Source organism: Nerophis ophidion, linkage group LG02 (assembly GCF_033978795.1).
Source record: "Nerophis ophidion isolate RoL-2023_Sa linkage group LG02, RoL_Noph_v1.0, whole genome shotgun sequence".
Taxonomy (NCBI): Eukaryota; Metazoa; Chordata; class Actinopteri; order Syngnathiformes; family Syngnathidae; genus Nerophis; species Nerophis ophidion.
The window spans coordinates 82302552-82374640 of record NC_084612.1 but is presented as its reverse complement, the minus strand read 5'-3'; positions in this window follow the sequence as shown (position 1 = coordinate 82374640).

Here is a 72089-nt window from a genome sequence, read left to right as displayed (position 1 = left end):
GGGGGCGTGGTTAAGAGGGGAGGGGTATATTTACAGCTAGAATTCACCAAGTCAAGTATTTCATATATATATATATATATATATATATATATATATATATATATATATATGAAATACTTGACTTGGTGAATTCTAGCTATATATATATACTGCAGGGGTGCCCACACTTTTTCTGTTTTCAATTGACCAACTCGAGGGGATACTATTGTTTTAAATTCAGAAGATAATTATGAACGTCAGCCAGTTGCTGCCTTAGGCGCCCAAAAAGTCCAAAGAAAAAGCAAAACCCAGACATAATTCATCTTATTCATATATATATATATATATATATATATATATATATATATATATATATATATATATATATATATTTTTTTTTTTTTCACTCAATATGCCCCTCCCCTCACTGCACTGAGAACAATTATACATTTTATTTATTATTATTATTTTTTTTTAGATACTATTGTTTTAAATCCAGAAGATAATTATGAACGTCAGCCAGTTGCTGCCTTAGGGGCCCAAAAAGTCCAAAGAAAAAGCAAAACCCAGACATAATTAATCTTGTTCATATATATATATATTTTTTTTATTTTTTTCCACTCAATATGCCCCTCCCCCTCACTGCATTGAGAAAAATTATACATTTTTATTTTTTTTTATTTTTTTTTAGATACCATCCATCCATTTTCTACCGCTTATTCCCTTTTGGGCTCGCGGGGGGCGCTGGCGCCTATCTCAGCTACAATCGGGCGGAAGGCGGGGTACACCCTGGACAAGTCGCCACTATTGTTTTAAATCCAGAAGATAATTATGAACGTCAGCCAGTTGCTGCCTTCGGGGCCCAAAAAGTCCAAAGAAAAAGCAAAACCCAGACATAATTCATCTTGTTCATATATATATGTATATATATATATATATATATATATAATATATATATATATATATATATATATATATATTATTTTTTTTTTTCACGCAATATGCCCCTCCCCCTCACTGCATTGAGAAAAATTATACTTTTTTTTTTTTTTTTAAATTACTATTGTTTTAAATCCAGAAGATAATTATGAACATCAGCCAATTGCTGCCTTCGGGGCCCAAAAAGTCCAAAGAAAAAGTAAAACCTTAACAATGTTCATCTTATTAGACTATATACAATTTACGTATACAATTTCCCTTGTGCATCATTAAAGTTTGTCTAAACCTTGGCGACATCTTGAAGACTACGAGCGGGCCAATCGGCTTCCATCCAGGAGAAAGGGGGCGTGGCTAAAGTAAAAAACGACATCCACCATAAGAAGAAAACAAATGTTTTCATTTTGCGGCATCAACACCACTCGCGACCTTCATGCCGTCCCCTGCGGGACCCCAACGTCCGCCTCCTGACCCTCGACCTCGTTCCACTCAATGTCGGCGTCATTTCCCAGGGAAAAAAGTTCCCCGGTCTCCTTCACGCTGACACAACTTAATTAGTTCCTCCAACTTCGGCAGCACCTAAATCAGAAGACACCGAGGATTTGCTGCCGAATGTTCTACTTCAATTCCATGGATGGATTGACTTAATAATATTTATTCTTGATGGCGTTTGAAGCCAGCGCCGGCGCCGGCGAGAGAGCGGGAATTTCTTCGAGAGGGACGTGATCCTTAACATTACTTTTTTTTATTATTTCTTGCTCCTTTTTTTTTTTTTTTTTTAAATTGAAAACATAATTTCCAGCACTTTGTTTCCAGAATGACTTCAGGCAAGTTTTGTCTGCGTGTGTGTGTGTGTGTGTGTGTGTGTGTGTGTGTGTGTGTTTTCCGGTTTTGCTTTATTTTAAATTGTTATACTGGACTAATTAGCTGCAGTATTATTGTGTGTTTTTTTTCCACTCAGACTACAATTTGTAAAGCATATTTCCTTGAATTAATTTAAAACCTCTTCTCACTCCGGCACTTACCAAAGGCATGCGGTACATTTAGGCCTGCGCTTAAAAATTTGAGTGTGATGTAAGGATACCATCATGAAAAGCACATTGAAAAAAAATATCGTTATTATGGTCTTACCTGGAGAGGAGGCTACGCCGGATAGTCGAACCTCGGATTCAGGAGGAACAGTGTGGTTTTCGTCCTGGTCGTGGAACTGTGGACCAGCTCTATACTCTGGGCAGGGTTCTTGAGGGTGCATGGGAGTTTGCCCAACCAGTCTACATGTGCTTTGTGGACTTGGAGAAGGCATTGGACCGTGTCCCTCGGGAAGTCCTGTGGGGAGTGCTCAGAGAGTATGGGGTATCGGACTGTCTTATTGTGGCGGTCCGCTCCCTGTATGATCAGTGTCAGAACTTGGTCCGCAATGCCGGCAGTAAGTCGGACACATTTCCAGTGAGGGTTGGACTCCGCCAAGGTTGTCCTTTGTCACCGATTCTGTTCATAACTTTTATGGACAGAATTTCTAGGCGCAGTCAAGGCGTTGAGGGGTTCCGGTTTGGTGACCGCAGGATTAGGTCTCTGCTTTTTGCAGATGATGTGGTCCTGATGGCTTCATCTGACCGGGATCTTCAGCTCTCACTGGATCAGTTTGCAGCCGAGTGTGAAGCGACCGGAATGAGAATCAGCACCTCCAAGTCCGAGTCCATGGTTCTCGCCCGGAAAAGGGTGGAATGCCATCTCCGGGTTGGGGAGGAGACCCTGCCCCAAGTGGAGGAGTTCAAGTACCTAGGAGTCTTGTTCACGAGTGAGGGAAGAGTGGATCGTGAGATCGACAGGCGGATCGGTGCGGCGTCTTTAGTAATGCGGACGTTGTACCGATCCGTTGTGGTGAAGAAGGAGCTGAGCCGGAGGGCAAAGCTCTCAATTTACCGATCGATCTACGTTCCCATCCTCACCTATGATCATGAGCTTTGAGTCATGACCGAAAGGATAAGATCACGGGTACAAGCGGCCCAAATGAGTTTCCTCCGCCGTGTGGCGGGTCTCTCCCTTAGAGATAGGGCGAGAAGCTCTGCCATCCGGGAGGAACTCAAAGTAAAGCCGCTGCTCCTCCACATGGAGAGGAGCCAGATGAGGTGGTTCGGGCATCTGGTCAGGGTGCCACCCGAACGCCTCCCTAGGGAGGTGTTTAGGGCACGTCCGACCGGTAGGAGGCAACGGGGAAGACCCAGGACACGTTGGGAAGACTATGTCTCCTGGCTGGCCTGGGAACGCCTCGGGATCCCCCGGGAAGAGCTGGACGAAGTGGCTGGGGAGAGGGAAGTCTGGGCTTCCCTTCTTAGGCTGTTGCCCCCGCGACCCGACCTCGGATAAGCGGAAGAAGATGGATGGATGGATGGTCTTACCTTTACTTATAAATGAAGTCCATGAGCAGCTCTTTCTGATCAAAAGCATCAATAACTTGTTTATAGAAGTCTTCCTTATCTTTCTTCAGTTTTAAAAGTCTCTCTGTCTGGATGGAGATCTTCCTTTATTACCTCCTGCTTCGATTGAAAGTCCAGTTTAGAAAACTGTTTTATTTTCAATATGTAATCCTCTATGTTAAAAGTGCAAGCGAGAGGAAAAAATAAACGATCACTGCTGTAGTCGCAAGAAGGATCACTAGCCTGGTCGGGATGCCACCCTAACGCCTCCCGAGGGAGGTGTTTAGGGCCCGTCCGACCGGTAAGAGGCCACGGGGAAGACCCAGGACACGTTGGGAAGACTATGTCTCCCGGCTGGCCTGGGAACGCCTCGGGATCCCCCGGGAAAAGTTGGACGAAGTGGCTGGGGAGAGGAAAGTCTGGGCTTTTGACCCAATCTCGGATCAGCGGAAGAAGATGAATGGAGGGATGGATTCGGCTCGTGACGCAAAACCCTTTCTCATGGAAAGACCTACAAGTCCGTAGGTCATTGTACTTATCAATCAATCAATCAATCAATCAATGTTTATTTATATAGCCCCAAATCACAAATGTCTCAAAGGACTGCACAAATCATTACGACTACAACATCCTCGGAAGAACCCACAAAAGGGCAAGGAAAACTCACACCCAGTGGGCAGGGAGAATTCACATCCAGTGGGACGCCAGTGACAATGCTGACTATGAGAAACCTTGGAGAGGACTTCAGATGTGGGAAACCCCCCCCCTCTAGGGGACCGAAATCAATGGATGTCGAGCGGGTCTAACATGATACTGTGAAAGTTCAATCCATAGTGGCTCCAACACAGCCGCGAGAGTTCAGTTCAAAGCGGATCCAAGACAGCAGCGAGAGTCCCTTCCGCAGGAAACCATCCCAAGCGGAGGCGGAGCAGCAGCGTAGAGATGTCCCCAACCGACGAGCGGTCCATCCTGGGTCTCGACTCTGGACAGCCAGTACTTCATCCATGGTCATCGGACTGGACCCCCTCCACAAGGGGAGGGGAGGACATAGGGGAAAAAGAAAAGAAGCGGCAGATCAACTGGTCTAAAAAGGAGGTCTATTTAAAGGCTAGAGTATACAGATGAGTTTTAAGGTGAGACTTAAATGCTTCTACTGAGGTAACATCTCGAACTGTTACCGGGAGGGCATTCCAGAGTACTGGAGCCCGAACGGAAAACGCTCTATAGCCCGCAGACTTTTTTTGGGCTCTAGGAATCACTAATAAGCCGGAGTCTTTTGAACGCAGATTTCTTGCCGGGACATATGGTACAATACAATCGGCAAGATAGGATGGAGCTAGACCGTGTAGTATTTTATACGTAAGTAGTAAAACCTTAAAGTCACATCTTAAGTGCACAGGAAGCCAGTGCAGGTGAGCCAGTATAGGTATATATGTATGTATATATGTATATAAAGGTATATACAGTATAGGTATATATGTATGTATATATGTATATAAAGGTATATACAGTATAGGTATATATGTATGTATATATGTATATAAAGGTATATACAGTATAGGTATATATGTATGTATATATGTATATAAAGGTATATACAGGACAGGTATATATGTATGTATATATGTATATAAAGGTATATACAGTATAGGTATATATGTATGTATATATGTATATAAAGGTATATACAGTATAGGTATATATGTATGTATATATGTATATAAAGGTATATACAGTACAGGTATATATGTATGTATATACTGTATGTATATAAAGGTATATACAGTACAGGTATATATGTATGTATATATGTATATAAAGGTATATACAGTATAGGTATATATGTATGTATATATGTATATAAAGGTATATACAGTATAGGTATATATGTATGTATATATGTATATAAAGGTATATACAGGACAGGCGTAATGTGATCAAAATTTCTTGTTCTTGTCAAAAGTCTAGCAGCCGCATTTTGTACCGACTGTAATCTTTAAATGCTAGATTTTAGATATGTAATCCTCCATATTAAAAGTGCAAGCGAGAGGAAAAAAATAAACGATCGCTGCTAACTCTTGCTGCTTGTTGTCACTTCTTCCGCAGCCGAGTAGTCGCAAGAAGGATCACTAGCCTGGTCGGGATGCCACCCGAAACGCCTCCCCTAGGGAGGGGTTTAGGGCACGTCCGACCACTAGGAGCCCACGGGGAAGACCCAGGACACGTTGGGAACGCCTCGGGATCCCCTGGGAAAGCTGGACGAAGTGGCTGGGGAGAGGAAAGATGGATGGATGGATGGATACGGCTCGTGACGCAAAACCGCGTCTCACGGAAACACCTACAAGTCCGTAGGTCATTGTACTTATGTCGAAATCTTAGAAATATCGCTGTTATTTAGTGAAAAACTGCAATGGAAACACATGTTATGAGGCGCTCAGTGATGCTAACAATCCTAATCCTGGCATGCATCCGCTAATCCGGGCGACTTTTACCCAACAAACAGGAGTTTGATGAGAAAAGGCGGACAGGAAGCCAATTTCACACGGGTTGCACTAAATCATCCTTTGAAGAAACAGAAGGCGCTTTACTTACGATTGCCCCGCGAGTTGAGTTTTGTTTTCTCGTCTTTCAAGATGACTTTTAAATATTTTGGCCGCGCATGAGAAAAAAGGCACAACAAACGGCAGGCGGGCGGGATGAAGACAGGAGGAATCATTTTTTAGCCGAGGAAACAAAAGAAAAGGGCAAATTGAAGTCGGGGTTTTTTTTATTTTTTCTCTCCGCATTGACTTTCCGGCACGGTTCCTTTTAAAAGCCATATGCTTCCCTTCCCCTCCGAGCCCTTTGCGGCACCACGTGAGCTCGCTGGTAGGCCACAATAAAACCGGCGCAAATAGGCTCCCGGAGAGCGAGAGAAAAATAGCGGAATAAAGAATGAAGCGATGAGGTTGATAAAGCATGCCTGCAGAGTATGGATCCTCCATTGAGTGAAAGAATGAAGGCTGGCTGAATAACGTAGGAGTGGCCGGTTGTGACATTTAGAGCAGGGGTGAGGTTGAGGTCCACAGGGTTCCGAGTCCCTGTGTCAAGCACGCACATTCGGTACCGTCATACGGGCCTGATACCATTCAGGCTGACCTGATCATGGAGAGATGCCGATTGATCTGAGAAAGTCCATGAAAAATATCCATTAAAAAGAACAATCCGGCAATCAATCCATCATCTTCCGCTTATCCGAGGTCGGGTCGCGGGGGCAGTAGCCTAAGCAGGAAAGCCCAGACTTCCTTCTCCCCAGCCACTTCGTCTAGCTCTTCCCGGGGGATCCCGAGGCGTTCCCAGGCCAGCCGGGAGACATAGTCTTCCCAACGTGTCCTGGGTCTTCCCCGTGGCTTCCTACCGGCTGGACGTGCCCTAAACACCTCCCTAGGGAGGCGTTCGGGTGGCATCCTGACCAGATGCCCGAACCACCTCATCTGGCTCCTCTCCATGTGGAGGAGCAGCGGCTTTACTTTGAGTTCCTCCCGGATGGCAGAGCTTCTCACCCTATCTCTAAGGGAGAGACCCAAACTCATTTCGGCCGTTTGTACCCGTGATCTTATCCTGTCGGTCATGACCCAAAGCTCATGATCATAGGTGAGGATGGGAACGTAGATCGACCGGTAAATTGAGAGCTTTGCCTTCCGGCTCAGCTGCTTCTTCACCACAACGGATCGGTACAACGTCCGCATTACTGAAGACGCCGCACCGATCCGCCTGTCGATCTCACAATCCACTCTTCCCCCACTCGTGAACAAGACTCCTAGGTACTTGAACTCCTCCACTTGGGGCAGGGTCTCCTCCCCAACCCGGAGATGGCACTCCCCGGATCTAAACCCGAGTGGTGTTTTGTTATTGGACTTTTGTGCTCGTCACGGATTGTCTATAACAAACACCATGTTCAAACATAAGGGTGTCCATATGTGCACTTGGCACCAGGACACCCTAGGCCGCAGTTCCATGATCGACTTTGTAGTTGTGTCATCGGATTTGCGGCCTCATGTTCTGGACACTCGGGTAAAGAGAGGGGCGGAGCTTTCTACCGATCACCACCTGGTGGTGAGTTGGCTGCGATGGTGGGGGAGGATGCCGGACAGACCTGGCAGGCCCAAGCGCATTGTTAGGGTCTGCTGGGAACGTCTGGCAGAGTCTCCTGTCAGAGAGAGTTTTAATTCAAACCGGCATTGTCGAACACAAATGCCGACCCCAACGAGGGTTGATATACCAGTGAATTCCGGATTATAAACCACTATTTTTTTTCTACACTTTGAAATTACTGGCAGTAAGTCGGACACTTTTCCAGTGAGGGTTGGACTCCGACAAGGCTGCCCTTGGTCTCTGATTCTGTTCATATCAGGACATAATTTTTAGGCGGAATCAAGGCGTTTAAGGGTTCCGGTTTGGTGGCCGCGAGATCAGGTCTCTGCTTTTTGCAGATGATGTGGTCCTGATGGCTTCATCAGCTCTCACAGGATCTGTTCGCAGCCGAGTGTAAAGCGACCGGAATGAGTATCAGCACCTCCAAGTCCGAGTCCACGGTTCTTGCTGGAGTGCCACCTACGGGTTGGGGAGGAGACCTTGCCCCAAGTGGAGGAGTTCAAGTACCGAGGAGTCTTGTTCACGAGTGAGGGAAGAGTGGATTGTGAGATCGGCAGGCGGATCTGTGCGGCGTCTTCAGTAATGCGGACGTTGTATCGATCCGTTGTGGTGAAGAAGGAGCTGAGCCTGAAGGCAAAGCTCTCAATTTACTGGTCGATCTACGTTCCCATCCTCACCTATGGTCATGAGCTTTGAGTCATGGTCGAAAGGATAAGATCAAGGGTACAAGTGGCCCAAATGAGTTTCCTCCGCCGGGTGGCAGGGCTCTCCCTTAGAGATAGGGTGAGAAGCTCTGCCATCAGGGAAGAGCTCAAAGTAAAGCCGCTGCTCCTCCACATCCAGAAGAGCCAGATAAGGTGGTTCGGGCATCTGGTCAGGATGCCATCCGAACGCCTCCAACCGGTAGGAGGCCACAGGGAAGACCCAGGACATGTTGGGAAGACTTTGTCTGCCGGCTGGCTTGGGAATGCCTCAGGATCCCCCGGGAAGAGCTGGACGAAGTGGCTGGGGAGAAGGAAGTGGCTCGGAAAAGCGGAAGAAGATGGATGGATTGCTTGGCTTTGAAACTGGTGGCTTATAAAACATCCATCCATCTTCTTCCGCTTATTCTAGATCGGGTCACAGGAGCTGTAGCCCAGGCAGAGAAGCCCAGACTTCCCTCTCCCCAGTTATTTTGTCCAGCTTCTCCCGGGAGATCCCAAGGCATTCCCAGGCCAGCCGGGAGACATAGTCTCCCCAACGTGTCCTGGGAATTCCCTGTGGCCTTCAAACGGTCAGACGTGCCCTGACCAGACACTCGAACCACCTCATCTGGCTTCTCACTGCAGCTTTACTTTGAGCTCCTCACGAAAGACAAAACTTCTCATCCTATCTCTAAGGGAGAACCCTGCCACCCGACGGAGGAAACTCATATCTGCCGCTTGTACCCGAGATCCTGTCCTTTCAGTCAGAACCCAAAGCTCATGACCATAGGTGGGGATAGGACGTAGCTCGACCGGTACATTGAGAGCTTTTCGATCTGGCTCAGCTCCTTCTTCACCACAACGAATCGGTCCGGCGTCTACAGTGATGTGGACCCTGTAATGATTGCTAAGAGTGAAGGATGAATTGTCTTGTTTGCTAAGAGCGAAGATTGAAGGATGAATAATGTTGTTTGCTAAGGGTGAAGAGTGACGGATGAATAGTCCTGTTTGTTAAGAGCAAAGATGTAAGTATGAATACTTTTGTTTGCTAGGAGCGATTAGTGAAAGATGAATAGTCTTGTTTGCTAAGAGTGAAGAGTGAAGGATTAAATAACCTGCTTGCTAAGAGCAAAGAGTGAAGGAGGAATAGTCATGATTGCTAAGGGCGAAGGGTAAAGGATGAATAGTCCTGTTTGCTAAGAGAAAATAGTGAAGGATGAATAGTTTTGTTTGCTAAGAGAAAAGAATGAATAATGAATAGTACGGTTTGCAAAGAGCGAAGAGTAAAGGATGAATAGTCCTGTTAGCTAAGAGCAAAGAGTGAAGGATTAATAAACCTGTTTGCTAAGAGCAAATAGTGAAGGAGGAATAGTCATGATTGCTAAGAGCGAAGGGTGAAGGATGAATAGTCCTGTTTGCTAAGAAAAAATAATGAAGGGTGAATAGTTGTGTTTGCTAAGAGCAAAGAGTGAATAATGAATAGTACTGTTTGCAAAGAGCGAAGAGTAAAGGATGAATAGTCCTGTTAGCTAAGAGCAAAGAGTGAAGGGTGCATAGTCTTGTTTGCTAAGAACAAAGAGTGAATGATGAATGGTATTGTTTGCTAAGAGCAAAGAGTAAATGATGAATTGTCCTGAGAGCTAAGAGCTAAAAATGAAGGATGAATAGTCCTGTTTGCTAAAAGTGAATAGTGAAGGATGAATAGCCTTGCTTGGTCAGAGTGAAGAGTGAAAAATGAATAGTCCTGTTTGCTAGGAACGAAGAGTAAAGGATGAATAGTTTTGTTTGCTAAAATCAAAGAATGAATGATGGACAGTACTGTTTGCTAAGAGCGAAGAGCAAAGGATGAATAGTCCTGTTAGCGAGGAGTGAAAAGTGAAGGATGAATAGTCCTGTTTGCTAAAACTGAATAGTGAAGGATATATAGTCTTGTTTTCTTAGAGCAAAGAGTGAAGGTTGAATAGTCCTGTTTGCTAAGAGCAAAGAGTGAAGGATGAAAAGTCTTCCTTGCTACAAGTGACGAGTGAAGGATGAATAGTCGTGTTTGCCAAAAGCAAAGAGTGAATGATGGATAGTTCTGTTTGGTAAGAGCGAAAAGTGAAGGATGAATAGTCATGTTTGCTAGTAGAAAAGAGTGAATGATTAATTGTACTGTTTGCTAAGAACGAAGCGTGAATGATGAAAATTTGTGTTTGCTAAGAGGGAAGAGTGAATAATGACAATTCTTGTTTGCTAATAGTGAAGGATAAATAGTCTTGTTTGCTAAGAGCAAAGAGTGAATGAGGAATAGTACTGTTTGCTAAGAGCGAAGAGTAAAGGACAAATAGTCCTGTTTGCTAAAAGTGAAGAGTGAAGGATGAATAGTCCTGTTTGCTAAAAGTGAAGAGTGAAGGATGAATAGTCCTGTTTGCTAAAAGTGAAGAGTGAAGGATGAATAGTCGTGTTTGCTAAGAGCAAAGAGTGAATGATGGATATTTCGGTTTTCTAAGAGCGAAGAGTGAAGGATGAATAGTCATGTTTGCTAGTAGCAAAGAGTGAATGTTTAATTGTACTGTTTGCTAAGAGCGAAGAGTGAATGATGACAATTCTTGTTTGCTAAGAGTGAAGAGTGAAGGATGAATAGCCTTGTTTGCTAAGAGTAAAGAGTGAATGATGAATAGTCCTGTTTGCTAAAACTGAAGAGTGAAGGATGAATAGTCCTGTTTTCTACGAGCAAGGAGTGAAAGATGAATAGTCGTGTTTGCTACGAACAAGGAGCAAAGGATAAAAAGTTTTGTTTGCTAAGAGCGAAGAGTAAAGGATGAATAGTCAAGTTTACTAAGAGTGAAAATTAAAAGATGAATCGTCTTGTTTTCGAAGAGCAAAGAGTGAAGGATGAATAGTCCTGTTTGCTAAAACAAAGCGTGCAGGATAAGTAGTCCTGTTTGCTAAGAGTGAAGAGTGAAGGATGAATAGTCCTGTTTGCTAAAAGTGAAAGATGAATAGTGTTTCGTACGAGCAAAGAGTGAATGATGGATAGTTCTTTTTTCTAAGAGCGAAGAGTGAAGGATGAATAGTCATGTTTGCTAGTAGCAAAGAGTGAATGATTAATTGTACTGTTTGCTAAGAGTGACTAGTGAACTATGACAATTCTTTTTGCTAAGAGCGAAGAGTGAAGGATGAATAGTCCTGTTTGCTAAAACTGAAGAGTGAAGGATGAATAGTCGTTATTGCTACGAACAAGGAGCGAAAGATGATAAGTCTTGTTTGCTAAGAGCGAAGAGTGAAAGATAAATAGTAAAGTTTACTAAGAATGAAAAGTAAAAGATGAATCGTCTTGTTTTCTAAGAGCAAAGAGTGAAGGATGAATAGTCCTGTTTGCTAAAACAAAGCGTGCAGGATAAGTAGTCCTGTTTGCTAAGAGCGAAGAGTGAAGGATGAATAGTCCTCTTTGCTAAGAGGGAAGAGTAAAGGATGCATAGTCCTGTTAGCTAAGAGCAAAAAAAGTAAACTAATAGTCTTGTTTTCTAAGAGCGAAGAGTAAAGGATGAATAGTCGTGTTTGCTAAGAGCGAAGAGTGGGTGATTTTGAAGACATCTTTTGATCTCACTTCCACGAGGACCCCCCAAGTGGAGCAGATTGTTCTCCACGAAGGAGAGCGTGGCGCGGCTCCTCCCACGCCGCCGCTCACGAGGGACGGCGGCAAGGACACCGCCGCTCGCGTTCAAAGCCTCTAATTAGCTTCCGTCTTTTCAAAGAAGCTCGCTCGCGTTCCGAGGGACGAGCCAGAAGTGTCGTTTACGCAAGCGCGCCAAGACAGATTTGCTCCGTGTGGTAGCATTTAAAACACATGTGGTAATATATTATTGTACTTGACGCATGTTACAAGTAGCATTTTAGCATGCTAAATAAAAATTTTAGCAAATTTTGTAGGTATAAACCACAGTCTTATGTTGCTAATCAACGCATGCTAAATTTAGCATGCTAGCATTCTAAACACGTTTTTTCAGGTATATATTTTGAAAAATGACGAATGCTACAGTTAGCATTTTAGCATGCTAATATTAGCATACTGGCTCTTTAGCTAACTTTTTAAGTATTCACCCCAGTCATATTTCGATAGTTGACAAATGCTAACGTTAACAAGTATTGCCGTACTTGATGCATGCTACAGTTAGTATTTTAGCACGCTACCATTAGCGTGATAGCTTTTAACTAAATTTATAAGTTTACACCTCAGTCATATATTGGTACTTGACGCATGCTAGCGTTAGCATGCTTGGATTCTAAACACATTTTTTTCAGGTATATATTTTGCTACTTGATGCATGCTACAGTTAGCATTTTAGCATGCTAATACTCCACCCGAAGGCAGCTGAGATAGAATCCAGCACCCCCTGTGACCCCGAAAGGGACAAGCGGTAGAAATTTGGATGGAATATTAGCATGCAAGCTTTTTAGCTAACTTTATAAGTATTCACCTCAGTCATATCTCGATAGTTGACGAACGCTAATGTTAGCACAGTAATATATGTTCGTTCTTGATGCATGCTACAGTGAGCATTTTAGCACGCTAACATTAGCATGCTAGTTTATGAACAAAATTCGTAAGTTTACACCTCAGTCAAATTTTGGTTCTTGACGCATGCTAGCATTTAAAAAATATTTCATAGCTACACACCTCAGAGTACATAATCGCGTTGCTACTTGACGCATGTTGAAGTTAGCATTTTAGCACATGCTTCCTTTAACATGCTAGTTTTTCATATGTTCTCAGTAATTTTTTGGTACTTGACGCATGCTAACGTTAGCATGCTAGTATTTTAAAAATATTTCATAGCTACACACCTCAGAGTACATAATCGAGTTGCTACTTGACGCATGTTAAAGTTAGCATTTTAGCACATGCCTCCTTTAACATGCTAGTTTTTCATATGTCATCAGTCATTTTTTTGGTACTTAATTGCATGCTAACATTAGCATGCTAGCATTTTAAAAATATTCCATAGCTACACACCTCAGAGTACATAATCGAGTTGCTACTTGACGCATGTTAAAGTTAGCATTTTAGCACATGCTTCCTTTAACATGCTAGTTTTTCATATGTCCTCAGTCATTTTTTGGTACTTGACGCATGCTAACATTAGCATGCTAGCATTTTAAAAATATTTCATAGCTACACACCTCAGAGTACATAATCGAGTTGCTACTTGACGCGTGTTAAAGTTGGCATTTTAGCACATGCTTCCTTTAACATGCTAGTTTTTCATATGTCCTCAGTCATTTTCTGGTACTTGACGCATGCTAACATTAGCATGCTAGCATTTTAAAAATATTTCGTAGCTACACACCTCAGATTACATAATCGAGTTGGTACTTGACGCATGTTAAAGTTAGCATTTTAGCACATGTTTCCTTTAACATGTTAGTTTTTCATATGTTCTCAGTAATTTTCTGGTACTTGACGCATGCTAATGTTAGCATGCTAGCATTTTAAAAATATTTCATAGCTACACACCTCAGAGTACATAATCGAGTTGGTACTTGACGCATGTTAAAGTTAGCATTTTAGCACATGCTTCCTTTAACATGCTAGTTTCTCATATGTTCTCAGTAATTTTTTGGTACTTGACGCATGCTAACGTCAGCATGCTAGCATTTTAAAAATATTTCATAGCTACACACCTCAGAGTACATAATCGAGTTGCTACTTGACGCGTGTTAAAGTTAGCATTTTAGCACATGCTTCCTTTAACATGCTAGTTTTTCATATGTTCTCAGTAATTTTTTGGTACTTAATTGCATGCTAACATTAGCATGCTAGCATTTAAAAAATATTCCATAGCTACACACCTCAGAGTACATAATCGAGTTGGTACTTGACGCATGTTAAAGTTAGCATTTTAGCACATGCTTCCTTTAACATGCTAGTTTTTCATATGTCCTCAGTCATTTTTTTGGTACTTAATTGCATGCTAACGTTAGCATGCTAACAGCCTTTTTCAGTTACGCTCTTCAGAGTAATACATGTTGGTACTTGGCCCATATTACAGTTTGCATTTAGCATGCTAATGTTTTAGCTCATTTTGCCGGTATAGTGTCATATATATGTGTTATGTCACTGATGTCAACTGTTAGCATGCTATATTTAACATGTTAGCATGTAATTTTTTTGTCTGCTAGCCTTTTCTTAGCCCATTTAGCTCATTGTGTTGTACTCTTAGCTTGTAAACAAAAGGCCTGAATACATACTCACCTATTCACTACCCCCCCCCCCCCGCCCCCCAGCCATTAGGTCCACATAATGCCTGCTAATTATGTTTGCTCATCTATAAGCCGCCATTAAGCTCCCAGCTGATAATTAGCCGGGCGAGAAGAGGCGCGCGTGTTAGTTTGCCGTCGACTTGGCGACTAAAGTGCCCACTCTTGTCCGCGGAGAGACCTCCGACATTGCAGCTGAAACAACAACACGATCTCTAAATGTGTTAGCAAACTCGCCACGTCCTGGTCAACCGTGCCCGGTTACTTTGACGTCGACATAATGGGCGCACTGACCCATTGGATAGCCCATATCTTGTCAAAAATGAGAAAAAAATACAAGCCAGTGACAACAATGAGGACTTTCTACATCTAATGCACAGCATTCACCTATATGACCCATTCCAAACAACCTTCTCTAGTCATGGTGCAGAAAAAAAAAAAAAATCCACCTGCACAAAAAGTCAACACACATAGTTACACTACATTTCTAAATTCCAAATGATTAAATCCATAGCAAGGCATGATGGGAAAAATAGAAAAGACTCTCTCCGGACTTAACCACGTTTGGCGTATTTAAGCTGTTTGATATTTCTGATTTAATGCAAAACTTTAAGGAGGTCGTCACAGAAGTAAACAAGGTAGGAATTTCACAAACTCTTAATATTTAATTATAATACTTGTTATTTATATATCCATTATATTATTGAGATATGTTAACACACACATGTATTTATACATGTTTCTAAATAAAAATATATGTGTGTGTGTATATATATATATATATATATATACCTGTCAGGACTATGACTTGGATTTGTATTGAACGTGAGCATGTTTAATTTGTTTAAACACTATAATACAAAAACAAGAAAACAAAGGGGGCGCTCAACGGCGGTACAAAAACTGGGCTATGAAATAAAAGACTACAACCGAGGCTATAACTATGAACAAGAATCCAAAACACTTGCTCAATGGCATGAATAACAATGAACTATAAACCAAAAACAGCACGATGGCATGGCTGTGAACAACTCAAACAAAACACTTAGTGTGACCAAAAAACAAGGTGCGTGCAGCATAGGTAGGTAGGTAGACAGGTAGGTAGGTAGGCAGGTAGCAAATTCCCAGGCCGAGGAACAGAAAACAAATGACTTAAATCCTGGCTGTGGTAATTAGAAACAGGTGTGAGGGCTGAAGACTGGGGCGTGACTAAGAGGGAAAGGTGAAAATCAATTAGTTGTCATGGTAACAAAAACAAACCAGGAAGTGAAAAAGCAAGAACTGAACGTCCAATAATCAAAACATAACATGACCAAACATAAACCTGATTCACAGGCATGACAATACCCAACTACACATATATATATATATATATATATATATATATATATATATATATATATATATATATATATATATTTATTTATATATAGATAAATAGATGGATAAATAGATAGATGGACAGACAGACAGATAGATAGATAGTACTTTGATTCCTTCAGGAAAATTGTAATATATATTTCTTATACAATACTTTTTTATTTTAGTATATAAAACAAACAAACAACAAAAAATATATAAAAATACATATATATGTATGTATTTATATATATGTAGTTGTGTATGTGTATACACATACACACACATACTGTACATACATACATACATATGTACCTATATGTGTATATATATATATATATATATACATATATATATATACTATATATATAGATAGACAGACAGACAGACAGACGGACAGACGGACAGACAGATAGATGGATAGATGGCTATATAGATAGATAGATAGATAGATAGATAGATAGATAGATAGATAGATAGATAGATAGATAGATAGATAGACAGATAGATAGATAGATAGATAGATAGATAGATAGATAGATAGATAGATAGATGGATAGATAGATAGATAGTACTTTGATTCCTTCAGGAGAGTTCCTTTCGGAAAATTTAAATATATATTTTTTTATACAATACTTTTTTATTTTAGTAAATAAAAAATAAAAATATATATATACATATATATCTATATATACTGTATATATGTATATATATATATATATATATATATATATATATATATATATATATACATATATCCATCCATTTTCTACCGCTTATTCCCTTTTGGGGTGGCGGGGGGCGCTGGCGCCTATCTCAGCTACAATCGGGCGGAAGGCGGGGTACACCCTGGACAAGTCGCCACCTCATCGCAGGGCCAACACAGATAGACAGACAACATTCACACTCACATTCACACACTAGGGACCATTTAGTGTTGCCAATCAACCTATCCCCAGGTGCATGTCTTTGGAAGTGGGAGGAAGCCGGAGTACCCGGAGGGAACCCACGCATTCACGGGGAGAACATGCAAACTCCACACAGAAAGATCCCGAGCCTGGATTTGAACCCAGGACTGCAGGACCTTCGTATTGTGAGGCAGACGCACTAACCCCTCTGCCACCGTGAAGCCCATGAAGCCCATATATATATATATATATATATATTTATATATTTATATATATATATATAAACACATGTATACACATAAATGTGTCTGTATATACATATATACACACACATTCACATTCATTACATACATACATACACACATGTATACATATATGCACAAAGTTAGTTTGCATGCAGTTTTTTATATTCCCCCCACCTCCCCCCAGTCAAAATATTTGGACAACCCTGGTCTAAAGACCCCCTTTCCTCAGAAAGAACGTTTAAAGCCCACAGTCTTCCTCGGACTGACTCTGAGCAGCAGACAGGAGGACTTTAAAGTCACCAATCAGAAAAAAGGGGAGTTGTCAGCTGGAAGATACATGTCTATCCTCCCATTAATCAGCAATATCATTGTCAAACCAAATGAAGCAATAATGAATGATAAACTGCTCATAACTAATGCAAGGGACTCTTTTAAACTTCTTTTTTATTACTTTTGTATTATTGCACTTGGAAGGTCAATAACTTTTAAATATCTTAATAAAGGAAAATATAAATATATAAAAGATATCACAGCAAAAATTGCCCTTCAATAAATATTGAACATCCAAAGTGCAATTTCCCCCAGTTGCAGACCTGGATCACATGAGTTTGTTGTCTTGTTTTAGTTTGTTGTTGTTATCACTTTGCAGCTTATTTGGCACAATGACTCAGTCGTGCACCTTGATTGGCCCGTCTTGCTCACTCCTTTGCAGCCCGAATAATTTACACCCAACATTTGGCTTTGCATTGGTATTTCTTCTGGTATGTTTTGTGTTTTATGTTTTCAACTCTTCTGTGAAGGCTGTCCACAAGGCTGCGGAGTGTGTTCATAGCAATTATCCGCCATTCTTCCAACAGCACATTTGGGGAGGTTACACACTGATGTTGGTCGAGAAGGTCTAATGGTCTAATTCATCCCAAAAGTGTTCTATGGGGCTCGGGTCAGGACTCTGTGCAGGCCAGTCAAGTTCAACCACACCAGACTCTGTCATCAATGTCTTTATGGACATTGTCATTGTCATGCTCCAAACTGTTCCCACAAGGTTGGGCGCATGGAATTGTCCATAGTCTTTTGGTATCCTGGAGCATTCCGAGTCCCTTTCACTGGAACTAAGGTGCCAAGCCCAGCTCATTGGATGGATGGGCCAAATACTTTTGGCAATATACTGTATACATAAGCCACAGATATATACGTTATTTACACATAAATATTTTGTAAAGGTGCCCTGGGATGAGGTGGCGACTTGTCCAGGGTGTACACCGCCTTCCGCCTGATTGTAGCTGAGATAGGGACCAGCGCCCCCAAAGGGAATAAGCAGTAGGAAAATGGATGGATGGATATTTTGTAAAAGTTTATTTACATACCTTAATTGTTTCCAAACAGTGTTTGTAACAGGGCAGTAAAACGGCTGATCAAACAAAACATAAGGCACGGTCATGGACACACTAGCTATGCAAGCTAGCTCTCCAATCAACTAAACAGACTCAATAACTCCACGGTGACGTTTTGGTGAGTTTACAATAAAATAAGAATGCCATTGTAAGTTAATAATATCTCCTAAATGCGTTAGCACATTAGCTTAGCTTCATTGCATTATGGTAGCATGTACAAATATGCATGAAAACACTCCTACAGTCATCACACATAGGATGGTTTATTTAATTAAAAAGGTTTTAGTTATATTGTAAAACTTACAAACGTTGCTTGGAGTGATAAATGAAGAAGGGTCAGGTAGAAACGCTTTGGACGGCTAGAAGAAGGCAAACAATTTTCAAAAAAAATACTTTTGATCCCAAGTCGGATTTCTGAACCACCCAAAGATGAATAGCATCTCACACTGTGGTCAAAGTTGGAACCCATTTTAAAGATATTCAACAGATAACGCCCCAAATTCGTCACATTTCATGTGTCAGGTAAACCGGGACGGATGGGGCCCTATCCCTCATTTTAACTTACCAATTTTCATGCCATACACATTTTATCCCATTTCCTTGTTCTCCGTAGCAGAACAGTGAATAAATAAATAACTTACCACAGTAAGTAAACAAATATGAAATACAAAACCCAAAACCAGTGAAGTTGGAACATACCATCACACCCATGCTGGCTTTTGAACTTTGTGCGTGGAACAGTCGGGATGATTTGTTTCCTCTTTGGTCCGGAGAACACCACGTCCAAAGTTTCAAAAAAAAAAAAAAAAAAAAAAAAATGTGGACTGGTCAGACCACAGAACACTTTTCTACTTTGCATCAGTCGGCATTTCTGGGTGTTGTTGACAAACGGCTTTGGCATTGCGTAGTATAGTTTTAACTTGCTCTTACAGATGTACCGACCGACTGTAGTTACTGACAGTGGTTTTATGAAGTGTGAATAATAATGATAATAATAATAATAATAATAATAACAATAATAGATTGTATTTGTAATAAGCACTTTACATTAAGCAAACAACCTCAAAGTACTACAGTGTATAAAAAATAAATAAAAATAATATTAAAAAGATAGGAAAAATAAAATAAAAAGTAGAACAGCAGAAGAACTAGTGTGCATGTATCTTGGGGCGCTATAACTCGGTTGGTATTTTTATGAAATCAACATAAAAAACACAATATACACTTACAAATAGTGCACCAACCACAAAAAAACTCCCTTTTTCATGACAAAAGGAAAAAAAAAGAAAAGAAAAAAAAAGGACACCCCCCCGGGCCGCAGGACAAATTATTAAGCGTTGACCGGTCCGCGGATACAAAAAGGTTGGGGACCACTGGTCTAAACCATTCCCAAGACTTCCACGGTAAATAAGGTAGGGAGGGTCTAGAGCAGTGGTCCCCAACCACCGGGCCGCAGAAGACTTTTTTATTAAAAAAAACAAAACAAACAAAAAAAAAAATATATATATATACATATTTTTTATGAAATCAACATCAAAAACACAATATACACATACAAATAGTGCACCAACCACAAAAAAACTCCCTTTTTCATGACAAAAACGTCCCTTTCTCATGACAAAGAAAAAAAAAAAAGAAAAAGAAAAAAAAAAGGACACCCCCCCGGGCCGCAGGACAAATTATTAAGCGTTGACCGGTCCGCAGATACAAAAATGTTGGGGACCACTGCTCTAAACCATTCCCAAGACTTCCACGGTAAATAAGGTAGGGAGGGTCTAGAGCAGTGGTCCCCAACCACCGGGCCGCAGAAGACCTTTTTATTAAAAAACAAAAAAAACAAATATATATATATATATATATATATATTTTTTTTTTTTTTAAATTATTAAATCAACATAAAAAACAAATTATATACACATATAAATAGTGCACCAACCACATAAAAACTCCCTTTTTCATGACAAAGGAAAAAAAAAAAAAAAAAAAAAAAAAAAAACACCCCCCGGGCCGCGGGACAAATTATTAAGCGGATACAAAAAGGTTGGGGACCACTGGTCTAAACCATTCCCAAGACTTCCACGGTAAATAAGGTAGGGAGGGTCTAGAGCAGTGGTCCCCAACCACCGGGCCGCAGAAGACTTTTTTATTAAAAAAAAATATATATATATATATATATTTATTAAAAAAAAACAAAAAAAAACAAAGACAAAAAAATATATATATATGTATATATATATTTTTTTTATTTTTTATTAAATCAACATAAAAAACACAATATACACTTACAAATAGTGCACCAACCACAAAAAAACTCCCTTTTTCATGACAAAGGAAAAAAAAAAAGAAAAAGAAAAAATAAGGACACACCCCCCGGGCCGCTGGACAAATCATTAAGCGTTGACCGGTCCGCGGATACAAAAAGGTTGGTGACCACTGGTCTAAACCATTCCCAAGACTTCCACGGTAAATAAGGTATGGAGGGTCTAGAGCAGTGGTCCCCAACCACCGGGCCGCAGAAGACTTTTTTATTAAAAAAAAAAATATATATATATATATTTTTTTTTTTGTATTAAATCAACATAAAAAACACAATATACACTTACAAATAGTGTAACAACCACAAAAAACTCAATTTTTCATGACAAAGGGAAAAAAAAAGAAAAAAAAAAAAAAGGACACCCCCCCGGGCCGCAGGACAAATCATTAAGCGTTGACCGGTCCGCGGAAACAAAAAGGTTGGGGACCACTGGTCTAGAGCGACGAGTGCCGAGCTCTCAGGGTCAAGAGAAGGGAGAGAAAAGAAAAAAAAAATGTGGTGTCGCAAAGAAGCCCTGACAGAATTTGGAAGGGTAAATCACGGCAAATAAAATGCTCCCTTCTTGTTTCCCCCCCGGTTGCCGGGGAGACCATTACGGGTGACGTACGAGCGCCGGGTGCCTCGCCGCGCTCGCCGCCCTTCACTTGAGTTATCGTGGCCATCTAAATGTATATTATGAGATGATCGGGCCTCTTCCCTCCTTTTGTATCTCAGTGTACTCACATGTCACCGCCGCCGCTAACGGGGTTGAGGGGGGGGGGGCGGGGGCCTCCAGGCGGGGCCCCGGCAGCCTCCCCGGATTACCGGGAAAGTGCGCTGATGATAAAGCTGTTGCCTGCCAGCCAGACAGGCCGCTCGCTCTCCTCCCGCTTCCTATTACGCGCTTTTCCTCGGCTGCCGCTCTGCTCCGTCTTCATCATCCTTGCAGGCCGGCATGAAACAACAACAACACCCGGAGGAACCTTTCTCCCGACGTCTTTTGTCTCGGCGCGGCGGCGCGGACCAGCGATCCCCCACCGACCCGTCTCCCTCCCGACCTCAACTGCGTCTTCCCGAAATGTGAAACTAATCCTGAACTCCAGAGATTAAGAGAAGTCGCGCTCCGCCGGAATAATCACAACTGAGCGAGTCTCATTTGTGGAATCTTTACAAAAAACGAGTAACAGATAATCAAATATCATCGCCGGGATTTTAATATTCAATTAGGCAGCGCTTACGCAAAGTCATGCAAGCGGAGGAGCTTCAAACGTTTGTCTGCCGTCTTACTCGGTGCGGATTCGGTACGGAGGCTGTGTGGCACGGTCACTCTCCCACTCTTGACCGGGATTTGAACTCACAACCTACCACTAGGCCACTCCACAAATTCCATTCCGTTTTTAAGGCGCTCTGTCATATATTTTTGGGACTTTCCACTCCAGTGTGTCTCTGTTTCTTTATTTCGGTCTCTGTGCGTGTCTCTCTCTCTGGCTCCAACTCCAAAAACGTGTCTCGGGCCGGCTGCTGCTAATAAAGGCGACATGTGATTAGACAACCAGCTCCAGCTGGGCAATTTACTAACCTGCCGCTGGCTTTGAGGCCGGTCCTTACACACCCCACTCCGTGGCAGACCCACAGACCACACCCCCCTCCACAAATTCCATTCCGTTTTTAAGGCGCTCTGTCATATATTTTTGGGACTTTCCACTCCAGCGTGTCTCTTTTTCCCTCTTTCGGTCTGTGTGCGTGTCTCTCTTTCTGGTTCCAACTCCAACAACGTGTCTCGGGCCGGCTGCTGCTAATAAAGGCGACATGTGATTCGATAACCAGCTCCAGCTCTGCAATTTACTCACCTACCGCTGGCTTCAAGGCCGGTCCTTACACACCCCACTCCGTGGCAGACCCACAGACCACACCCCACTCCACAAATTCCATTCCATTTTTAAGGCGGTCTGTCATATATGTTTGGGACTTTCCACTCCAGCGTGTCTCTTTTTTCCCTCTTTCGGTCTGTGTGCGTGTCTCTCTCTCTGGCTCCAACTCCAAAAACGTGTCTCGGGCCGGCTGCTGCTAATAAAGGCGACATGTGATTCGATAACCACCTCCAGCTGGGCAATTTACTCACCTGCCGCTGGCTTTGAGGCCGGTCCTTACACACCCCGCTCCGTGGCAGACCCACAGACCACTCCCCCCTCCACAAATTCCATTCCATTTTTAAGGCGCTCTGTCATATATTTTTGGGACTTTCCACTCCAGCGTGTCTCTTTTTCCCTCTTTCGGTCTCTGTGCGTGTCTCTCTTTCTGGTTCCAACTCCAACAACGTGTCTCGGGCCGGCTGCTGCTAACAAAGGCGACATGTGATTCGATAACCAGCTCCAGCTTGGCAATTTACTCACCTGCCGCTGGCTTTGAGGCCGGTCCTTACACACCCCACTCCGTGGCAGACCCGCAGACCACACCCCCCTCCACAAAATCTATTCCGTTTTTAAGGCGGTCTGTTATGTATGTTTGGGACTTTCCACTCCAGCGTGTCTCTGTTTCTTTATTTCGGTCTCTGTGCGTGTCTCTCTCTCTGGCTCCAACTCCAAAAACGTGTCTCGGGCCGGCTGCTGCTAATGAAGGCGACATGTGATTCGATAACCAGCTCCAGCTGGGCAATTTCCTCACCTGCCGCGGGCTTTGAGGCAGGTCCTTACACACGCCGCTCTGTGGCAGAACCGCAGACCACACCCCCCTCCACAAAATCTATTCCGTTTTTAAGGCGCTCTGTCATATATTTTTGGGACTTTCCACTCCAGCGTGTCTCTGTTTTCCCTCTTTCGGTCTCTGTGTGTGTCTCTCTCTCTCTGGCTCCAACACCAACAACATGTCTCGGGCCGGCTGCTGCTAATAAAGGCGACATGTGATTCGATAACCAGCTCCAGCTGGGCAATTTACTCACCTGCCGCTGGCTTTGAGGCCGGTCCTTACACACCCCGCTCCGTGGCAGACCCACAGACCACACCCCCCTCCACAAATTCTATTCCATTTTTAAGGCGGTCCGTCAAATATATTAGGGACTTTCCACTCCAGCGTGTCTCTGTTTTCCCTCTTCCGGTCTCTGTGCGTGTCTCTCTCTCGGGCTCCAACACCAACAACGTGTCTCGGGCCGGCTGCTGCTAATAAAGGCGACATATGATTAGATAACCAGCTCCAGCTTGGCAATTTACTCACCTGCCGCTGGCTTCAAGGCCGGTCCTTACACACCCCGCTCCGTGGCAGACCACTCCCCCTCCACAAATTCTATTCCGTTTTTAAGGCGGTCTGTCATATATGTTTGGGACTTTCCACTCCAGCGTGTCTCCGTTTCTCTCTTTCGGTCTCTCTGCGTGTCTCTCTTTCTGGTTCCAACTCCAACAATGTGTCTTGGGCCGGCTGCTGCTAATAAAGGCGACATGTGATTCGATAACCAGCTCCAGCTGGGTAATTTACTCACCTGCCGCTGGCTTTGAGACCACACCCATATTTTTTTTAGCATTCAATCTAATTTTATTGTGAGGTTTTGTATTCGTTTTCCTAAAAAAAGAGATATAACGGCCCTACACACATTTTTTTCTCTAAATTTGGCCCCCGAGTCAACATAATTGCTCCCAGGCCTGGTCTAGAATGACAATAGTGTCAAAATGATTGCATGCAAATTTTAAAAAAATGTTGAGAAAAAAAAAAAAAGGAAAATTCTGCTTCGGTACCCGCTTTTAATAAAAAAAAAAAATGTGTGTTTAATAATATTTTAATAATAATAATAATATAATATATTATATAATATATAACAATATTTTAATAATAATTTTAATAATAATTTTAATTTTAATAATATTTAAAATTCTGCTTGGGTGCCCGCTTTTAATTAAAAAAATGTGTTTAACAATATTTTAATAATAATAATAATAATGTAATATATTATATGATATATAACAATATTTTAATAATAATTGTAATAATAATTTTAATGATAAAAATACTATTTTTGATCACATAATAAGGTGCACACAGCCTCCTGGCCAGCATGCAAACACAAGCACGCGAGGGTTAAGCAGAGGTGACCCGGCCCAGATGTGGCGCCGGGCCGACCCCGGGACCCCCGCCGGCGCATGCTAATGTGCACCTGCTGCCCGAGGCCCAGACTAAATAAATAGACGTCTTGTATCCACTGGCGCTGCCCTCTCCGACCCGCTCCCTCCTTCCCTCACCATCTTAGTCAGAACGCAGCAAAATCGCAGCATGAGACGCTTGTCCATTATCCGCACGTCCGCATAACTGTGGGAAATACGTCCGGCTTTGTCTCCCACATTTTGCTCCCCGTTTTCCTCCCTTTTTTTTTTTCCTTCTACATTCCAAGACAGAAATCCTCTTCAGAGAGCTTTTTTTTTTTTTCTAAAATAACATTATCTTCAAACAAACATTTCACTTTTAATCATTGCCATTTCCTCGCCTCGACAATTCACCCCGCCGCTACAGGCCCGTTTGAAGCTCCTCTTTTTCCCGCGCCTCCGCCGGGATTGGCTCCCCCGTGGCCTCTCTGCTCACACCAAAGCTTCCCTTTCAAACCCGGCTTTTGAGTCGAGGAGGAGAACCGGGGGGGTTTGGGTAAACCTCGGAGGAAAATAGGTGGTGAACTGATGAACAATTCGCTGGTGCACGCCTGACAGGAATAGCGATTTTATCACCTTGTCTGCGCCCAGGAACACAGCGCTGTGATTTCTCACTGGACAACCTGGTGTCAGTCAAATAGTTGGGCAACACACACACACACACACACACACACACACACACACGCTCTTGTATTTCTTACATTCTAGAGACCTGAGAAAAAAGCATATCCCTTTAGAACCAGCCTTTCTAGATATATAAAGATGTGTATTTACAACATTAATAATATATACATACTATGCAAAAATATAAAGAACTTGTTGTGAAAAATGAGTCGGAATTGGACAAGAAAAAGGTCACAATTTCACCAAAAAAACTTTGAATTTTGGCAGTATTTTAATAAAAGTCATAATTTACTCAATGAAAGTCAAAATGTTACAAGAAAAACCATACGGATGCGAAATGTTATGATAAAAGTTGGAATTTTACTCGACAGCAGTCACAGTTTTACACGAAAAGCGTCAAATCTTGGTAATTTAAGGGAAAATAATCGTTATTTTACTCCACAAATGTCTCAATTTTGGGCGGAAACTTTAAAATGTTGGCAATATTATAACAATAATCAGTAAATTTATGACAAATGTCATCATTTTACTCCAAAAAATGTCAGTTTTTCAAGAAAAAACTAAAAAAAACTGCAATGTCGTGAAGAAAGTTAGAATTTTACATGACAAATGTCACCATTTTGCATGAAAAAGTAATCATTTTACGAGAAAATATTGCAATATTGCAGAAACAGAAAAAAATGGGGAATTGTTTTTATTTGTTGTTTGTAATTATTTTTTATTATTTACTGCAAGTTCTTACAGTATGTCTATATACACATTTATTTATCTTTATTTGTTTAATTAATTTTGACCAAAAAGGGATCATTTAAATTTCTTACACACACTTGTTATTTCATATGTTGACCAGAGGCACATTCTTGTATTTGTTACCTTCTTGAGACCTCCGAATGTAGCCTCCCTCTCTAGGACCACCCTTTCTAGGTACATAAAGATGTGTATTTACAACATTAATAATATATACATACTATGCAAAAATATAAAGAACTTGTTGTGAAAAATGAGTCGGAATTGGACAAGAAAAAGGTCACAAATTCACAAAAAAAACTTTGAATTTTGGCAGTATTTTAATAAATGTCATAATTTACTCAATGAAAGTCAAAATGTTACAAGAAAAACCATACGGATGCGAAATGTTATGATAAAAGTTGGAATTTTACTCGACAGCAGTCACAGTTTTACACGAAAAATGTCAAATGTTGGTAATTTAAGGGAAAATAGTCGTTATTTTACTACACAAATGTCTCAATTTTGTAAGGAAACTTTAAAATGTTTGCAATATTATAATAATAATCAGCAAATTTATGAAAAAAGTAATTTTTACTCCAAAAAATATCACTGTTTTACAAGAAAAGCAAAAAAAATGTGCAATATTTTGAAGAAAGTTAGAATTTTACATGACAAATATCACCATTTTGCATGAAAAAGTAATAATTTCAAGAGAAAATATTGCAATATTGCAGAAACAGAAAAAAAATGGGAAATTGTTCCCTATTTAATAAGAAAGAAGTTGAAACATTGTGAAAAAAAGACTGCTTTTAGTAATTTTCATTTATTTTTATTTGTTGTTTGTAATTATTTTTTATTATTTACTTCAAGTTCTTACAGTATGTCTCTATATACACATTTATTTATTTTTATTTGTTTAATTAATTTTGGCCAAAAAGCGATCACTTAAATTTCTTACACACACTTGTTATTTCATATGTTGACCAGAGGCACACTCTTGTATTTGTTACCTTCTTGAGACCTTCAAAAAAATCCATCCCTCTTTAGGACCACCCTTTCTAGATATATAAATATGTGTATTTACAACATTAATAATATACACATACTATGCAAAAATATAAAGAACTTGTTGTGAAAAATGAGTCGGAATTGGACAAGAAAAAGGTCACAAATTCACAAAAAAAACTTTGAATTTTGGCAGTATTATAATAAAAGTCGTCATTTACTCAAAGAAAGTCAAAATGTTACAAGAAAAACCATATGGATGCGAAATGTTATGATAAAAGTTGGAATTTTACTTGACAGCAGTCACAGTTTTACACGAAAAGCGTCAAATTTTGGTAATTTAAGGGAAAATAGTCGTTATTTTACTACACAAATGTCTCAATTTTGTAAGGAAACTTTAAAATGTTGGCAATATTATAATAATAATCAGCAAATTTATGAAAAAAGTCATTTTTACTCCAAAAAATATCACTGTTTTACAAGAAAAGCAAAAAAAATGTGCAATATTTTGAAGAAAGTTAGAATTTTACATGACAAATATCACCATTTTGCATGAAAAAGTAATACTTTCAAGAGAAAATATTGCAATATTGCAGAAACAGAAAAAAAATGGTTAATTGTTCCCTATTTAATAAGAAAGAAGTTGAAACATTGTGAAAAAAAGACTGCTTTTAGTAATTTTCATTTATTTTTATTTGTTGTTTGTAATTATTTTTTACTATTTACTTCAAGTTCTTACAGTATGTCTCTATATACACATTTATTTATTTTTATTTGTTTAATTAATTTTGGCCAACAAGCGATCACTTCAATTTCTTACACACACTTGTTATTTCATATGTTGACCAGAGGCACACTCTTGTATTTGTTACCTTCTTGAGACATTCAAAAAAATCCATCCCTCTCTAGGACCACCCTTTCTAGGTACATAAAGATGTGTATTTACAACATTAATAATATATACATACTATGCAAAAATATAAATAACTTGTTGTGAAAAATGAGTCGGAATTGGACAAGAAAAAGGTCACAATTTCACAAAAAAAAACTTTGAATTTCGGCAGTATTATAATAAAAGTCGTCATTTACTCAACGAAAGTCAAAATGTGACAAGAAAAACCATACGGATGTGAAATGTTATGATAAAAGTTGGAATTTTACTCGTAAGAAGTCACAGTTTTACACGAAAAGTGTCAAATGTTGGTAATTTAAGGGAAAATAGTCGTTATTTTACTCCACAAATGTCTCAATTTTGTAAGGAAACTTTAAAATGTTGGCAATAATATAATAATAATCAGCAAATTAATGACAAAAGTCATCTTTTTACTCCAAAAATGTCAGTTTTACAAGAAAAACTAAAAAAACTGCAATATTGTGAAGAAAGTTAGAATTTTACATGACAAATGTCACCATTTTGCATGAAAAAGTAATCATTTACGATAAAATATTGCAATATTGCAGAAACAGAAAAAAAAAATGGGAAATTGTTCCCTATTTAATAACATTGTGGAAAAAAAGACTGCTTTTAGTTATTTTCATTTATTTTTATTTGTTGTTTGTAATTATTTTTTACTATTTACTTCAAGTTCTTACAGTATGTCTCTATATACACATTTATTTATTTTTATTTGTTTAATTAATTTTGGCCAACAAGCGATCACTTCAATTTCTTACACACACTTGTTATTTCATATGTTGACCAGAGGCACACTCTTGTATTTGTTACCTTCTTGAGACCTTAAAAAAAAATCATCCCTCTTTAGGACCAGCCTTTCTAGATATATAAATATGTGTATTTACAACATTAATAATATATACATACTATGCAAAAATATAAAGAACTTGTTGTGAAAAATGAGTCAGAAGTGGACAAGGAAAAGGTCACAATTTCACGAAAAAAACTTTGAATTTTGTCAGAATTATGATAAAAGTCGTCATTTACTCAACGAAAGTCAAAATGTTACAAAAAAAACCATACGGATGCGAAATGTTATGATAAAAGTTGGAATTTTACTCGACAGCAGTCACAGTTTTACACGAAAAGTGTCAAATGTTGGTAATTTAAGGGAAAATAGTCGTTATTTTACCCCACAAATGTCTCAATTTTGTAAGGAAAATTTTAAATGTTGGCAATAATATAATAATAATCAGCACATTTATGACAAGAGTCATCGTTTTACTCCAAAAATGTCAGTTTTACAAGAAAAACTAAAAAAACTGCAATATTGTGAAGAAAGTTAGAATTTTACATGACAAATGTCACCATTTTGCATGAAAAAGTAATCATTTTAGGAGAAAATATTGCAATATTGCAGAAACAGAAAAGAAAATGGGAAATTGTTCCCTATTTAATAAGAAAGAAGTTGAAACATTGTGAAAAAAAGACTGCTTTTAGTTACTTTCATTTATTTTTATTTGTTGTTTGTAATTTTTTTTTATTATTTACTTCAAGTTCTTACAGTATGTCTCTATATACACGTTTATTTATTTTTATTTGTTCAATTAATTTTGGCCAAAAAGGAATCATTTAAATTTCTTACACACACTTGTTATTTCATATGTTGACCAGAGGCACATTCTTGTATTTGTTACCTTCTTGAGACCTCCGAAAGTACCCTCCCTCTCTAGGACCACCCTTTCTAGGTACATAAAGATGTGTATTTACAACATTAATAGTATATACATACCATGCGAAAATATAAAGAACTTGTTGTGAAAAAAAGAGTCGGAATTGGACAAGAAAAAGGTCACAAATTCACAAAAAAAACCTTTGAATTTCGGCAGTATTATAATAAAAGTCGTCATTTACTCAACGAAAGTCAAAATGTGACAAGAAAAACCATACGGATGTGAAATGTTATGATAAAAGTTGGAATTTTACTCGACAGAAGTCACAGTTTCACACGAAAAGTGTCAAATGTTGGTAATTTAAGGGAAAATAGTCGTTATTTTACTCCAAAAATGTCCCAATTTTGTAAGAAAACTTTAAAATGTTGCCAATATTATAATAATAATCAGCACATTTATGACAATAGTCATCTTTTTACTCCAAAAATGTCAGTTTTACAAGAAAAACTAAAAAAAACTGCAATATTGTGAAGAAAGTTAGAATTTTACATGACAAATGTCACCATTTTGCATGAAAAAGTAATCATTTACGATAAAATATTGCAATATTGCAGAAACAGAAAAAAAAAATGGGAAATTGTTCCCTATTTAATAACATTGTGGAAAAAAAGACTGCTTTTAGTTATTTTCATTTATTTTTATTTGTTGTTTGTAATTATTTTTTACTATTTACTTCAAGTTCTTACAGTATGTCTCTATATACACATTTATTTATTTTCATTTGTTTAATTAATTTTGGCCAAAAAGCGATCACTTAAATTTCTTACACACACTTGTTATTTCATATGTTGACCAGAGGCACACTCTTGTATTTGTTACCTTCTTGAGACCTTCAAAAAAAATCATCCCTCTTTAGGACCAGCCTTTCTAGGTACATAAAGATGTGTATTTACAACATTAATAATATATACATACTATGCAAAAATATACATAACTTGTTGTGAAAAATGAGTCGGAATTGGACAAGAAAAAGGTCACAAATTCACAAAAAAAAACTTTGAATTTCGGCAGTATTATAATAAAAGTTGTCATTTACTCAACGAAAGTCAAAATGTGACAAGAAAAACCATACGGATGTGAAATGTTATGATAAAAGTTGGAATTTTACTCGACAGCAGTCACAGTTTTACACGAAAAGCGTCAAATGTTGGTAATTTAAGGGAAAATAGTCGTTATTTTACTCCAAAAATGTCCCAATTTTGTAAGAAAACTTTAAAATGTTGCCAATATTATAATAATAATCAGCAAATTAATGACAAAAGTCATCTCTTTACTCCAAAAAATGTAAGGTCTAGAAAAAAAAAAGGAAAAAATTGCAATATTGTGAAAAAAGTTCGAATTTTACATGACAAATGTCACCATTTTGCATGAAAAAGTAATCATTTTACGAGAAAATATTGCAATATTGCAGAAACAGGAAAAAAAATGGGAAATTGTTTTTATTTGTTGTTTGTAATTATTTTTTATTATTTACTGCAAGTTCTTACAGTATGTCTATATATACACGTGTATTTATTTTTATTTGTTCAATTAATTTTGGCCAAAAAGGAATCATTTAAATTTCTTACACACACTTGTTATTTCATATGTTGACCAGAGGCACATTCTTGTATTTGTTACGTTATTGAGACCTCCGAAAGTAGCCTCCCTCTCTAGGACCACCCTTTCTAGGTACATAAAGATGTGTATTTACAACATGAATAATATATACATACTATGCAAAAATATAAATAACTTGTTGTGAAAAATTAGTCGGAATTGGACAAGAAAAAGGTCACAAATTCACAAAAAAAACTTTGAATTTTGGCAGTATTTTGATAAAAGTCATAATTTACTCAATGAAAGTCAAAATGTTACAAGAAAAACCATACGGATGCGAAATGTTATGATAAAAGTTGGAATTTTACTCGACAACAGTCACAGTTTTACACGAAAAGTGTCAAATGTTGGTAATTTAAGGGAAAATAGTCGTTATTTTACTCCACAAATGTCTCAATTTTGTAAGGAAACTTTAAAATGTTGGCAATATTATAACAATAATCAGTAAATTTATGACAAATGTCATCATTTTACTCCAAAAAATGTCAGTTTTTCAAGAAAAAACTAAAAAAAAAACTGCAATGTCGTGAAGAAAGTTAGAATTTTACATGACAAATGTCACCATTTTGCATGAAAAAGTAATCATTTTACGAGAAAATATTGCAATATTGCAGAAACAGGAAAAAAAATGGGAAATTGTTTTTATTTGTTGTTTGTAATTATTTTTTATTATTTACTGCAAGTTCTTACAGTATGTCTATATATACACGTTTATTTATTTTTATTTGTTCAATTAATTTTGGCCAAAAAGGAATCATTTAAATTTCTTACACACACTTGTTATTTCATATGTTGACCAGAGGCACATTCTTGTATTTGTTACCTTCTTGAGACCTCCGAAAGTAGCCTCCCTCTCTAGGACCACCCTTTCTAGGTACATAAAGATGTGTATTTACAACATTAATAATATATACATACTATGCAAAAATATAAAGAACTTGTTGTGAAAAATGAGTCGGAATTGGACAAGAAAAAGGTCACAAATTCACAAAAAAAACTTTGAATTTTGGCAGTATTATAATAAAAGTCATCATTTATTCAACGAAAGTCAAAATGTTACAAGAAAAACCATACGGATGCGAAATGTTATGATAAAAGTTGGAATTTTACTCGACAGCAGTCACAGTTTTACACAAAAGCGTCAAATTTTGGTAATTTAAGGGAAAATAGTCGTTATTTTACTACACAAATGTCTCAATTTTGTAAGGAAACTTTAAAATGTTGGCAATATTATAATAATAATCAGCACATTTATGAAAAAAGTCATTTTTACTCCAAAAAATATCACTGTTTTACAAGAAAAGCAAAAAAAATGTGCAATATTTTGAAGAAAGTTAGAATTTTACATGACAAATATCACCATTTTGCATGAAAAAGTAATAATTTCAAGAGAAAATATTGCAATATTGCAGAAACAGAAAAAAAATGGGAAATTGTTCCCTATTTAATAAGAAAGAAGTTGAAACATTGTGAAAAAAAGACTGCTTTTAGTAATTTTCATTTATTTTCATTTGTTGTTTGTAATTATTTTTTACTATTTACTTCAAGTTCTTACAGTATGTCTCTATATACACATTTATTTATTTTTATTTGTTTAATTAATTTTGGCCAACAAGCGATCACTTCAATTTCTTACACACACTTGTTATTTCATATGTTGACCAGAGGCACACTCTTGTATTTGTTACCTTCTTGAGACCTTCAAAAAAATGCATCCCTCTTTAGGACCAGCCTTTCTAGATATATAAATATGTGTATTTACAACATTAATAATATATACATACTATGCAAAAATATAAAGAACTTGTTGTGAAAAATGAGTCGGAATTGGACAAGAAAAAGGTCAAAAATTCACATAAAAAAACTTTGAATTTTGGCAGTATTATAATAAAAGTCGTCATTTACTCAACGAAAGTCAAAATGTGACAAGAAAAACCATACGGATGCGAAATGTTATGATTAAAGTTGGAATTTTACTCGACAGCAGTCACAGTTTTTCACGAAAAGCATCAAATTTTTGTAATTTAAGGGAAAATAGTCGTTATTTTACCCCACAAATGTCTCAATTGTGTAAGGAAACTTTAAAATGTTGGCAAAATGTTAATAATAATCAGCACATTAATGACAAAAGTAATCTTTTTACTGCAAAAAATGTCACTGTTTTACAAGAAAAACAAAAAAAAATTGCAATATCGTGAAGAAAGTTAGAATTTTACATGACAAATGTCACCATTTTGCATGAAAAAGTAATCATTTTACGAGAAAATATTGCAATATTGTAAAAACAGAAAAAAAAAATGGGAAATTGTTTTTATTTGTTGTTTGTAATTATTTTTTATTATTTACTGAAAGTTCTCACAGTATGTCTCTATATACACATTTATGTATTTTTATTTGTTTATTTAATTTTGGCCAGAAAGGGATCATTTAAATTTCTTACACACACTTGTTATTTCATATGTTGACCAGAGGCACATTCTTGTATTTGTTACCTTCTTGAGACCTCCGAAAGTAGCCTCCCTCTCTAGGACCACCCTTTCTAGGTACATAAAGATGTGTATTTACAAAATTAATAATATATACATACTATGCAAAAATATACATAACTTGTTGTGAAAAATGAGTCGGAATTGGACAAGAAAAAGGTAACAAATTCACAAAAAAACTTTGAATTTTAGGAGTATTATAATAGAAGTCATGATTTACTCAACGAATGTCAAAATGTTACAAGAAAAACCATACGGATGCGAAATGTTATGATAAAATTTGGAATTTTACTCGTCAGAAGTCACAGTTTTACACGAAAAGCGTCAAATGTTGGTAATTTAAGGGAAAATTGTCGTTATTTTACCCCACAAATGTCTCAATTTTGTGCGGAAACTTTAAAATGTTGGCAATATTATAATAATAATCAGCACATTTATGACAAAAGGTCATCATTTTAATCCAAAAAATGTCACTGTTTTACAAGAAAAACAAAAAAAATTACAATATTGTGAAAAGTTAGAATTTTACATGACAAATGTCACTATTTTGCATGAAAAAGTAATCATTTACGATAAAATATTGCAATATTGCAGAAACAGAAAAAAAAGGGAAATTGTTCCCTATTTAATAAGAAAGAAGTTGAAACATTGTGAAAAAAAGACTGCTTTTAGTAATTTTCATTTATTTTTATTTGTTGTTTGTAATTATTTTTTATTATTTACTTCAAGTTCTTACAGTATGTCTCTATTTACACATTTATTTATTTTTATTTGTTTAATTAATTTTGGCCAAAAAGCGATCACTTAAATTTCTTACACACACTTGTTATTTCATATGTTGACCAGAGGCACATTCTTGTATTTGTTACCTTCTTGAGACCCCCAAAAGTAGCCTCCCTCTCTAGGACCACCCTTTCTAGATATATAAAGATGTGTATTTACAACATTAATAATATATACATACTATGCAAAAATACAAAGAACTTGTTGTGAAAAAAGAGTCGGAATTGGACAAGAAAAAGGTCACGATTTCACAAAAAAAAAACTTTGAATTTCGGCAGTATTATAATTAAAGTCGTCATTTACTCAACGTAAGTCAACATGTTAAAAGAAAAAAACAAACGTCTGCGCAAGGTTATGATAAAAGTTGGAATTGTAGTCGACAAGTCGCAATTTTACAAGAAAATATTAAAATGTTGGCAATACTATAATTCTAATCAGCAAAATAGTGACAAAAGTCATTATTTTTCTCCAAAAAGGTCACTGTTTTACAAGAACAACAGAAAAAGTTGGCAATATGGTTAAAAAAAGAAATAATTTTACACGACAAATGTCACCATTTTGCATTAAAAAGTAATAATTTTACATGAAAAAGTAATCATTTTACGAGAAAATATTGCAATATTACAGAAACATTAAAAAAGGGTAATTGTTCCCAATTTAATAAGAAAGAAGTCGACACATTGTGAGAAAAAGACTGCTTTTATTTATTTTTATTTGTTTGTAATTAATTTGTACTTATTTACTTCAAGTTCTTACAGTATGTCTTCAGATACACATTTATTTTATTTTTATTTTTTAATTAATTTTGGCCAAAGGGGGATTACTTCAATTTTTACACACACTTGTTATTTCATATGTTGACCAGAAGCACATTATTGTATGTTACCTTCTTGACACCTGAGAAAAAAGCCTGCCTCTTTAGGACCAGCCTTTCTAGGTACATAAAGATGTGTATTTACAACATTAATAATATATACATACTATGAAAATATTACAAAAAAAGTTTGTTGTGTAAAATGAGTTTGAATTGCACAAGAAAAAGTTCACAATTTCACAAAAAAAACCTTTGAATTTTAGCAGTATTGTAATAAAAGTCGTCTTTTACTCAACGTAAGTCAAATTTTTACAAGAAAAACCGAACATTTGTGCAATTTTATGATAAAAGTTGTAATTTTACTCAGAAACAGTCGCATTTCGACAAGAAAAGCTTAAAATGTTGGTAATTCAATAAAAAAAAGAGTCTTAATTTTACTCCGCAAAAGTCACAATTTTGTAAGAAAACTTTAAATGTTGGCAATATTGTAATAATGATCGGCAAAGTTATGAAAAAAGTTATAGTTTTATCCAAAAAAGAAAATTTACAAGACAAAAAGTTGGCAAAAATGTGAAAAAAAAATCACAATTTTATATGACTAATGTCACCGTTTTTCATTAAAAAGTAATAATAATTTTAGGAGATAATATCGCAATATTACAGAAAAAATAAGACAAATTGTTCCCAATTTTTTAAGAAAAAAGTTGACACATTGTGAGAAAAAAACAGTTTTTTTTTTAAAATAATAATAATTTTGGCCAATTGGGGCGCATTTAAATTTCTAACACACACTTGTTATTTCATATGTTAACTAGAAGGGGAGCACTCCAGATTTTTACAAACACTTTTTATTTCATATGTTGACCAGAGGGGGAGCACTTTTAAAATGTTTTAATAATTTTGGCCAAAGCGGGATCATTTCAATATCTTACACACACTTGTTATTTCATATGTTGACCAGAGGGGGAGCACTCCAGATTTTTTACAAACACTTGTTGACCAGAGGGGAGCACTTTTTACATTTTTTAAATAATTTTGGCCAAAGCCGGATGATTTCAAGGTCTTACACATACTTGTTATTACATATGTTAACCAGAGGGGGAGCACTCCAGATTTTTCACTAACACTTGTTATTTCATATGTTGACCAGAGGGGGAGCACTTTTTACATTTTTTTTAAATTTTGACCAAAGCGGGATGATTTCAATATCTTACACACACTTGTTATTTCATATGTTGACCAGAGGGGGAGCACTTCAGATTTTTATAAACACTTGTTATTTCATATGTTGACCAGAGGGGGAGCACTTTTTACATTTTTTTAAATAATTTTAGCCAAAGCCGGATGATTTCAAGGTCTTACACACACTTGTTATTACATATGTTAACCAGAGGGGGAGCACTTCAGATTTTTTCAAACACTTGTTATTTCATATGTTGACCAGAGGGGGAGCACATTTTACATTTTTTAAATAATTTTGGCCAAAGCCGGATGATTTCAAGGTCTTACACACACTTGTTATTACATATGTTGACCAGAGGGGGAGCACTCCAGATTTTTTACAAACACTTGTTATTTCATATGTTGACCAGAGGGGGAGCACTTTTTACATTTTTTTAATAATGTTGGCCAAAGCCGGATGATTTCAAGGTCTTACACACACTTGTTATTACATATGTTGACCAGAGGGGGAGCACTCCAAAATTTTTTACAAACACTTGTTATTTCATATGTTGACCAGAGGGGGAGCACTTTTTACATTTTTTAAATAATTTTGGCCAAAGCCGGATGATTTCAAGGTCTTACACACACTTGTTATTTCATATGTTGACCAGAGGGGGAGCACTTCAGAGTTGTACAAACACTTGTTATTTCATATGTTGACCAGAGGGGGAGCACTTTTTACATTTTTTAAATAATTTTGGCCAAAGCCGGATGATTTCAAGGTCTTACACACACTTGTTATTTCATATGTTGACCAGAGGGGGAGCACTTCAGAGTTGTACAAACACTTGTTATTTCATATGTTGACCAGAGGGGGAGCACTTTTTACATTTTTTAAATAATTTTGGCCAAAGCCGGATGATTTCAAGGTCTTACACACACTTGTTATTTCATATGTTGACCAGAGGGGGAGCACTCCAGATTTTTTACAAACACATGTTATTTCATATGTTGACCAGAGGGGGAGCACCTTTTACATTTTTTTAATAATTTTGGCCAAAGCCGGATGATTTCAATGTCTTACACACACTTGTTATTACATATGTTGACCAGAGGGGGAGCACTCCAGATTTTTTACAAACACTTGTTATTTCATATGTTGACCAGAGGGGGAGAACTTTTTACATTTTTTTAATAATTTTGGCCAAAGCGGGCGCATTTCAATTTCTTACACACACTTGTTATTACATATGTTGACCAGAGGGGGAGCACTTCAGATTTTTTACAAAGACTTGTTATTTCATATGTTGACCAGAGGAGGAGAACTTTTTACATTTTTTAAATAATTTTGGCCAAAGCGGGCGCATTTCAATTTCTTACACACACTTGTTATTTCATATGTTGACCAGAGGGGGAGCACTTCAGATTTTTACAAACACTTGTTATTTCATATGTTAAACAGAGGGGGAGCACTTTTTGCATTTTTTAAATAATTTTGGCCAAAGCCGGATGATTTCAATGTCTTACACACACTTGTTATTACATATGTTGACCAGAGGGGGAGCACTTCAGATTTTTTACAAACAGGTGTTATTTCATATGTTGACCAGAGGGGGGGCACTTTTTACATTTTTTTAAATAATTTTGGCGAAAGCCGGATGATTTCAAGGTCTTACACACACTTGTTATTACATATGTTAACCAGAGGGGGAGCACTTCAGATTTTTTCAAACACTTGTTATTTCATATGTTGACCAGAGGGGGAGCACTTTTTACATTTTTTAATAATTTTCGCCAAAGCGGGATCATTTCAATGTCTTACACACACTTGTTATTTCATATGTTAACCAGAGGGGGAGCACTTCAGATTTTTTACAAACACTTGTTATTTCATATGTTGACCAGAGGGGGAGCACATTTTACATTTTTTCAATAATTTTGGCCAAAGCCGGATGATTTCAAGGTCTTACACACACTTGTTTTTTCATATGTTGACCAAAGGGGGAGCACTTCAGAGTTGTACAAACACTTGTTATTTCATATGTTGACCAGAGGGGGAGCACTTTTTACATTTTTTAATAATTTTGGCCAAAGCGGGATCATTTTAATGTCTTACACACACTTGTTATTTCATATGTTGACCAGAGGGGGAGCACTCCAGATTTTTTACAGACACTTGTTATTTCATATGTTGACTAGAGGGGGAGCACATTTTAACTTTTTTTAAATAATTTTGGCCAAATCGGATGATTTCAAAGTCTTACAAACACTTGTTGTTTCATATGTTGACCAGAGGGGGAGCACCTTTTACATTTTTTCAATAATTTTGGCCAAAGCCGGACGATTTCAAGGTCTTACACACACTTGTTATTTCATATGTTGACCAGAGGGGGAGCACTCCATATTTTTTACCAACACTTGTTATTTCATATGTTGACCAGAGGGGGAACACTTTCTACATTTTTTTAATAATGTTGGCCAAAGCCGGATGATTTCAAGGTCTTACACACACTTGTTATTACATATGTTGACCAGAGGGGGAGCACTCCAGATTTTTTACAAACACTTGTTATTTCATATGTTGACCAGAGGGGGAGCACTTTTTACATTTTTTTAATAATTTTGGCCAAAGCAGGATCATTTCAATGTCTTACACACACTTGTTATTTCATATGTTGACCAGAGGGGGAGCAATTTTTACATTTTTTAAATAATTTTGGCCAAAGCGAGATCATTTCAATGTCTTACACACACTTGTTTTTTCATATGTTGACCATAGGGGGAGCACTCCAGATTTTTTACAAACACTTGTTATTTCATATGTTGACCAGAGGGGGAGCACTTTTTAAATTTTTTAATAATTTTGGCCAAAGTGGGATGATTTCAATGTCTTACACACACTTGTTATTACATATGTTAATCAGAGGGGGAGCACTCCAGATTTTTTATAAACACTTGTTATTTCATATGTTGACCAGAGGGAGAGCACTTCAGATTTTTTACAAACACTTGTTATTTCATATGTTGACCAGAGGGGGAGCAATTTTTAAATTTTTTAAATAATTTTGGCCAAAGCGGGATCATTTCAATATCTTACACACACTTGTTATTTCATATGTTGACCAGAGGGGGAGCACTTTTAAAAGCGACACACGGTGTATTCGAAAAAATCCGTCCTTTTGGGGACCACCCTCATTTTGATTATTGGGACCATGATTCATGTCATGACTTGCCCACACCTCCTCATATGGAAGATACTTTTCCTTCTTCACGCCTCAAGAAGGGTAGAAATACAAGAACACGCACACACACACACACACACACACACACACACACACACACACACACACACACACACACACACACACACACACACACACACACACACACACACACACACACACTCACACACACACACACACACACACACACACACACACACACACACACACACACACACACACACACTTAGTTGAGAATGCCGGGAGATGGGGAGACAAGGAAGGTCCGAGGGGAAAATCCTTTCAAATGGTGATTTCTGAGTTATTTCAGACTTGTTGGTCTTGTTTTCCTGTCAGCAGGACTGCAAGAACTTTGGTTTAGTTTTGATTTATTTCGCTCTTCAAAGTCCTGACAAAAAGGTGTGGACAGTTTAAGCACGTACGTCAGTGCCTCTCAATTATATTCTCTTCCCCAGAGAAGAACAGAATTTGCGGCTCGCCCCCACGTTCCACCGAGACTACGACACCAATTGTTAGATGTCACCCACGTTTTTTGATCTAACAGTCTGAGGTCAGGACTTCTCCGCCCAAACAGGACCCGGCGTCCCAACAGCCAATCTGGGTCATGGCGCCAAATTGTTAGAAACTACACATGTTCTTCGATCGAACAGTAAGAAGCCAAAATTTCTCTGCCCAAACAGGACCCAACATCCAAAGAGCCAATCCGGGTCACGGCACCGATTGTTAGATACTACCTGGTTCTGCCATCGGAGAGTCAGAGGCTAGAACTTCTTACCCAAACAGGAACTGATCTCAGAACAGCCAATCTGGGTCATGGCACCTCATTCTTAGAAACTACACGGTCTTTGATTGAACAGTCAGAGGCCAGAACTTTCCCCACCCAAACACGACGCGATCTCTGAACAGCCAATCCGGGTCATGGCACCTAATTGTTAGAGAATAAACACGTGTTCTTTTTCTGAACAGTCAGAGGCCAGAACTTCCGCGTCCAAACAGGACCCCATCTCTGAACAGCCAATCCCGATTGTTAGATACTACCTGGCTCTGCCATCGGACAGTCAGAGGCTAATCCTGGTCACAACACAAATTGTCAGAGGTCAGAACATCTTCGCTGAAACAAGATCCGATCTCTGAACAGCCAATCCGGGTCATGGCACCAAATTGTTAGAGGCTACACACGTGTTCTTTTTCTGAACAGTCAGAGGCCAGAACTTCCGCGCCCAAACAGGACCCGATATCTGAACAGCCAATCCCGATTGTTAGATACTACCTGGCTCTGCCATCGGACAGTCAGAGGCTAGAACTTCTTGCCCAAACAGGAACTGATCTCTGAACAGCCAATCCGGGTCATGGCACCTAATTCTTAGAAACTACACAGTCTTTGATTGAACAGTCAGAGGCCAGAACTTCTTACCCAAACACGACGCGATCTCTGAACAGCCAATCCGGGTCATGGCACCAAATTGTTAGAGGCTACACACGTGTTCTTTTTCTGAACAGTCAGAGGCCAGAACTTCCGCGGCCAAACAGGACCCAATCTCTGAACAGCCAATCCGGGTCACGGCACCGATTTTTAGATACTACCTGGTTCTGCCATCGGACAGTCAGAGGCTAGAACTTCTTGCCCAAACAGGACCTGATCTCTGAACAGCCAATCCGGGTCATGGCACCTAATTCTTAGAAACTACACGGTCTTTGATTGAACAGTCAGAGGCCAGAACTTTCCCCACCCAAACACGACGCGATCTCTGAACAGCTAATCCGGGTCACAACATCAATTGTCAGAGGTCAGAACATCTTCGCTGAAACAAGATCCGACCTCTGAACAGCCAATCCGGGTCTCGACAACAGTCGTACTTTCTACCCAGTTCTTCCATCAAACAGTCAGAGGCAAGAACTTCCTTGCCCAAACAGGGCCCGATCTCTGAACAGCCAATCCGGGTCACGGCACAAATTGTTAGATACTACCCAGTTTTGCCATCGAACAACCAGACACCACAACTTCCTTGCCCAAACAGAACCCGATCTCTGAACAGCCAATCCGGCCCATGGCACCAAATTGTTAGAGACTACACACGTGTTCTTTTTCTGAACTGTCAGAGGCCAGAACTTCCGCGCCTAAACAGGACCCGATCTCTGAACAGCCAATCTGGGTCATGGCACCAAATTGTTAGACTACACACGTGTTCTTTTTCTGAACAGTTGGAGCCCAGAACTTCCGCGCCCAAACAGAACTCGATCTCTGAACAGCCAATCCGGGTCATGGCACCAAATTTTTAGACACTACACACATGTTCTTTGTCTGAATAGTCAGAGGCCAGAACTTCCGTGCCCTAACAGGACCTGATCTCTGAACAGCCAATCCGGGTCATGGCACCAAATTGTTAGAGACTAGACGTGTTCTTTTTCTGAACAGTCAGAGGCCAGACCTTGCGCGCCCAAACAGGACCCGATCTCTGAACAGCCAATCCGGGTCATGGCACCAAATTGATAGAGACTACAAATGTTCTTTTTCTGAACTGTCAGAGGCCAGAACTTCCGCGCCTAAACAGGACCCAATCTCCGAACAGCCAATCCAGGTCAAGACACCAATTGTCAGAGATAAGAACATCCTCACTCAAACTAAACCGGACCTTTGAACAGCCGACACGGTCACGGCACCAATTCTTTAGAAACCACCCGCGTTCTTCGATCGAACAGTCAGAGGTCGGAACGTCCTCGCCCAAACAGGACCCGACCTCTGGTGTTGTTTCGACTTTGTTTTTGTCTATCCATTTCATTACCCCTTGTCCCGTTCAGGGTGGCGGGGGTTTCTGAAGCCTATCTCAGCGGGGTACACCCTGTCCCCAATTCATCAGTGTCTTAGGACGTCAGGACCTCATTCAACAAGTTCTCAACGTTGATTCAAGGTCTGGTGCCTGCTGGGGTAGAATGGCCGGCGCCACCTCCGAAGGGATGATTTACGGGCGTTACGCCGGCTTTCTTTGTTCAGAAGCACTCAGGATCCGCGATAAGGCGGCGGACAAAGGCCCGATCGGAGCGGCGATTGGACTCGCACGGTTCCAAATCTCCTCAGCGGCTGTAATTCTGCCGGCGAGCCGCTACTAGATGATGCTATTGCCCACGGTTCAGGACCGGGCCAGATAAGAGAAATAGGTTTCTTTAAGCCCCGCACGGGCTTAACCTGTGACTCTGTAGCCTGGCACGCTCGCGACGGCTTCCAGTGATCGTGTCGGTGTGGATTTATGCAAAATCTACACAAGATCTGACGCTTCAAAAGACTCTCCCGAGTGGGAGCTTTTTGCAATATTGATTTTTTTTTTTGGTACAGTTTTCTCTTCATAATATCTGCTCGGAGAAACATCAAGTGGAGGAGTTCAAGTACCTAGGAGTCTTGTTCACGAGTGGGGGAAGAGTGGATCGTGGGATCGGTGCGGCGTCTTCAGTAATGCGGACGTTGTACCGATCCGTTGTGGTGAAGAAGGAGCTGAGCCGAAAGGCAAAGCTCTCAATTTACCGGTCGATCTACGTTCCCATCCTCACCTATGGTCATGAGCTTTGGGTCATGACCGAAAGGATAAGATCACGGGTACAGGCGGCCCAAATGAGTTTGGGTCTCTCCCTTAGAGATAGGGTGAGAAGCTCTGCCATCCGGGAGGAACTCAAAGTAAAGCCGCTGCTCCTCCACATGGAGAGGAGCCAGATGAGGTGGTTCGGGCATCTGGTCAGGATGCCACCCGAACGCCTCCCTAGGGGGGTGTTTAGGGCACGTCCAACCGGTAGGAGGCCACGGGGAAGACCCAGGACACGTTGGGAAGACTATGTCTCCCGGCTGGCCTGGGAACGCCTCGGGATCCCCCGGGAAGAGCTAGACGAAGTGGCCGGGGAGAGGGAAGTCTGGGGTTTCCCTGCTTAGGCTGCTGCCCCCGCGACCCGACCTCGGATAAGCGGAAGAAGATGGATGGATGGAGAAACATCGGTTCAGTCCTGTTGCATAAAGCCATAGCGGACGTATTCAGTTGATCGGCACGGGTCGAACCTCAACACTTTTTAGTCAACTTTCAGCCGGTGTGGATTACTTCCATCCATCCTGGTTTCTTCCACCGACCTAAAAATAAACACGGCGGTGCGTCGTTTTAAAAAATCCACCTCCCAAACGCCAGTTTTAGTCGGCATCAAAAGCACGAGAAGGCGGACATGGATCGATTTTATACACAAACCCCGTTTCCGTATGAGTTGGGCAATTGTGTTTGATGTAAATATAAACAGAATACAATGATTTGCGAATCATTTTCAACCCATATTTAGTTGAATATGCTACAAAGACAACATATTTGTGAAGTCTATTTATGTAGCGCTTTTTCTCTAGTGACTCAAAGCGCTTTACATTCGGCCATGCTGAGCAGAGTCCAGGTGATACTTCAGGGGTCGGGAACCTTTTTGGCTGAGAGAGCCAAAAAGCCAAATATTTTAAAATGTATTTCCGTAAGAGCCATATAATAGTTTTTTAACACTTAACACAACTAAAAATGTGCATTTTTAAGTAAGACCAACATTTCTAGAGTATAATAGTTCTCTTAGTCTTTGTAATAACGTTGTTATTCTGAAGCTAACTGTGGAGGCGGCGTGGCCCGCGGGCCTGCAGCGAAGCGGGGTGTGGCAGGACCGGCCTCTAAATCAGCGACAGGTGCGTAGAAGGCCCACCTGGGCCTTTTTATCTAATCACCTGTCGCTCTGTTATAAGCAGCAGCCAGGAGGAAAGACGGGGTTGGAGCCGGAGCCAGAGCGCGAGCGAGAACGAAAGAGAAAAACAAGTGAAGTGAATTATATTTATATAGCGCTTTTTCTCTAGTGACTCAAAGCGCTTTACATAGTGAAACCCAATATCTAATTTTTACATTTAAAGCAGTGTGGGTGGCACTGGGAGCAGGTGGATAAAGTGTCTTGCCCAAGGACACAACGGCAGGGACTAGGTTGGCGGAAGCGGGGATTGAACCTGCGACCCTCAAGTTGCTGGCACGGCCGCTCTACCAACCGAGCTATGCCGCCCCATCAGACTATCAGTTTGATGTTCAAACTGATAGTTTTAACTTTAGAATTTGATGCCAGCAACACGTGACGAAAAAGTTGGGAAAGGTGGCAAAAAATACTGATAAAGTTGAGGAATGCTCATCAAACACTTATTTGGAACATCCCACAGGTGTGCAGGCTCATTGGGAACAGGTGGGTGCCATAATTGGGTATAAAAACAGCGTCCCGAAAAATTCTCAGTCTTTCACAAGAAAAGATGAAGTAAATAGTCAAAATGTAAATAGTCAAACAGTTTAAGAACAACCTTTCTCAAAGTGCAATTGCAAGAAATTTAGGGATTTCAACATCTACGCTCCATAATATCATCAAAAGTTTCAGAGAATCTGGAGAAATCACTACGGAAACCAGCATTGAATGACTGTGACCTTCGATCCCTCTGACGGCACTGTGTCAAAAACCGACATCAATCTCTAAAGGATATCACCACATGGGCTCAGGAACACATTAGAAAACCACTATCTGTTGTGATCCGTTGCCCGGATCATATTATGTTTAGGTTTTTGAGTCTTTTTGTATGTTGGTATTTGACTTCTTTGCTTCCTGGTTGCACTTCCTTGTTTGCTTTGTCACCGTGGTTACGTATTAGTTTCACCTGCCACTTGTTCAGGACGCACACCTGTTTTGTCTTTATTTAAGCCTGCCTCCTTCGTTCATTCTGTCTGGCTGTGAAGTTTGTGTTTCACACGAGTAACGACTTTTGTTCCCCAGTTCTGGACTTGCTAGCTTCCGCGCTAGGCCTTGTTATTCCTCTAGCTCCCATGCTAGCTCTTTTGTTTTGTGCTATGAGTAAGTTTTTCTTTTTTCATAGTCTGGTGGCGACTTATCCAGGGTGTACCCCGCCTTCCGCCCGATTGCAGCTGAGATAGCCGTCAGCGCCCCCCGTGACCCCAAAAGGGAATAAGCGGTAGTAAATGGATGGATGGATGTTTTATTCTTAAAAAAAAACATTTACTTTTACCTTCACGCTGTTTTCGAGACCGACTGCATCCTTGAGAGAACGACCCCGCATTAAAATGCGACCCACATGTTACACTTTCACTGAATAAAGTTTGTCGCTGCATCTGTAAGTGCAAGTTAAAGCTCTAGTATGCAAAGCAAAAGCCATTTATCAACAACATCCAGAAACGCCGACGGCTTCTATGGGCCCGAGATCATCTAAGATGGACTGATGCAAAGTGGAAAAGTGTTCTGTGGTCTGACGAGTTCACATTTTAAATTTTGGGGGGAAATATTTGACGTCGTGTCATCCGGACTAAAGGGGAAGTGAACCATCCAGACTGTTATCGACGCAAAGTGGAAAAGCCAGCATGTGTGATGGTATGGGGGTGCATTAGTGCCCAAGGCATGGGTAACTTACACATCTGTGAAGGCACCATTAATGCTGAAAGGTACATACAGGTTTTGAAACAACATATGCTGCCATCCAAGCACCGTCTTTTTCATGGACGCCCCTGCTTATTTCAGCAAGACAATGAGCCAAGCCACATTCAGCACGTGTTACAACAGCGTGGCTTCGTGAAAAAAAGAGTGTGGGTACTTTCCTGGCCCGCCTGCAGTCCAGACCTGTCTCCCATGGAAAATGTGTGAAGCGTAAAATAGGACAGCGGAGACCCCGGACTGTTGAAGGACTGAAGCTCTACATAAAACAAGAATGGGAAAGAATTCCACTTTCAAAGCTTCAACAATTAGTTTCCTCAGTTCCCAAACGTTTATTGAGTGTTGTTAAAAGAAAAGGTGATGTAACACAGTGGTGAACATGCCCTTTCCCAACTACAGCCATGAAATTCTAAGTAAATTTGCTAAAAAATAAAGTTTATCAGTTTGAACATCAAATATGTTGTCTTTGTAGCATATTCAACTGAATATGGGTTGAAAATGATTTGCAAATCATTGTATTCTGTTTATATTTACATCTAACACAATTTCCCAACTCATATGGAAACAAGGTTTGTAGTTCTGCCATAGCTGATATATATCATTTGTTACACAAGGGACAAGCTGTAGAAAATGGATGGATGATCACCATTTTGTTCCAAACAAAAATATATATATACAGTCTATAATAGTTTATACCATAGGGGCGGTACAGCTCGGATGGTGGAGTGGCCGCGCCAGCAACTTCAGGGTTCCGGGTTTGATCCCTAGTCAGTGCCGTCGTGTCCTTGGGCAAGGCACTTTACCCACCTGCTCTCGGTTTAAACGCAACATAGATATTGGGTTTCACTATGTAAAAGCGCTTTGGGGCACTAGAGAAAAGCGCTATATAAATATAATTCACTTCATTCACTATACCACTGGTGTGTAGGTCGATACTGGAATAGCCGTACCACTGATACCAGATACACTATATTGCCCAAATTATTTGGCGGCCCATGCAAATGATGAGAATCAGGTGTACTAATCACTTATCAAATCAAGCACATAGGCATGGAGACTGTTTGTACAAATATTTGTAAAAGAATGGGCCGCTTTCAGTGATTTCCAGCATGGATCTGTCATAGGATGGCACCTGTGCAACAAATCCAGTCGTGAAATTTCCCCCCTCCTAAATATTCCAAAGTCAACTTTATTATAAGAAAAGTGAAGAGTTTGGGAACAACAGCAACTCAGCCGCCAAGTGGTAGATCACATGAACTGACAGGAGTGGGGGTGACGGATGCTGAAGCGCATAGTGCAAAGACTTTTTGCACAGTCGGTCGCTTTAGAGCTCCAAACTTCATGTGAACTTCCAATTAGCCCACGTACAGTACGCAGAGAGCTTCATGGAACGGGTCATTTTTTTTGTTTTGTTTTGGGTTTTGTTGTCATGAAAAAGGGAGTTTTTCTGGGTCGGTGCACTAATTGTAAGTGTATCTTATGTTTTTTATTTTGATTTGATAAAAAATATATTTTTTTAAAATAAATAAATAAGAAAAATTCTTCTGCGGCCCGGTACCAATCGAGCCGCGGTCCGGTGGTTGGGGACCACTGCTTTAGGATACCAAAAATTTTTGGACAATTCCTTGGGACGGCCCAATACTTTTGGCAATATAGTCTATCTATGTTCTAACGTCAGTTTTCAAATCAAAATATCAATACTTTCGTTACTTTGGATATTTGGGAAAAAATACCATAAATTCCGGACTATAATCCGTCTTTTTTGTTTCCCTACGCTTTAAGCGTGCGGTTTATAAAACGGTGCAGGTAATTTAGACTTAGACACACTTTATTGATCCCCAAGGAAAGCTGCTCCACACAGAAGCTTATTTACATTTTTTAATTTTTTTGTTTTATTTATTTAATGTATTATTGTATATTATTATTATTTTGTTTAAATTAATTATGGATTTTTTTGGAGCGAATAGTTTGCATTAAACACTAGCAAAGACACTTAAATGCTGTGTTATTGTTTGCCCTATGGCGCCATCTTTTGGGCAAAGTTTGTTCAGTGAATTGTTAAAGCGTTTAACCGGAAGTAGAAATGCCGTTCCGTCTTCTGGCCATCCATAGCGTTCCTACTCGCTCGGATTAATCCATTCATTGCTCCGAGCAACGTTTTTTTTAAAGTTTTACTATACAACCAACATTTAAGTTTTGTTAGCAAATAATGTATAGTGATTACAATAAAAAACTTGTTTTTTCCCTACGCTTTTACTTTGCGGCTTATAAAACGGTGCAGGTAATTTAGATTTAGACAAACTTTATTGATCCCAAGATAAACTGCTCCACACAGAAGCTCATTTAATTTTATTTTTTTTTGTATCATTTATTTAGTGTATAATTGTATATTATTTAATTTTATTTGTTATTAATTTATGGATTTTTTTTGGCTGGCGACCATGGAGCGAATGTTTTGAATTAAACACTAGCAAAGACACTTAAATGCTGTGTTATTGTTTGCCCTATTTCGCCATTTTTTTGGGCAAGTTTGCTCAGTGAATTGTTAAAGCGTTAAACCGGAAGTATAAATGCCGTTCCGTCTTCTGGCCGTCCATAGCGTTCCTACTCGCTCGGATTAATCCATTCATCGCTCCGAGCAATGTTTTTTAAAGTTTTACTATGTAACCAACATTTAAGTTATGTAAGCAATTAATGTATAGAGATTACAGTAAAAAACTTGTTTTTTTCCCACGCTTTTACTCTGCGGCTTTTAAAACGGTGCAGGTAATTTAGACTTAGACAAACTTTATTGATCCCCAAGGAAAACTGCTCCACACAGAAGTTCAGTTACATTTTGTTTCAATTTTTGTTTTATTTATTTAATGTATAATTGTATATTATTTTATTTCATTTTTTAATTAATAATGGATTTTTCTTCGCAGACGGCCATGAAGCGAATAGTTTGCGTTACACACCAGCAAATACACTTAAATGCTGTGTTATTGTTTGCCCTATTGTGCCATCTGTTGGGCAAGTTTGCTCAGTGAATTGTTAAAGCATTAAACCGGAAGTAGAAATGCCCTTCCGTCTTCTGGCCGTCCATAGCGTTGCTACTCACTCGGATTAATCCATTCATTGCTCCGAGCGACGTTTTTTTAAAGTTTTACAATATAACCAACATTAAAGTTATGTAAGCAATTAATGTATAGTGATTACAGTAAAAAACTTGTTTTTTCCCTACGCTTTTACTCTGCGGCTTTTAAAACGGTGCAGGTAATTTAAACTTTGACAAACTTTATTGATCCCCAAGGAAAACTGCTCCACACAGAAGCTCAGTTACATTTATTTTAGTATTATTTATTTAGTGTATAATTGTATATTATTTAATTTGATTTGTTATTAAATTATGGATTTTTTTGGGCTGGCGACCATGAAGTGAATAGTTTGAATTAAACACTAGCAAAGACACTTAAATGCTGTGTTATTGTTTGCCCTATTTTGCCATTTTTTTGGGCAAGTTTGCTCAGTGAATTGTTAAAGCGTTAAACCGGAAGTAGAAATGCCGTTCCGTCTTCTGGCCGTCCATAGCGTTTCTACTCGCTCGGATTAATCCATTCATTGCTCCTAGCAACGTTTTTTAAAGTTTTACCATTTAACCAACATTTAAGTTACGTAAGCAATTAATGTATAGTGCTTACAGTAAAAAAATAGTTTTTTCCCTACGCTTTTACTCTGCGGCTTATAAAACGGTGCAGGTAATTTAGATTTAGACAAACTTTATTGATCCCAAGATAAACTGCTCCACACAGAAGCTCAGTTAATTTTTTTTTTTTTGTGTTATTTATTTATTGTATAATTGTATATTACTTAATTTTATTTGTTATTAATTTATGGATTTTTTTTGGCTGGCGACCATGGGGAGCGAATATTTTGAATCAAACACGAGCAAAGACACTTAAAGAGTGTGTTATGTTTGCAAACTATGGCGCCTTCTTCTGGGCGAGTTTGCAAACGTCTTCTTCTGTTTAAAGCTTTCAACCGGAAGTAGAAATGCCGTTCCGTCTATTGGCCATCCATAGCGTTGCTACTCGCTCGGATTAATCCATTCATTGCTCCGAGGAACGTTTTTAAAGTTTTACCATTTAACCAACATCAAAGTTATGTAAGCAATTAATGTATAGTGATTACAGTAAAAAACGTGTTGTTTCCCTACGCTTTTACTCTGCGGCTTATAAAACGGTGCAGGTAATTTAGATTTAGACTAACTTTATTGATCCCCAAGGAAAACTGCTCCACACAGAAGCTCAGTTTCATTTTGTTTTAATTTTTGTTTTATTTATTTAATGTATAATTGTATATTATTTTATTTCATTTTTTAATTAATAATGGATTTTTCTTCGTAGACGGCCATGAAGCAAATATTTTGAATTAAACACTAGCAAAGACACTTAAATGGTGTGTTATTGTTTGCCCTATTTTGCCATTTTTGGGAAAGTTTGCTCAGTGAATTGTTAAAGCGTTAAACCGGATGTAAAAATGCCGTTCCGTCTTCTGGCCGTCCGTAGCGTTTCTACTCGCTCAGATTAATCCATTCATCGCTCCGAGCAACGTTTTTTTATAAAGTTTTACTATGCAACCAACATTTAAGTTTTGTAAGCAAATAATGTATAGTGATTACAGTAAAAAACTTGTTTTTTCCCTACGCTTTTACTCTGCGGCTTATAAAACGGTGCAGGTAATTTAGACTTAGACAAACTTTATTGATCCCCAAGGAAAACTGCTCCACACAGAAGCTCAGTTACATTTTTTTTTGTATTATTTATTTAGTGTATAATTATATATTATTTAATTTAATTTGTTATTAATTCATGGATTTTTCTTGGCTGGCGACCATGGAGTGAATATTTTGAATCAAATACACTTAAATGGTGTGTTATTGCTTGCCCAATGGCGCCGTCTTCTGGGCGAGTTTGCAAATGTCTTCTTCTGCTTAAAGCCTTCAACCGGAAGTAGAAATGCCTTCTAGCCGTCCATAGCGTTTTTACTCGCTCGCATTAATCCATTCATCGCTCCGAGCAACATTTTTTAAAGTTTTAGAATTCAACAAACATTAAAATTATGTTAGCAATTAATGTATAGTAATTACAGTAAAAATCTTTTTTTTTTCCCTACGCTTTGAACTGTGCGGCTAATATATGGATTTTTATTTGCTGATGACCATTATGGATATTGTTAAAAAAAACAACCAAATGTACTGAATAGGTTTTATTATTTGTGCTACGGCGCCATCTTTTGGACAAGCTCTCTCACTGCAGGTGCTGCATTGCCCTTCCCTTTCGGCTGAGCTTTGAACCGGAAGTAGAAGTGCTGTTCAGTCTCCTAGCCGTCCATAGTGTTTCTACTCCTTTTTTCATCACGCTGAGCAACTTTTGTAAGTTTTTTAAATATAACTAAAACAATTCTTACTTACTAAAGCGTCTGTGAGGCTTGTAAGAGTGTAGTGACGATGACTTGAAAAGTGGAGCCTTAATTTAGAGCGTTTTATTTAGTTTTTTTTGTCTGCATTAAAACTAACCTGTTTGCCAACCAAGTGTTTGAGCCGGTGTTGAGGTGGAACAAAACGGTGAGTTTGTGTGGAGGGATTTGAGTAGAAGCAGCGCAGAAAAAGGTTTCTGGCGGTCGTTCTGGACGGAAGGAGAGTTTGAATGTTGGCTATTTCCAAAATGTCCTTCAGAGACTAATTAGTTTATTGATTATTATGTTCCTTTACTAACGGTGGAAGCAACACGACGTGAATTCCGGCTGAGAAAACAAGGTTCCCGCTCAGTTTCTGGCGGTTTAATTACCATCGACGAAGCGCTCGTGGGAATAATTCACTATTGAGCGAGCAGCACGCCTCCTTTTCCGGAAATTGCCGTCATTTCGTCCAACTTATCGCAGGGATGTCCTAACTTTTTCCACCGAGGGCCACGGACTGAAAAAGACAGTTTGATATTTTCCATTTTCAAAATGGATATGTCTTAAGGCAGTTTGATACACACTTAAATAAATGACCAAAAATAGCCAACTTGCTCAATTTACCTTTAACTCTGTTATTATTAATAATTAATGATATGAAAAAAAAAGAAGAATATTTTTGAAAAAAAAAAAAGAATTATTTAAGTGTAAACATAACACTTATAATTTGCTCAAAAAAGGTTCATTAAACCTTCCTGTTATTTTATTATTTTTTTTGTAATCGGACCATATTTTCGGTGTATTAGATGGAATCTTTACCAGGTAAAACAAGCCAAAAAAAAAAAAAAAACACACGCAAAAAAACTGTATGAATTTAGCACTGTTGTTCTTATTTTTTTTATTCATTGTTTAAAATTATTTTTAGAATGTAAAAAAAAAAAAAAAAAAATATGCGGCCTTCAAATGGCCCCCGGGCCGCACTTAGGACAACTTTGCACTAAATCCACGGCTGCGGCTAGTTCTTGTCACGTTAAATCTCCATTTTGAGCCAAAGTGGCGCCAAGTTTGAGGACAAATTCTTTCCTTTAAAGTTGTCTTATTTCAAATTGTTATTTTTTTTCATTTGTTTTTTTAATAGTAGCTGTTGTGAAATATTACAACATTATTAACGGCTCCAATGACTTCATATCAAATGTTCCATATTGACATTTGCTGGGGGTTGAGGAGGGGTTATATTGCATATTGCAAGACCTGGGTGTTCTATGACACACTCGTAAAACAGCAAAAAAAAAAAACATCTTTATGTAGACAGATTGATTTTAAGTTAATTTATAGATTCAAGTGGCAGGAAAATAAAATCATACAAGATCTGTTTTTTTGTATGACTAAGACCAAACTTGACGGGAGCCCTAAATGTAAACAAAAAACTTATAATTTGCTCAAAAAGGTGCATGAAGTCTTCTTATTCATATACTATTAGATGGAATATTTAAGTGGTAAAAAAACTAACAAAACACACACAAAAAAAGGTATAAATCTAGCACTGTTTTGGAAAAAAGTTAGGACACCCCTGAGGCATCATCAGAACAAAAATTTTCTTTTTTTTAGTTTTTTTTTTAAAAAGTATTTTTAGAATGTAAAAAAAAAATAGCTGTTGTGAAATATTACAACATTATTAACGGCTCCAATGACTTCATATCAAATGTTCCATATTGACATTTGCTGGGGGTTGAGGAAGGGGGTTATATTGCATATTGCAAGACCTGGGTGTTCTATGACACACTTGTAAAACAGCAAAAAAAAAAACATCTTTATGTAGACAGATTGATCTCAAGTTAATTTATGGATTCAAGTGGCAGGAAAATAAAATCATGCAAGATCTGTTTTTGCGGCTAGTTCTTGTCACGTTAAATCTCCATTTTGAGCAAAAGTGGCGCCGAGTTCGAGGACAAAAAACCTTCTGCTGGTGTCAGTCTTACGCGGGCGTGCGTCACGTTTTGCCGCATCGTGCAATCATGACGCCATGTCTTGCCGCGCTGGAGATGACAGATTGTGTTGATAACACAGCGAGGCACGTTGTTGCAACACACTTTTGTTTGAGGAGTGTCGTGTCTGTCTGTGTGTGTGTGTGTGTGTGTGTGTGTGTGTTCTAGTATTTCTACCCTTCCTGAGACATGAAGAAGGAAAAGTATCTTCCATATGAGGAGGCGTGAAGAAGTGATGATATAAACCATGGTCCCAATCACAGTGCTCCCCTCTCGTCAACATATGAAATAACAAGTGGGTGTAGAAACCTGAAGTGCTCCCCCTCTGGTCGACATATGAAATAACAAGTGTGTGTAAAAACCTGAAGTGCTCCCCCTCTGGTCAACATATAAAATAACAAGTGTGTGTAAAAATCTGAAGTGCTCCCCCCTCGGGTCAACATATGAAATAACAAGTGTGTGTAAGAAATTGAAAAGCGTCTCCTTTTGGCCAAAATTAATAAAAATAAAATGTATATAGAAAATGTACTGTAATAAATTGAAGAAAATAATGAAGGTTAAAAGTAATTATAAAAAATAATAATACTAAAAACAGTCTTTTTTTCTCACAATATGTCAACTTTTTTCTTGTAAAATTGGGAATATTTATCATATTTTTTCTGTTTCTGTAATAATGCAATATTTTCTCATAAAATTATTACTTTTTCATGGGAAATGGTGACATTTGTAAATTTTTGTGTTATTCTTAATGAATTGTGACATTTTCTGGAGTAAAATTATGATTTTTGTTATAATTTTGTCAAGTAAAATTCCGTTGATTATTATTTTATTGGCAACATTTTTAAGTTTTCTTACAAAATTGGGATTTTTGTGGAGTAAAATTACGACTCTTTTCATTAAATTGCCAAAATATTACGCTTTTCTTGTAAAACTGCGACGGTTGTCGAGTAAAATTCCTACATTTATCATAACGTTGCGCAGACGTTTAGTTTTTCTTGTTCAAATTTGACTTGCATTGAAAAAAATTTTCAAAAACTTTCATCATAACATTGCACAGATGTTCAGTTTTCGTTGAGTAAAATGACACATTTTATACTGCTAAAATTTTAAGTTTTTCTTTGTGCAATTGTGACTTTTTTGTGGAATTCCAACTCATTTTTCACAACAAGCTTTTTTAAATATTTACATAGTATGTATATATTATTAATGTTATAAACACACATATTTGTGTATCCAGAAAGGGTGGTAGTAAAACTGGAGGTATTTTTCTCAGGTCTCAAGAAGGTAACAAATACAAGAATGTGCCTCTGGTCAACATATGAAACAACAAGTGCGTGTAAAAATCTGAAGTGCTCCCCCTCTGGTCAACATATGAAATAAGTGTGTGTAAGAAATTGAAAAGCGCCCCCTTTTGGCCGAAATTTAATAAAAATAAAATGTATATAGAAAATGCACTGTAATAACTTGAAGTAAATAATGAGGATTAAAAGTAATTATAAAAAAAAATAATACTAAAAACAGTCTTTTTTCCTCACAATATGTCAACTTTTTTCTTGCAAAATTGGGAATATTTATCGTATTTTTTTCTGTTTCTGTAATATTACAATATTTTTTGGGTGAAATTATTAGTTTTTCCATTTTTGTGTTGTTCTTAATGAATTGTGACATTTTCTGGAGTAAAACGATGATTTTTGTTATAATTTTGCCAAGTAAAATTCCGTTGATTATTATAATATTGCCAACATTTTTAACTTTTCTTACAAAATTGTGACTTTTGTGGAGTAAAAATACGACTCTTTTCATTAAATCGCCAAAATATTACGCTTTTCTTGTAAAACTGCGACGGTTGTCGAGTAAAATTCCAACATTTATCATAACGTTGCGTTTGGTTTTTCTTCTGAAAATTTGACTTGCATTGAGTAAAAGTCCAACTTTTATTATAACATTGCACAAATGTTCAGTTTTCGTTGAGTAAAATGACACATTTTATTATAATACTGCTAAAATTTGAAGTTTATCTTTGTGCAATTGTGACTTTTTTTGTGGAATTCCAACTCATTTTTCACAACAAGCTTTTTTAAATATTTGCATAGTATGTATTTATTATTAATGTTGTAAACACATATTTTTGTATCCAGAAAGGGTGGTAGTAGTGCCTCTGGTCAACATATGAAATAACAAGTGTGTGTAATAAATTGAAATGCTCCTCCTTTGGCCAAAATTAATTAAAAAAATAAAAAAATATGTGTATAGAGACATACTCTAAGAAATTGAAGTAAATAATTAAATAACAATTACAAACAATACATTAAAAAAATAACTAAAAGCAGTCTTGCTGTCGAAATGTGTCAACTTTTTTCTTATCAAATTGGGAACAATTTCTCATATTTTATTTCTGTTTCTGTAATTTAACAATATTTTCTCGTAAAATGATTACTTTTTCATATAAAATTGATACTTTTTAATGCAAAATGGTGACATATGTCATACAAAATTCTGACTTTTTTCACATTATTTCCATTGTTTTGTTTTTCTTGTAAAACAGTGAAGTTTTTTGACTAAAATGACGACTTTTGTCATAACTTTGCCGAGTAAAATTCCGATTACTACTACAACATTGCCAACATTTTGAAGTTTTCTCACAAAATTGTGAGTTTTTATGGATTAAAATTACAATTATTTTCATTAAATTGCCAAAATTGTGAGCTTTTCTTGTATATCTGTGACTGTTGTCGAGTAAAAATTCCAATTTTTATCATAATATTGAACACATGTTCCGTTTTCGTTGAGTAAAATCATGACTTTTATTATAATACTGCTAAAATTAAAAGTTTTTCTTGCGGAATTGTGACCTTTTTCTGGTGAAATTCCTACATTTTTTTCACAACAAACTTTTTTATATTTGCATAGTATGTATTTATTATTAATGTTGTAAATACATATCTTTATATATCTAGAAAGGCTGGTCCTAAAGAGGGATTAATTTTTTTGAAGGTCTCAAGAAGGTAAAAAATACAAGAATGTGTCTCTGGTCAACATATGAAATAACAAGTGTGTGTAAGAAATTGAAATGTTCCTGCTTTGGCCAAAATTAATTACAAAAAAATAAATAAATACATTTGTATATAGAAACATTGTAAGAACTTGAAGTAAATAATGAAAAATAATAATGATAAAATAACTTAAAGCAGCATTTTTCCTCATATAGACTTCTTTCTTAATAAATTTTAACAATTTCCCATATTTTTTTCTGTTTCTGTAATATTGCAATATTTCCTCGCAAAATTATTACTTTTTCATGGAAAATGGTGACATTTGTCATACAATATGCTGACTTTTTTCGTTGTTGTTTTTGTAAAACAGTGAAGTTTTTGGAGTAAAATGATGAATTTGCCGAGTAAAATTCCGATTATTATAATATTGCCAAAATTTTAAGTTTTCTCACAAAATTGTGACTTTTTGTGGGGTAAAATTACGACTATTTTCATTAAATTGCCAAAATTGAGAGATTTTCTTGTAAAACTGCGACTGTTGTCGAGTAAAATTCCAACTTTATTCATAACATCGCACAAATGTTCAGTTTTTGTTGAGTACAATGACAACTTTTAATTATAATACTGCTAAAATTCAAAGTTTTTCTTGTGAAATTGTGCCATTTTTCTTTTGCATTTCCAACTCATTTTTCACAACAAGCTTTTTTAAATATTTGCATAGTATGTATTTATTATTAATGTTGTAAATACACATCTTTATATAACTAGAAAGGCTGGTCCTAAAGAGGGATTAATTTTTTTGAAGGTCTCAAGAAGGTAAAAAATACAAGAATGTGCCTCTGGTCAACATATGAAAAAACAAGTGTGTGTAAGAAATTGAAATGCTCCCCCTTTGGCCAAAATTTATCCAAAAAATAAAATAAATATGTGTATAGAGACATACTGTAAGAAGGTGAAGTAAATAATTAAATAACAATTACAAACAACAAATTACAAAAATAAAAAATAACTAAAAGCAGTCTTGTTGTCACAATGTGTTGACTTTTTTCTTATCAAATTGGGAACAATTCTTCATATTATTTTCTGTTTCTGTTATATTGCAACAATATTTTCTCGTAAAATGATTCCTTTTGCATGTAAAATTATAATTTTTTAAAGCAAAATGGTGACATTTGTCATAAAAAATTCTGACTTTTTTCACAATATTTCAATTTTTTTGTTGTTCTTGTAAAACAGTGAAGTTTTTCAAGTAAAATGACTTTTGTCATAACTTTGCTGAGTAAAATCCGATTATTATTATAACATTGCCAACATTTTAAAGTTTTCTTACAAAATTGTGACCATTTGTGGAGTAAAATCACGAATCTTTCACAATATTTGTAAAACCGCGACTGTTGTCGAGTAAAATTCCAACTTTTATCATAACATCGCACAATTGTTCGTTTTTGTTGAGTACAATGACAACTTTTAATTATAATACTGCTAAAATTCAAAGTTTTTCTTGTGAAATTGTGACCTTTTTTTTGTGAAATTCCAAATTTTTTTTAACAACAAGCTATTTTATATTTGCATAGTATGTATTTATTATTAATGTTGTAAATACACATCTTTATATATCTAGAAAGGCTGCTACTGAAGAGGGATGAATTTTTTTGAAGGTCTCAAGAAGGTAAAAAATACAAGAATGTGTCTCTGGTCAACATATGAAATAACAAGTGTGTGTAAGAAATTGAAATGCTCCCCCTTTGGCCAAAATTAATTACAAAAAAATTAATAAATACATTTGTATATAGAAACACTGTAAGAACTTGAAGTAAATAATGAAAAATAATAATAAAAAAATAACTTAAAGCAGACTTTTTCCTAATATAGACTTCTTTCTTGATAAATTTTAATAATTTCTCATATTTTTTTCTGTTTCTGTAATATTGCAATATTTTCTCGCAAAATTATTACTTTTTCATGGAAAATGGTGACATTTGTCATGTAATATTCTAACTTTTTTCGTTGTTGTTTTTGTAAAACAGTGAAGTTTTTGGAGTAAAATTCCGATTATTATAATATTGCCAAAATTTTAAGTTTTCTCACAAAATTGTGACTTTTTGTGGAGTAAAATTACGACCTTTTTCATTAAATTGCCAAAATTGAGAGCTTTTCTTGTAAAACTGCGACTGTTGTCGAGTAATTTTCCAACTTTTATCATAACATCGCACAAATGTTCAGTTTTTGTTGAGTACAATGACAACTTTTAATTATAATACTGCTAAAATTCAAAGTTTTTCTTGTTAAATTGTGACCTTTTTTCTTGTGAAATTCCCAACATTTTTTTCACAACAAGCTTTTTTTATATTTGCATAGTATGTATTTATTATTTTTTCGAAGGTCTCAAGAAGGTAAGAAATACAAAAATGTGTGTGTGTGTGTGTGTGTGTGTGTGTGTGTGTGTGTGTGTGTGTGTGTGTGTGTACATTGGCAACACGGGGGTCATAAAGTGTGCGCCACCCATCACAGATGTTTAATTGCCTTCCAGAGCGAGCGGCCGTAAATTGCGCGCCACATAAAAGACGTCCCCCTGCAACAAAGTAGTGGAGTCCAACAGCTGCTGCAAGTGTTAACTAATACTCTCGCGCGCGCGCATTAATAATACTCTTTGAAATCTGCCATATCCCCCCTCTCGTCTTGTTTTGAACGTTCTCAACAAGCGTGAAAGGGAAGTCGACCCCCGTTGACCCCACGCGCCACCCAGGAATTGTTCTGCTTTTTCCGCGATGACAACATGAAGGGAAAATACAAGAACATGAACCTCCGAAGGCCCGACGTATCACAAGTGATGCATGGGGTTTTAATGTGATTGTTTTTGCCCCTGAAAAAGACAGACGTATCGGATCAGACGCATGCAAGAAAGGGGAGATTGTGTGTGGTATCATGTGAGATACAAGCAGTCATGCGGCATGATTATTTGTGTGTGATATCATGTGCGATACAAGCAGTCCTGCGGCGGGATTACTTGTGTGTGATTTAATGTGCGATACAGGCAGCCCTGCATTGTGTTTACGTGTGTGTGATCTCAAATGTGATACAGGCATTCCTGCATTGTGTTTGTGTGTGATATAATGTGCGATACAAGCAGTCTTGGATCATGTTTACTTGTGTGTGATATCATGTGCGATAAAAGCAGTCTTCGCCGTGTTTACGTGTGTGTGATATCATGTGCGATACTAGCAGTCCTACAGCGCGTTTACCTGTTTGTGATTTAATGTGCGATACAGGCAGCCCTGCATTGTGTTTACTTGTGTGTGATATCATGTGCGACGCAAGCAGTCCTGTGGCCTGTTTACTTGTGTGTGATATCATGTGCGATACAAGCAGTCCTGCGGGATGTTTTCTTGTGTAGGAAATTATGTGCGATACAAGCAGTCTTGCGGCGTGTTTACTTGTGTGTGATATCATGTGCGATATAAGCAGTACTGCGGCGTGTTTACTTGTGTGTGATATCATGTGCGATACAAGCAGTCCTGCGGCGTGTTTACTTGACACTCAGTCAAACTACTTCCTGGCAATTTCCAATGCCAACAAAGCAACTGACTCCAAAAAAACGCTCCAACGTAAGTAAAGTAAGGCCTCCACTTTTCCAAAAATGCTTTAGCTTGATGCTAATACACATTGGCTTTGCTATTGACATGCTACTGATTAGCATTAGCGGTTTTACATGGCGATTTCAACTGCAAATTTTGGTCAAGATGCACGTTACAATCAAACAGTTGGTGCGTAATAAGCACAATACTTACAGTATTAACGCTGTTCAGGGCGCAACAAAACGACACACTACTGCCATCTTTTGGACTTTCAAATGTAATTTCACTTATTGTCATATTTATGAAAAAAATGGACTATAAATCAGTTAATTTTTTTAAATGTTGCAATAAAAAATAAATATTTTTTATATATATATTAACAAACACAAAAATACTGACAATTGGTGCAGTTATTGACAATCAAGTACAGGGAATTGGTACCGTATCGGTTCAAAGGTGAACAGTACCCATCCCTATTAGCTTAGCACTATTAAACTTGGCAAATTAAATTGAGTCGATACTAGTGTTAGAATGATATCCAAACGGCGGACATTTAGCTATAAAAAAATCTGGAGAAGCTGCTGATGGTGTGTTTGACGGAAAAGTCCACTTTCTAAGGGAAATGATATCCACATACATTTATTTTGGTGATACGTCTGACCGCATCCAGCTAAAAGTGGGCGGGGCCTACGTCTGGCGTCGTCATCAAGAAATACTCGGACTGGGACTTGGCTCGCTGTAAAAGTTGGCGGGAACAAAAGTTAAATACGATCAGCGTAACCGAATGTGACAAAACCGCATCAGCGATCCATCTCGGGATATTAAACATTTCCAATTGGACTAATACGGTGGCGGAGAGGAGATGGATGATGTCGCTCGGCAGTCAGCAGGGAAAAAAAAAGCTGCTCCTGATTGACAGCCTTTGATGGACGACTTTGTTGAAATGTCCTAAATGAGGACGCTGCATGCTAATGATATCACCTCTTTAGTCAACATGCAAGTCCACTTGTATCGCATCTGTGTGAGCCGTGTCCCCGTCCACTGTTGGTATCACCTATAGGTTTGATATCAGATGATATTGGTTACATGTAAAACGTGTAAATTGTATGATACAGGAAGTCCTGCAGTGTGTACACTTGTGTCTGATATCATTTGCGATACAGTCAGTTCTACATTGTGTTTACGTGTGGGGGATATCACATGCGATACAGTCCTGCATTGTGTTTACTTATGTGTGATATCCTATGCGATACAGTCCTGCATTGTGTTTACTTATGTGTGATATCATTTGCGATAAAGTCAGTCATACATTGTGTTTACTTGTGGGGGATATCACATGCGATACAGTCCTGCAATGTGTTTACTTATGTGTGATATCTTTTGCGATAAAGTCAGTCATACATTGTGTTTACTTGTGGGGGATATCACATGCGATACAGTCCGGCATTGTGTTTACGTGTGTGTGATATCATCTGCAATAAAGCCAGTCCTACATTGTGTTTACTTGTAGGAGAAATCCCCTGCGATACAGTCCTGCAACGTGTTTACGTGTGTGTGATATCATGTGCGATACGTGTGGTCCTGCAGTGGGTTTACTTTTGGGGGATATCACACGCGATACAGTCCTGCATTGCGTTTACTTATGTGTGATATCATTTGCAAAGAAGTCAGTCATACATTGTGTTTACTTGTGGGAGATATCACATGTGATACAGTCCGGCATTGTGTTTACATGTGTGTGATATCATTTGCAATAAAGTCAGTCCTACATTGTGTTTACTTGTAGGGGAAATCCCCTGCGATACAGTCTTGCAATGTGTTTACGTGTGTATGATATCATGTGTGATACAAGCATTCCTGCAGCGTGTTTACTTGTGTGTGATATCATTTGCGATAAAGTCAGTCATACATTGTGTTTACTTATGGGAGATATCACATGTGATACAGTCCTGCAATGTGTTTACGTGTGTGTGATATCATGCGCGATTCAAGCATTCCTGCAGCGTGTTTACTTGTGTGTGATATCAATTGCGATACGCGTGATCCTGCAGTGGGTTTACTTGTGTGTGATATTACATGTGATAAAGGCAGTCCTGCGTTGTGTTTACTTTTGGGGGATATCACACGCGATACAGTCCGGCATTGTGTTTACGTATGTGTGATATCATTTGCAATAAAGTCATGCCTACATTGTGTTTACTTGTAGGGAAAATCCCCTGCGATACAGTCCTGCAATGTGTTTACGTGTGTGTGATATCATGTGTGATACAGACATTCCTGCAGCGTGTTTACTTGTGTGTGATATCATGTGCGATACGTGTGGTCCTGCAGTGGGTTTACTTGTGTGTGATATTACATGTGATAAAGGCAGTCCTGCGTTGTGTTTACTTTTGGGGGATATCACATGTGATACAGTCCTGCATTGTGTTTACTTATGTGTGATATCATTTGCGATAAAGTCCGTCATACATTGTGTTTACTTGTGGGGGATATCACATGTGATACAGTCCTGCATTGTGTTTACGTGTGTGTGATATCATTTGCGATAAAGTCCGTCATACATTGTGTTTACTTGTGGGGGATATCACATGTGATACAGTCCTGCATTGTGTTTACGTGTGTGTGATATCATTTGCGATAAAGTCCGTCATACATTGTGTTTACTTTTGGGGGATATCACATGTGATACAGTCCTGCATTGTGTTTACTTATGTGTGATATCATTTGCGATAAAGTCCGTCATACATTGTGTTTACTTGTGGGGGATATCACATGTGATACAGTCCTGCATTGTGTTTACGTGTGTGTGATATCATGTGCGATACGCGTGGTCCTGCAGTGGGTTTACTTGTGTGTGATATTACATGTGATAAAGGCAGTCCTGCGTTGTGTTTACTTTTGGGGGATATCACATGTGATACAGTCTTGCATTGTGTTTACTTGTAGGGCAAATCCCCTGCGATACAGTCCTGCAATGTGTTTACGTGTGTGTGATATCATGTGTGATACAAGCATTCCTGCAGCGTGTTTACTTGTGTGTGATATCATGTGCGATACGCGTGGTCCTGCAGTGGGTTTACTTGTGTGTGATATTACATGTGATAAAGGCAGTCCTGCGTTGTGTTTACTTTTGGGGGATATCACATGCGATACAGTCCGGCATTGTGTTTACGTATGTGTGATATCATTTGCAATAAAGTCATGCCTACATTGTGTTTACTTGTAGGGAAAATCCCCTGCGATACAGTCCTGCAATGTGTTTACGTGTGTGTGATATCATGTGTGATACAGACATTCCTGCAGCGTGTTTACTTGTGTGTGATATCATGTGCGATACGTGTGGTCCTGCAGTGGGTTTACTTGTGTGTGATATTACATGTGATGAAGGCAGTCCTGCGTTGTGTTTACTTTTGGGGGATATCACATGTGATACAGTCCTGCATTGTGTTTACTTATGTGTGATATCATTTGCGATAAAGTCCGTCATACATTGTGTTTACTTGTGGGGGATATCACATGTGATACAGTCCTGCATTGTGTTTACGTGTGTGTGATATCATTTGCGATAAAGTCCGTCATACATTGTGTTTACTTGTGGGGGATATCACATGTGATACAGTCCTGCATTGTGTTTACGTGTGTGTGATATCATTTGCGATAAAGTCCGTCATACATTGTGTTTACTTTTGGGGGATATCACATGTGATACAGTCCTGCATTGTGTTTACTTATGTGTGATATCATTTGCGATAAAGTCCGTCATACATTGTGTTTACTTGTGGGGGATATCACATGTGATACAGTCCTGCATTGTGTTTACGTGTGTGTGATATCATGTGCGATACGCGTGGTCCTGCAGTGGGTTTACTTGTGTGTGATATTACATGTGATAAAGGCAGTCCTGCGTTGTGTTTACTTTTGGGGGATATCACATGTGATACAGTCTTGCATTGTGTTTACTTGTAGGGCAAATCCCCTGCGATACAGTCCTGCAATGTGTTTACGTGTGTGTGATATCATGTGTGATACAAGCATTCCTGCAGCGTGTTTACTTGTGTGTGATATCATGTGCGATACGCGTGGTCCTGCAGTGGGTTTACTTGTGTGTGATATTACATGTGATAAAGGCAGTCCTGCGTTGTGTTTACTTTTGGGGGATATCACATGCGATACAGTCCGGCATTGTGTTTACGTATGTGTGATATCATTTGCAATAAAGTCATGCCTACATTGTGTTTACTTGTAGGGAAAATCCCCTGCGATACAGTCCTGCAATGTGTTTACGTGTGTGTGATATCATGTGTGATACAGACATTCCTGCAGCGTGTTTACTTGTGTGTGATATCATGTGCGATACGTGTGGTCCTGCAGTGGGTTTACTTGTGTGTGATATTACATGTGATGAAGGCAGTCCTGCGTTGTGTTTACTTTTGGGGGATATCACATGTGATACAGTCCTGCATTGTGTTTACTTATGTGTGATATCATTTGCGATAAAGTCCGTCATACATTGTGTTTACTTGTGGGGGATATCACATGTGATACAGTCCTGCATTGTGTTTACGTGTGTGTGATATCATGTGCGATACGCGTGGTCCCGCAGTGGGTTTACTTGTGTGTGATATTACATGTGATAAAGGCAGTCCTGCGTTGTGTTTACTTTTGGGGGATATCACATGTGATACAGTCCTGTATTGTGTTTACGTATGTGTGATATCACTTGCGATAAAGTCCGTCATACATTGTGTTTACTTGTGGGGGATATCACGTGATACAGTCCTGCATTGTGTTTACGTGTGTGTGATATCATGTGCGATACAAGCATTCCTGCAGCGTGTTTACTTGTGTGTGATATCATGTGCGATACGCGTGGTCCTGCAGTGGGTTTACTTGTGTGTGATATTACATGTGATAAAGGCAGTCCTGCGTTGTGTTTACTTTTGGGGGATATCACATGTGATACAGTCCTGCATTGTGTTTAATTATGTGTGATATCACTTGCGATAAAGTCCGTCATACATTGTGTTTACTTGTGGGGGATATCACGTGATACAGTCCTGCATTGTGTTTACGTGTGTGTGATATCATGTGCGATACGTGTGGTCCTGCAGTGGGTTTACTTGTGTGTGATATCACATGTGATAAAGGCAGTCCTGCGTTGTGTTTACTTTTGGGGGATATCACATGCGATACAGTCCTGCAATGTGTTTACGTGTGTGTGATATCATGCGCGATTCAAGCATTCCTGCAGCATGTTTACTTGTGTGTGATATCAATTGCGATACACGTGGTCCTGCAGTGGGTTTATTTGTGTGTGATATTACATGTGATAAAGGCGGTCCTGCGTTGTGTTTAGTTTTGGGGGATATCACATGCGATACAGTCCTGCATTGTGTTTACTTATGTGTGATATCATTTGCGATAAAGTCCGTCACACATTGTGTTTACTTGTGGGGGATATCACATGTGATACGGTCCTGCATTGTGTTTACGTTTGTGTGATATCATTTGCGATAAAGTCCGTCATACATTGTGTTTACTTGTGGGGGATATCACATGTGATACAGTCCTGCAACGTGTTTACGTGTGTGTGATATCATGTGCGATACAAGCATTCCTGCAGCGTGTTTACCTGTGTGTGATATCATGTGCGATACGCGTGATCCTGCAGTGGGTTCACTTGTGTGTGATATTACATGTGATAAAGGCAGTCCTGCGTTGTGTTTACTTTTGGGGGATATCACATGCGATACAGTCCAGCATTGTGTTTACGTGTGTGTGATATCATTTGCAATAAAGTCAGTCATACATTGTGTTTACTTGTGGGGGATATCACATGTGATACAGTCCTGCATTGTGTTTACTTGTGTGTGATATCATGTGCGATACGTGTGGTCCTGCAGTGGGTTTACTTGTGTGTGATATCACTTGCGATAAAGTCCGTCATACACTGTGTTTACTTGTGGGGGAGATCACATGTGATACAGTCCTGCAATGTGTTTACGTGTGTGTGATATCATGTGCGATACAAGCATTCCTGCAGCGTGTTTACCTGTGTGTGATATCATGTGCGATACGCGTGATCCTGCAGTGGGTTTACGTGTGTGTGATATTACATGTGATAAAGGCAGTCCTGCGTTGTGTTTACTTTTGGGGGATATCACATGCGATACAGTCCTGCATTGCGTTTACTTATGTGTGATATCATTTGCGAAAAAGTCAGTCATACATTGTGTTTACTTGTAGGGGATATCACATGTGATACAGTCAGTCCTGCATTGTGTTTACTTGTGTGTGATATCATGTGTGATACACGTGGTCCTGCAGTGGGTTTACTTGTGTGTGATATTACATGTGATAAAGGCATTCCTGCGTTGTGTTTACTTTTGGGGGATATCACACGCGATACAGTCCGGCATTGTGTTTACCTGTGTGTGATATCATTTGCTATAAAGTCAGTCCTACATTGTGTTTACTTGTAGGGGAAATCCCCTGCGATACAGTCCTGCAATGTGTTTACGTGTGTGTGATATCATGTGCGATACAAGCATTCCTGCAGCGTGTTTACTTCTGTGTGATATCATTTGTGATACGGTCAGTCCTACATTGTGTTTAATTGTGAGGGATATCACATGTGATACAATCCTGCATAGTGTTTACTTGTGTGTGATATCATGTGCAATAACAAGCGGTACTGCAGCGTGTTTCCCAGACTGCTTTCTTCGATCGCTTGGACACGGCCCTCCTACGCCTCGCCATTGCCCTGACCCATCGGACTGCCTTCAAGTCTTGTCCCTCCTCTCGAATCAACACATTTGGAAAAACACTCAGCAACTTATTCCTACACATGGTCTTAAACCATGCACACTCTTGGATTCTGTCACACATCATTCTCTAGTTATTTAAATTATATTGTTCATTATTTATTATATACATATAATAAATACATAGAGCAAGATTGCCCCCTTGTGGTTCTGTGCCGTCTATCAATATTGCCCCCTTATGGTTCTGTGCCGTCCATCAATATTGCCCCCTTGTGGCTCTGTGCCGTCCATCAATATTGCCCCCTTGTGGCTCTGTGCCGTCTATCAATATTGCCCCCTTCTGGTTCTGTGCCGTCCATCAATATTGCCCCCTTGTGGTTCTGTGCCGTCCATCAATATTGCCCCCTTGTGGTTCTGTGCCGTCCATCAATATTGCCCCCTTGTGGTTCTGTGCCGTCCATCAATATTGCCCCCTTGTGGTTCTGTGCCGTTTATCAATATTGCCCCCTTGTGGTTCTGTGCCGTCTATCAATATTGCCCCCTTATGGTTCTGTGCCGTCCATCAATATTGCCCCCTTGTGGTTCTGTGCCGTCCAACAATATTGACCCCTTGTGGTTCTGTGCCGTCTATCAATATTGTCCCCTTGTGGTTCTGTGCCGTCCATCAATATTGCCCCCTTGTGTCTCTGTGCCGTCTATCAATATTGCCCCCTTGGGGTTCTGTGCCGTCCATCAATATTGCCCCCTTCTGGTTCCGTGCTGTTTATCAATATTGCCCCCTTCTGGTTCTGTGCCGTCCATCAATGTTGCCCCCTTGTGGTTCTGTGCCGTCCATCAATATTGCCCCCTTGTGGTTCTGTGCCGTCCATCAATATTGCCCCCTTGTGGCTCTGTGCCGTGCATCAATATTGCCCCCTTCTGGTTCTGTGCCGTCTATCAATATTGCCCCCTTGTGGCTCTGTGCCGTCTATCAATATTGCCCCCTTGTGGTTCCGTGCCGTCCATCAATATTGCCCCCTTGTGGTTCTGTGCCGTCCATCAATATTGCCCCCTTGTGGTTCTGTGCCGTTTATCAATATTGCCCCCTTGTGGTTCTGTGCCGTCCATCAATATTGCCCCCTTGTGGTTCTGTGCCGTCTATCAATATTGCCCCCTTATGGTTCTGTGCCGTCCATCAATATTGCCCCCTTGTGGTTCTGTGCCGTCCAACAATATTGACCCCTTGTGGCTCTGTGCCGTCTATCAATATTGCCCCCTTCTGGTTCTGTGCCGTCCATCAATATTGCCCCCTTGTGGTTCTGTGCCGTCCATCAATATTGCCCCCTTGTGGTTCTGTGCCGTCCATCAATATTGCCCCCTTGTGGCTCTGTGCCGTCTATCAATATTGCCCCCTTGTGGTTCTGTGCCGTCCATCAATATTGCCCCCTTCTGGTTCTGTGCTGTTTATCAATATTGCCCCCTTCTGGTTCTGTGCCGTCCATCAATATTGCCCCCTTGTGGTTCTGTGCCGTCCATCAATATTTCCCCCTTGTGGCTCTGTGCCGTCTATCAATATTGCCCCCTTGTGGCTCTGTGCCGTCCATCAATATTGCCCCCTTGTGGTTCTGTGCCGTCCATCAATATTGCCCCCTTGTGGCTCTGTGCCGTCCATCAATATTGCCCCCTTGTGGTTCCGTGCCGTCCATCAATATTGCCCCCTTGTGGTTCTGTGCCGTCTATCAATATTGCCCCCTTGTGGTTCTGTGCCGTCCATCAATATTGCCCCCTTGTGGCTCTGTGCCGTCTATCAATATTGCCCCCTTGTGGCTCTGTGCCGTCTATCAATATTGCCCCCTTGTGGTTCTGTGCCGTCTATCAATATTTCCCCCTTGTGGTTCTGTGCCGTCCATCAATATTGCCCCCTTGTGGCTCTGTGCCGTCTATCAATATTGCCCCCTTGTGGTTCTGTGCCGTCCATCAATATTGCCCCCTTGTGGCTCTGTGCCGTCTATCAATATTGCCCCCTTGTGGTTCTGTGCCGTCCATCAATATTGCCCCCTTGTGGTTCTGTGCCGTCCAACAATATTGCCCCCTTCTGCCTCTGTGCTGTTTATCAATATTGCCCCCTTGTGGTTCTGTGCCGTCTATCAATATTGCCCCCTTGTGGTTCTGTGCCGTCCATCAATATTGCCCCCTTGTGGCTCTGTGCCGTCTATCAATATTGCCCCCTTGTGGTTCTGTGCCGTCCATCAATATTGCCCCCTTGTGGTTCTGTGCCGTCCAACAATATTGCCCCCTTCTGCCTCTGTGCTGTTTATCAATATTGCCCCCTTGTGGTTCTGTGCCGTCCACCAATATTGCCCCCTTGTGGTTCTGTGCCGTCCATCAATATTGCCCCCTTGTGGCTCTGTGCCATCAATCAATATTTCCCCCTTGTGGCTCTGTGCCGTCTATCAATATTGCCCTCTTGTGGTTCTGTGCTGTCCATCAATATTGCCCCCTTGTGGCTCTGTGCCGTCCATCAATATTGCCCTCTTGTGGTTCTGTGCCGTCTATCAATATTGCCCCCTTGTGGCTCTGTGCCGTCTATCAATATTGCCCCCTTGTGGCTCTGTGCCGTCTATCAATATTGCCCCCTTGTGGTTCTGTGCCGTCCATCAATATTGCCCCCTTGTGGCTCTGTGCCGTCTATCAATATTGCCCCCTTGTGGTTCTGTGCCGTCCATCAATATTGCCCCCTTGTGGTTCTGTGCCGTCCATCAATATTGCCCCCTTGTGGTTCTGTGCCGTTTATCAATATTGCCCCCTTGTGGTTTTGTGCCGTTCATCAATATTGCCCCCTTATGGTTCTGTGCCGTCCATCAATATTGCCCCCTTCTGGTTCTGTGCTGTTTATCAATATTGCCCCCTTGTGGTTCTGTGCCGTCTATCAATATTGCCCCCTTGTGGTTCTGTGCCGTTTATCAATATTGCCCCCTTGTGGTTCTGTGCCATTTATCAATATTGCCCCCTTGTGGTTCTGTGCCGTCTATCAATATTGCCCTCTTGTGGTTCTGTGCCGTCTATCAATATTGCCCCCTTGTGGTTCTGTGCCGTCCATCAATATTGCCCCCTTGTGGTTCTGTGCCGTCCAACAATATTGCCCCCTTTTGGTTCTGTGCTGTTTATCAATATTGCCCCCTTGTGGTTCTGTGCCGTCCACCAATATTGCCCCCTTCTGGTTCTGTGCTGTTTATCAATATTGCCCCCTTCTGGTTCTGTGCCGTCCATCAATGTTGCCCCCTTGTGGTTCTGTGCCGTCTATCAATAGTGCCCCCTTCTGGTTCTGTGCCGTCTATCAATATTGCCCCCTTGTGGTTCTGTGCCGTCTATCAATATTGCCCCCTTGTGGTTCTGTGCCGTCCAAAAATATTGCCCCCTTGTGGTTCTGTGCCGTCCATCAATATTGCCCCCTTGTGGTTCTGTGGCTTCAATCAATATTGCCCTCTTGTGGTTCTGTGCCGTCCATCAATATTGCCCCCTTGTGGTTCTGTGCCGTCCATCAATATTGCCCCCTTGTGGTTCTGTGCCGTTCATCAAAATTGCCCCCTTGTGGTTCTGTACCGTTTATCAATATTGCCCCCTTGTGGTTCTGTGCCGTCCATCAATATTGCCCTCTTGTGGTTCTGTGCCGTCCATCAATATTTCCCCCTTCTGGTTCTGTGCTGTTTATCAATATTGCCCCCTTGTGGTTCTGTGCTGTCCATCAATATTGCCCCCTTGTGGTTCTGTGCCGTCAATCAATATTGCCCTCTTGTGGTTCTGTGCCGTCCATCAATATTGCCCCCTTGTGGTTCTGTGCCGTCCATCAATATTGCCCCCTTCTGGTTCTGTGCTGTTTATCAATATTGCCCCCTTCTGGTTCCGTGCCGTCTATCAATATCGCCCCCTTGTGGTTCTGTGCCGTCTATCAATATTGCCCCCTTCTGGTTCTGTGCCGTCTATCAATATTGCCCCCTTGTGGTTCTGTGCCGTCTATCAATATTGCCCCCTTGTGGTTCTGTGCCGTCCAACAATATTGCCCCCTTGTGGTTCTGTGCCGTCCATCAATATTGCCCCCTTGTGGTTCTGTGCCGTCAATCAATATTGCCCTCTTGTGGTTCTGTGCCGTCCATCAATATTGCCCCCTTGTGGTTCTGTGCCGTCCATCAATATTGCCCCCTTGTGGTTCTGTGCCGTCCATCAATATTGCCCCCTTGTGGTTCTGTGCCGTCCATCACTATTGCCCCCTTGTGGTTCTGTGCCGTCTATCAATATTGCCCCCTTGTGGTTCTGTGCCGTCCATCAATATTGCCCCCTTGTGGTTCTGTGCCGTCCATCACTATTGCCCCCTTGTGGTTCTGTGCCGTCTATCAATATTGCCCCCTTGTGGTTCTGTGCCGTCCATCAATATTGCCCCCTTGTGGTTCTGTGCCGTCCATCAATATTGCCCCCTTGTGGTTCTGTGCCGTCTATCAATATTGCCCCCTTGTGGTTCTGTGCCGTCTATCAATATTGCCCTCTTGTGGTTCTGTGCCGTCTATCAATATTGCCCCCTTGTGGTTCTGTGCCGTCCATCAATATTGCCCCCTTGTGGTTCTGTGCCGTCCAACAATATTGCCTCCTTCTGGTTCTGTGCTGTTTATCAATATTGCCCCCTTGTGGTTCTGTGCCGTCCATCAATATTGCCCCCTTCTGGTTCTGTGCTGTTTATCAATATTGCCCCCTTCTGGTTCTGTGCCGTCCATCAATGTTGCCCCCTTGTGGTTCTGTGCCGTCTATCAATATTGCCCCCTTCTGGTTCTGTGCCGTCTATCAATATTGCCCCCTTGTGGTTCTGTGCCGTCCAAAAATATTGCCCCCTTGTGGTTCTGTGCCGTCCATCAATATTGCCCCCTTGTGGTTCTGTGCCGTCAATCAATATTGCCCTCTTGTGGTTCTGTGCCGTCCATCAATATTGCCCCCTTGTGGTTCTGTGCCGTCCATCAATATTGCCCCCTTGTAGTTCTGTGCCGTCCATCAAAATTTCCCCCTTGTGGTTCTGTACCGTTTATCAATATTGCCCCCTTGTGGTTCTGT